Below are 55995 nucleotides of genomic sequence, written 5' to 3'. Positions count from 1 at the left end.
GGGTCAAGGATGGTAACTTCCCACTAACCCACTCCCTCCATTTTCCCTTATCCCTCCATTGTCGTTTGACGGTTTCCATCTCTCTCAAGACTCAAATCTCTCCTGTAGTACCCAAATACCCTCCATGCCTTAAAGCTTTCCCCTAAGACCACATTCTTCCCTCTAGGATTCAAATCCCTTGCCTCCAACCCCAAATCACTCTCCTCAGATTCAAATCTTTCCCAGTCAGACCTAATGCTTTCCCCTGGGCCCGGGTGCTCCCCCTCCAGGCCTCTAATTCCCGCCTCCCGGTACCCAATTCCCCCTAAGCTCCATGTAACCCACTCCCTTGGCCCCAGCTCTCCTACTCGAAGAATCAAAAAAATCCCCCCCGGGACCTAAATCTCGCCGCGCAAGACCCACATCTTTCCCTTCACCTTAAATCCCCCCCTCCCCGGCCCGTCTTTCCCCCTCAGAGCCCCTCCTCCGGCCTTTTCCCTCCTCCCACGGCCGCTCTCCCTCAGCCGGGGCCGGGCGCGGGGCGGCGATGGCCGGCGGGGCGCGGGAGCTGGCCGGGTACCTGGCGGCACTGGCTGGCTGGGTGGCGGGACTGGCGGCCGCCGTGCTGCCGCAGTGGCGGCAGAGCTCGTACGCCGGGGACGCCATCATCACGGCCGTGGGGCTCCACGAGGGGCTGTGGATGAGTTGCGCCGCCCAGAGCACCGGGCAGGTGCAGTGCCGCCTGCACGACTCGCTGCTCTCCCTCGAAGGTGGGTACGGGGGCCCGGGGCCCCGTAGGATGAGTCCCGCTTTTTTTCCTGGGTGCAGTCCCCCCTCCCCGTCTCTGCCTTCGGTCTGAGCTCCCCTGGGATCCTGAGCTGTCCTTGCCCCTTTGTAAGTCTGAGCCCCACTGTGGGTTTGACCCTCCCCCATATGGCTTTGAGCCCTTCTCTGTGTTTGAACCCACCTGTATGAGTTTGAACACACATCCTCAACAGGTCTGTAGCCTCTTCACATCTGGATGCCCCCTTTCCTTATGCATCTCAGCCCCCCTGGCTCTTCCTGGAGCCTGAGTCACCTTCAGGTCCAAGTCCTTCTTGCCACCACCCCTATTGTAGGTCTGACTCTCCTCAGAAGGGTCTGAGTCCACTCATCCACTGAGCTGAGCCTTAATGTCGGTCCAAGCTTCCCTCTCCATCTGTGAATCTTGGGCTGCAACCTCCCCATCCCAGGACTGAGCCTCTCTTGACCCCGTGGGTTTGAGCCCCTTTGTGTGGCTGGGACGCTCTTGGCCCCAGCAGGTTTGAGCTCCAGTGTGGGCATCACATTTAGATACCAACAGTGCCCCATGGGGACATCAAAGCCCCCCCCACTCCATGACTGTGTATCACCCTTTTGGCATTTGGTGACTGTGGTGCTGCTCCTGGCAAGGTGTTTCCTAGCCCATCTCAGTCATGACCAGGATGAGGGTGGCAGGGAGGAAGGTCAGGGAAGGCATTGGGAGCAATATCTTGAACTGATTTGAGGCCCCCATATCTGTCAAGTGGGGAGGATATGACACAGGAACTACACAGCAAGGACAGGGTTAAGGACAGATCCATCACCAGCATGGAATACAGTGACCTTGCTTCCAGTGCCCGGCTGTGGCCAAAGGCACCTGCTGCGAGCAGTTTTTCTTCTCCCCTTGCAGTTCACATCCAGACATCCCGGGCTCTCATGGTCATTTCTCTCCTCCTGGGCTTCTTTGGCATCATCGTGAGCGTGATGGGCATGAAATGCACTAAAGTTGGGGAGGAGGATCCTGTCACCAAAAGCCGCATAGCTGTTGCTGGAGGTGTTCTCTTCGTTCTCTCTGGTAAGGCAGCTCTAGCTTTCATACATCAGTGGTGCAGGAATCCTCAAACTCCTTTCAACACTGATAGAGGAAGGGGAGCAGTTTGGTGAGGGCTGGATGTCACTGACAGTCAATGTTTGATGTCTAGTGGAAAAGCTAGACAACCCTCTCACTGCAGGGGCTTTGGATGAGGTGATCTTTAACGGTCCCTTCCAACCCAAAACATTCTGTGATTCCATGATTCTGTGCCCAGGTCTGTGCACACTGGCTGCTGTGTCGTTGTATGCAACACAGGTGACCTATGAGTTCTTCAGAGAGAGCACCATCCCCATCAACGCTAGGTAAGAGCCTGGCTCAGGGGGTGCACTTCTGAATCCTGTCTTGTCCCTGCACTTCCCATTGGACCTTCCCTTGCTGGTTTTGGTGAGGCACAGCGTTGTGGGCCAGTGTGCCCCATGGGTGGGACCTCTGCCAGCCCTCGTTTCCACCTTGCAGAAGATGTCCCTGATGCTAAAGCTTTAGCTGTTACCAGCTGGGAAAGGGTAATGGTGCACATGTGGAATTTCAGCCCAGGGGAGGATTAAAAGATGGGGACACGTGGGAGCTGGATACAGCCAACAGGAAAGATGAGGATGGAGAGGGAAGAACCAAAATCTGCCTTGACATCACCTTGATCACCTCATCAGGGCTTCAAGTATCCTGTTGCCCATCTCAGTTGCACCTGTGCCTCTCTGCCCCTCCCTGATGCTCCCTCGCCCCTTTCACCACAGGTACGAATTTGGCTCTGCTCTCTTCGTGGGCTGGGGGGCCGCCAGCCTCTCCATGTTGGGGGGGTCCCTCCTGTGCTGCTCCTGCCCTGCCAAGGAGCGCCGAGGACAGCAGTACCATCAGCAGTCACAGCCCTCTGCAGCCCGGGAGTATGTCTGAGCCCTAACCCTGCACTCCTGCTGCCCAGTGCCTCACTTCCCTCCCAAAAACAGGCAAGACCCTGGTGCTCCCACCCTGCCTAGACCCTGAATTCCCCGTGAGACCTTTCTCCTTCTTACCTTCCAGGTTTCAGCACCATTTTCAGTGCTAGCCTATAAAGTAGAGGTTTTAAGTTCCACACCTCCCATATCCATCATTGCCGTGTTCTCCTCAGCTGGGCGGGGTGGCACCCCCAGCCCCACGTTGTGATCAGGCCATGTCTGTCTGTCACAGGGATGATGTGGGGGTGATGCAGAGAGGCTGATGCCAGTGGCACAGGGGCACAGAGCCAATTGGCCAATCCCACGGGGGTGTGCTGCACAGAAGCACTTTGTACCATGGCCACACCTCTCCCACATCCTGTTTTCAGGAGCAAGCAGGGAGGGAAGTCAGTGCTTGGTTTTCCTTGGATGAGGTTTTCACTTCTAACAAAACCAGCCCAACTCGGGGTTCAAGCATCCCCACACCCCGCTATTGGCAGAGGGATGCTTTCAGGGTGCAGCATTCCCCTGCCTCGTTGCTACTGAAAAGCAACACTTAAAATTATTAATAATTATTATTGATTTCTGCCCAGTGGCCAGTTGTTCCAGCTGAGCTCTGCCAGCCCAAACCTACCTTGGATTCGTTCCTGTCCAGGACCAGGCTGTGCCTTGTTAAACAAGAATAAATGAGTTTGGGCAAATTAAAGCAGCAAAAAGGGGCTCTGAACACAAATTATTTGTTTTTAGTTTTGGTGCCCAACACAACTATTTTGAGTGGCAGATGGACAGAGCCCTGAATTTTGGTGCCTCCCTGCTGGGTCCAAATCCCTCTTACCCGCCAGGATCCCATAGGGCAGACAGTGAAGGTTCCAAACACAACGTGCTAATTACCTCCACCACTTTGTACCTCTATTCTACTGCTACTAATTGTTTTGCGACTGCCAAAACTCCGATTTCATCTGTAAATCCTCCAAACTCTCTGTACTCCATCCCTCCAGCCCTGCTGCAAGTGTTGGGCCAACCAACCCACAGGGAAGGACACTGGAAATTATCCAAACAGCTTCATTATCTATTATTTTATTTTATTTTTAAACCCAAATATGAAGAGAAAGCTGATTTTTTTTAATTTTGGGTTGCTCTATTTTATTTTGCTTTATTATTTTATTTTACTTTATTTTATTTTCTATTTCTCTGTTTTATTTTGCTCTATTTTATTTTACTCTACTTTTCTCTGGTTTATTTTCTTTTCTTCTATTTTATTTCCTTTCCCTCTATTTGATTATATGCCCATGCCTGGGTCTGGGTCCCTGGCTGTGCTGGAGGAGAAACAATGCTATTTTTCTCCCTGGGTGGAGGGGGGGTGATTTCTCTCTTTCTCCCTGGCATTAACTGCCTTTATCTTTTTTAGGTTGCAGTCCCCCTGTAAAACTGGGACCTGCACCCCTCAGGGGAGAGCAGTGCTTGTAGGCTGGCATCACTCATCAGGTGCTGAACCCAGATTTTGGGGTTTGAAAAACACCAACCTAAGCCACTGCATTAAGGATTGAAAAGGAACTTTGTGCTTTAAAACAAAGTTTTAAACAAACAAAAACATCCCCCCCCAAAAAAAAAAAACTTAAAAGGCCTTTTTATATTTCAGTGTAAATAACATTTTTATTCTATTAATATAAATTCCATTAACTTTTCCATGGGATGCATGGCCTTGGAAATGGGAGAGGTGGGGATTTTTTAATGCCTTTTTCTTTCTTCTTTGCTTTTTGTACTTAAAATTGTGACTTGGTGGTATTAAAATATTTTCAATCATGGGCATCTTTCTGGAACTGTCTCTTTGATCTCCCCTCACTCCCCATCTGCACAAGTCCCCTCCAATGACTCCAGTGCTGGTTCAGAGCCACTTCTGCAGTGTGGCAGGAGCCTCTCCCCAATCCTCAACGGTTCTTGCCCTCCTGGCTAAATATATTGCATCTTTTGCCACGTGTTGCTCTCAAAGGTGGGGATGTGGTCTTACAAATTTCTTAACTTCAGGTTAAATCCTCGGGAATCCATCTTGGCCCCTCCACAAGTCTCTTCCCAAGGCTGAAATGCCACCAGCATCTTCCGCTTATGGGCCTTCTTATGAGCCCTCATAGCTGAAGTCTCCCTGTTTTCTCCCATTTTCTGTGAATTCAGAGCTGACTTGTGCCTAATTGGGTATTTACTAATTTAAGCTGATTTCTACTCCCCTATGCAGGGACGTGACCCCTGCTATGCATGTTTTTCTTCAGAGATCATGTTTTCCATCCAGGTTTTTACATGGCTGCTGTGTCATATTAGCGTGTCATATTAGCATCCTCGTCTTGCCCCCTGCACCTGGTCCAGAAATACCTCCCATCCCACCTCACACTGACATAGTCACGACAGTCACCTGAAAGCTCTCTGGGGATGGACACCTAGGCTGGAAGCACATCCAAGAGGGGGATCTGCCTTTGTCCACAGCACAGGCAGGCTGAAACATAGTTTCCCCCCTCCAACACACGTCTTTTGGTCATTAAACCAGTTGTCGGGGATTGGGTTTCTTTACTTTTACTTACAGATTTATTTTTTTTCCCATACGTTGCTAGGAAACTTACTACTGGGTACTTATGGATACTTATGGGTACTTACGAAAGACAAAAGACTGTGTCTTAAGTCGGGAGAGGAATGGAGTATCTGGCCTCACCCTTTTTTTCTCGTGGAGTTTCTCTCCGAGGGACAGAGCTACCACGAGAATGGGGGGCAGGTAAAAAGACAGGGTTGGAGGCAGCTGGGTGCTCTTGCTCTTTGGCATCGGAAGAGGACGGCCAGGCTGTCGCTTACTACAGGGAGAATTCACCGGCACAGCCGGAGTTCAGCTCTGAGGGATCGATCCCCAACTGCTCGTGCGCCCTGAGAATCCTGAACTTCGCATCTCCTTGCAAGGCCCCGAGCCGGGCCGTCCCCGCTGTGTTTTCGCTACGGCTCTGGGTTTCTCCATGCTGTAGCCGGCACCGTCCCTGAGTTCCAGCTACCACTGCGGAACTTCTAATACATCTAATCCACCACCCCGGGATTTTTTTTTGCTCATTCCTACCAGCTGTGACGGTAACTGCACCAAAGGGGAAAGTGCCAGCGGCCAAAAAGGTTTTTACTGGGTCCCTGGTTCTGTTGTTAATGTCATTGTTATTGTTTTGTTTGCCTTGTTATACAAATTAGTAAAGAACTCTTACCCGTATCCTCATATCTTTGCCTGAGAGCCCCTTAATTTCAAAATTATAATAATTCGGGGGGAGGGGGTTTACATTCTCCATTCCAAGGGAGGCTCCTGCCTTCCCTAGCAGACACCTGTTCTTCAAACCAAGACACCAGTTTAATGAGCAGTATTGAGGTTTTGGGTCATACCTCTTGCTTTCAGCCAAAACCCTGTGAAATAACAGTCATTTTTTAAATAGGCAGAAATGAGGGAAAAGGGAAAATGACTCCCACACATAGGCATGCAGAAGGGCTTTTCACACACATCTGACCCATGGCTGTTTGAAATTGGTGGTGTTTTTAATAATTCCTATTCACTGTCCTGTCCCTACAGCATCTACCGAGTCCTCTCTAGTTCTCTGAGATGATCTCATCTCAGAAAACATCTTTCTTTTTTTCCCTTCCAGCCACAGCAGGTATTTTTAATAAAATATTTGCTGAAGTTCAAGGTTTGGATCTTGTCAGCACTTTTTTAACGCATGGTTTTGACAAACCTCATAGAACCCAAGATCTGATTTTCACTGTCATTAACTTGGGAAAGGAGCTTAATCATTTGACTACTGTCATGTGGAGTCGTGAGTTGGAGACGGACACAGAACACAACACGGAGAGTCATCAGCAAAGAGCATTGAGCTTAATGTGCCTGCCCTTTTTATAAGGCGTTTGAATCTTCCAGCTTAGACGGCTGATTGGATAGGACCTCTCTCCCCCCAGCTCTCTGGCCAGTGGTGTATCTGCATCTAAGCTTGAACAAGGTTGGCTGAGGTCTTTGTTACCTCTTTTCTAGAATAAGCCAGGTCAGTAGAATTGGATTTGTTATGGCCAGATTTACCTTGTTCAGCTACAGACTAGCTGTGCTGTGACAGACTACTCCTAGTTCTGCTCTTCTACCTGCCTCTTTTCACCCCCAAAAAGGTTTCAGTTGGGGATTAACAAGGCGGATTCCTTTGATATATCATAAATTGAGTGTTTAGAGAGAGCAGAAAATATAAACACACCTATTTTATAGGTGTTGCCAAGACCATGGAGATATAGTTTTGTATCAGTTGGAGTCACACAGTATTTCATGTGTCACAGATGTCTAAGAACCATAAATTCTTGAACTGTAAAGCTTGGAAAATGGAAGGTTCACAAACCCTTCTTAACATTTTTGGCCTTGATTCACTGCTACATTCCAAAGCATTAGATTTGCCATGTGCCAGAATTCTGGGAAAATAGAATAACTCAAAGCCCCAGGAATCTCACAGATCAGGCACCTGGGCATCTCTGCAGGGCTGAAGGATTTGCCAGGATTGGTGTTTTGCCAAAATGCCCATAGCAAAATGCTGCAGAGGATTATCTAGAGGAAAAAAAACCAAAAAAACCAAAAACAACAACAAAAACCAAACCCGCCCTAAAAACCCAAGTGCACCTCAACTATGGCCCACAAATGGAAATAAGAGATGAGGACTGAGACATTAATTTTGAAGAATTAAGAATTTTAGGAAAGTTCAGATGATAGTTAAATTAGATGTTGCTGAGTTAGCCGAAGTAGATAAATAGGCTTTGTTCATAGTTAACAGTAGCTGGATCTTAGATAAGATATCCAGGATCTAGTAAATCATTGCTTGTCAACTTTATGTTTGGGTAGCTGTGCTTATGAAAAACAGAATGTGATAAACAGATTTCAGGGACACAAAAACAGTTGCAGACTTCCCATACTTGAGGAATCCATTGAACACAGGAAAACTACAATGATTCATTTGTCACGTATGCATTGAAAAGGTAGAAAGGTCAGAACGAGGAAGACTTATTTTACTTCCTCATTTTGGAGACCCCTCCTCAAAATGGACCCCTGACTCATTTTAGGGAACAAAACTATACATGCTTAATAGCCTTTTTGCCAATTAGCACACAAAACGGAGCAGAGGAAGTGACAGAGATATGAATATGCATTCATATTTTGTGTATTCAAGACTATTGTAAATAAAAGGGCTCTGTAATGCTTGTGATTTTTGCAGTGTGCATTAGGGAATTATCCTACGTGCTGCCCGGCCGTTGCAATAAACATACACTTTCTAACTTTAAACTGTTAGAGAGTTTTTTGTCTGTCTCAGTTGGATATCGATATTAGATCGATATTCATATTTTAGTAAATTATTATGAGCGGTGGCAGAGCCATGAGGCGCAGATGAGCCCAGGGATGCTCAGAGGATGCTGTAACACAGATCCTGTGTAATCCCCAAACAGTAGGGGATTAGAGAACAAACCTGAAGCTTTTAGGGCAGCTCCAAGTGCCAGACACCTGGAGTGCTGTTACCCAGGTTCACAGGCACCTCCTTGGGGGCTGACCAGACATGGTACCTGAGCCGTCACCACTGCAGTAGTTTTCACTTGTTTTCTGCTTAATGGGGAAAAAAGAAAGGTCTTAATTACCAGCCAAAGAGGCTCATTATCACCTTGGCATTCCAGCTCCTTTCTTTGGCCCCTTCCGACCCTCTGAACTCTGGTACCACTCCTGGATCTTAGGCCATTCCAGTGTCTTAGGCCACTCATTCTTAGGCAGTAATTGAAAGGTCTAATTTAAAAACAGGTTATTTGTCCAGGACACATAGTTCCCCCACCTGCAGAGAGTTCCCAGCAGGTTTCCAATGGTTTTCTCATGTGACATTTTTGGGGAGGCTCCATTCCTAGCCTATGACTGCTCTAACTGCAGGGATACCCATCATGTCTCAGAATACAAAATCCAGCTGACCTGCCTTGGACAAACCTTAAATAGCCCAGCACAAGCTCCAGCTGGTGCTGTGTATCCCTGACTCCATTAGATGAGTCAGGATCCAACTCCATCAGCACTTAAAAGCCTTCCAGGTCTACGTCCCTTATCCCAAATCATCAGCAACACAGACATTCTGTCATCACCCCTCTGCAACAAGGATGAGCCTGCAGTAAAGGTAATGCTCCCCATGAACACCTTTCATTATCAACAAGGTTTAGAGCTGATTTTTCCCAGCATTAAGAATTTCTTTCTCTTCCTTTTTTTTTCTTGATTATAATGCTGAAGTGGCTGAACAGATTTTCTTCAAAGGCTCCAAAACAGCTGGGGTCTAGCAGAAACAAATAAGGCTCTGGGGAATTAGCTCAGAAGGGAGCCTGGGGAATTAAAAAAACTAATTGTAAAGTGGGGTCTAAGAGACTGCCCACTTGGAGTGAAACTGATGGAAATGCTCAGAGATGATGGGAGAGTGATGCCTCTACTACCAGTGACATCCCAAGAGGGGATGTGGGGTAGATGGGGCACATTGGGTGTGGGGACCACAACCTTCCTTCCCACCTTTGCCCCACAGGGAGCCTGTGCCATGCCAGGGTGGGCAGCCTCTGGCTGGAGGTACTAAACCTGCTGATGATGAGTTATTATCTCATGGTAATTAACCCGTGTAGCTTAGAAACTCATCTGGTCTTGCTAATTAACACACTTGTATGAACCCCCATCCAAAGGGCTATTGCAGTGGTTGCAACTTCAGGCAGTAAAATATTTGGCACTTTGGGTTGCAAAACATGACAAAATAGGATTCCTGCCCAGGGTTTGCAAACACAATGTCCTCTGCTCATACCTTGGGCACAGCTCCCCTCTCTGCAGAGTCCCTTCATCTAGGAATGGAAAACATCCATCTAGGATGGAAAACAAATGGTGCCATCCCTTCTCCTGTGTGGAAAGCTTTGGCAGCTCCTCAGGGCACCGACATCATGCCCCAAGCAGCCTTTGTCCCCCTTGGAATGGGAGATATGTCTTTGGGCTTGTGCTTAAGATTAGGACACTTCCATGGGACACTTGCTTTTGCTCGAACCTGGACGTTCAACACCTTATAGCTTTTCTTGGAGTGAAAAACAAAAGCAAGAAAAGGCAGAGGATGTACCCACCAAGTCATATGGCAGGGATGGAGGTCTCTAGAGGTTCTCTGGAGACATGCTTAGGTCACAGGCTTTCGTAGTAGCAGTTATTTGACAGTGGTTTCCAGCAGCTCTTGATTGCCAAAGGGCAAGTACTGATGGTTGGCGTCTTCTATTTGGAAGAGAGGGAACCAATGTGGGAATGTATCCACTACAAAATTACTGTGTGTCTAAAAGCTCTCTCTAAACGTAAACCTGGCGACCCAACCTTGGCTGAGGATATTAGAGCATTTTGGCAGCAAGTGAGCACTCTGAGACAGGACTCAGATGACTCCTAGGTATCCAGAGGATGCCTGGACTTGGTGGCACTTTGTCCTTGTAAGATTGGGTGTCTGGAAGTAGCCAGAGCAGAGTTGGTGAACATCTCTGTGCCCTTGCAGGTCACCCATGAGTGCAGTCCTGCAGGTGACAGCATTTGGGCTCGCTCTTCTCTCAACACTCTTCCTACTCCTGGCCACGTGCACAGACTGCTGGATGGTCAATGCTGATGACAGCTTGGAGGTGAGCAGAGAAATCACCTGGAAGGTGAGCAGAGTAGCCACCTTTAAGGTGAGCAGAGCAACCATCATCCTCAAGGTGAGCAACTGAGAGCAAGGTGGGTGCCCTGCCATCCATGAGGTTGCACCATGTCTCCACTGGCTTGGAAAAGGGACATGGTGGGACAAACCCATTGGTTTTTGTGTTGAAGGATTAGACAATTATAGAGATAGAGGGATGGAGCAGGAGAAAACAGAGAGCAGGTATGGGCAGGGAGTCACCAGGAAATGCCCAGGTGTAGTGGTGGGAGCTTGAAATCTGCCCTGCTGGACTGGGAGATCCATGGGAAGCTGGGTGCTTTTTCCATGAGTGTCTTTCTCCTGCTTCCAGGTAAGTCACAAATGCCGGGGCCTTTGGAGGGAATGTGTCACCAACATGCAGGATGGGGTCAGGACCTGTGACCAATATGACTCGATTCTGGCTGACCACCCAGGTGAGCTGACCTGGCCTGGAGGCATTTATTAAGTTCACAGCTCAGAGTCTTCTTGAAAGGGAAGAGGGAAAATGATTTTCATTGCACCAAGCTGCCCTTTGTCAGTCAGACACATCCGCCTAGGGCTGCTCTTGGTCCTCCTGCCCCAATAGCCTGGTCTTGGCAGAAACTTGGCAGTCAGATCTGCCATGGGGTCATCAGGCAGAAAAGAGGCTGTGAAACTGTGCCACCTCACGACAAACATGTTCCGGCATGTAGAGCGTAGGATTTGCTACCCACTATGCTGCAGGCATACCCACTATGCTGCAAGGACCGTTCCCACTGGCCAAGGACTCATGCCCACAGCTCAGGGACAGTCAGATCAGAGTGACTGTCAGGGACATTTCTTCTGGCCTGCACAGGGCACATCAAGCCCTGCAGAGGGAACCTTTGTGTTGGGTCATGACATGGAACAACTCAGATTCAGGCAGTGGAGAAGGAAAGTAGTTGGTATGGATTAAAGGGGGCTGCCACCTTGCTCTGTGGAGAAGGAAGCTTTGCAGGGCACAGTCCCATCACAGTTGGTAATATGATCCATGCCAGCTCTAGTTTTTCATTGGTATATTGACATTTGCTGTTCAAAACACCTGCTACACAACTTGGAGGAAAAAACAGTGTGGACAGCAGGGTCTTCTGCTCAAGAATGGCTTGAGCAGGAGACCACATACCAGGCACTGATTGGGTATACCTTGTTTGGTTTCTTGAGCTGGTCTAATAATGGGTTTAAGTCCTTATTAAGTTTCTGATGAGCTTGTTGAGCACCTTCCTTTGGCCCATGGCAGGGATGGGGGTTGGTGGGTTCCAATGTGACGGTCACTAGTGAGCTGGGTGAGTCAAACAGGACATGGGCAGAAATCTGAAGTGGAGACACCTGTTCCTCTGATAATTCCTCATTCCTATTTCTGGTTGTTTTTAACTTCTCTGCCCAGTGAAGATCGTGGTGACACGGACCCTAATGATCATGGCAGATCTCCTGGCCGGCCTGGCTTTGGCTACACTGGTCCTTGGGCTCGACTGCATCACATTCCTCAAGGAAGATCCTTGTGTCAAACTGAAGATGTGCTATGGAGCTGGAGTCATACTCTGTGCTGGGAGTGCGTGGCTGGGAGAGCTTTAGAGCAGACAGACCTCATGTCCCACAGGGAGCTGGGGAGCATGCCGGGAGCTAACGGCACCTCCTCAGTGGGGCTTGGGGAGCATGGGGTGTTGTATGCTTCTTTATAACAAGCCCCATTCCTCCTAGGCATCCTGGGGCTCATAGGCTCCGTGTGGTATGCAGTGGACGTCTACGTGGAGAGGACCATGCTGGTGTCACACAATATATTCCTGGGAGTCCACTATGACTTTGGGTGGTCGTGCTGGCTGGGGATGGCTGGCTCCATGGGCTGCTTTGTGGCATCTGTCCTGCTGACCTGCTGCCTCTCTGCTTGCACAGGTCAGTCTGTCTCATTCCACCCCATCCTATCTTAAGTATCTTTTTGACCTGCAGGGCTAAGGGGTGAAGGACCAGCTCAGAGGGCACAGAAGCTTCTTGCTGGGTCCAGCCTAACCAAGGGGAACCCCTCTGTGCCCAGCTTGTACCCCTTGGCTGGGAGGGCTACACAAGGCAGAAGAGGGTTGAGTAAGGGGCTCCATAAACCCTATAAGGGCATGAAGGGGGTGCAGGGATCCATCCACGTCTGTGGGCCTCCAGGTCCTGGTGAAGATGTGCTAATGTTTACTCAAAGCAGCGGCTGTGCTGGACTTGAATCCTTGTCATCAGCCAAAGCCTGAGACAGCGGCTGCAGGGATGTGCTGTTGAAATACAGCCCCCCTAACCAGGGACATCAGGCAGGTGATGCCTCCCCAGATGTCATCTCCAATCCTTATGCCTGGTCCTGTGGGGTGGAAGTTAACCCTGCTGGCTGTCCAAGTTAATTTCTCCTGCCGTGTCCCCATGGTGTGGCAGTCCCAAGTCACCCTGCAACTGCTGGCCATGACACAACTCCAACTCTTTCCTGGTAGCCCCCAGCAGCTGCTGTCAACCCCAGAGGCATCCCCAGCCCTGGGGCCAAACAGCCACCCGGACAGCCACCAGCAAGATGTATGCCATGGATTCCTGTGTGTGATGGCCAGCAGCACCTCCTGCACCCAGCCCCAATATGGGACACTCCCTGCCTCGCCAGCCCCATTAAAGCATTAGCACCTGTACTGAGACATTTCTGCGGCTGCTTCCAGGCTCTGACGCAGCCAGCTGACTGCTAAAAGCAAAGGTACTGCAGCAGTAGGCCAGGGAAGGGTTTTTTCCCCACTTCCAGACAGGTTTCATGAAAATAAATCCCAGAAAGGTATTGCTTTAAGGAAAGATACTCCTGTTCCCCGGGAAAGCTGTCAGGATACTGAGGGCAGAGGAGCTCCTCTGACATTGCTCAGCCCATGCTTTGGGGGAATTCAGTGGGAAGTCTTTTCCACACGGAGCAGCACTGACTCCATGTGGCTGGTAGCCCTCCCACACCAGCCCCACCGGAAGCCTTCCCTGGGCTCGGACTCAGGGCAGCACAAGGCTCGTGCTCAAAAACTGGGTAAAACCAGGAGTCTGGAACACTTAGTTATCCATGTTTTCATAGGGGATCATGAAGGAACACCAAAGCCATACACACCAGACAAAAGGAGGAGAGTCAGTCTGAAGCCTGATGGAGATGCTCTACCAGCTTGCCACAGCAGAGTGCAGTTTTTACATTCACACAAAATGGGAATTCTGTTTTCCAAATGAATTATTATCTTCCAGCATTTGTAAACCATTATGAAAACAAGCTAGAACCTGAAACCACCATCAACACAATCCCCACCACCCTCAATTACTGAATGCTGCTTGTGGCCTCATCCCTTACTTCTCACCCCAAGCTAAGCACACAGACACCATTGCAGCACAGGGAAACCAAGCAGAAGCTCCTCAGTACTGTCACTCTGAGAGGAGGATGGTCGAGCTCCGGGCCTGAGCAGATGCTGCATGGGCACAGTCAGTCCCCAAAACAAATAGATGTGAAGACGCTCCAGGCCTGAGCAGATGCTGCATGGGCACAGTCAGTCCCCAAAACAGATAGATGTGAAGACTTGCAGTCCCACTCCTGCAGCCCAGTCAGGCTGCAAAGCACCTGCATCCAGAACCTAGAGGGTGCTATAAGGGTCCTCTTGAGCCATCTGCCCCCTCACATGAAGCCAAAAAGCAGCAAAGCTGTTGTTTATTGCAGCGTCTCACACTTCTGCAAGCTGGAATGTCCAGGGCAAGTCTGTCCCTGTTTCCCAGGACCCCAGGGACCTGGGAAAGGAGAAAATTCAAACACTGAGTGACAGGAAGGAGCAGAGATGAGATTGTGCTGTCAAACAGCAGTGTCTGGAGGGCAGGATGCTCACAGATGGCACAGACAGGGGATGGGCAGGTGGAGCATTAGCAGGTGCTTGGAGAGAGCAAAGCCTGGAGCACTAGGATTGTTGGGACACCAGGGGTGACTGGGACACTGGAGCCCACAGGAAAATTAGTAACAGCACAGAGCTCACTAGTATGTAGAAAGGTCCCAAACAGCTGCCATTGGACAGCCACCCCGTCCTGCAGGTGCGCTGCAGTGATTCTAACGGGTGTTGTCAGACCGTGGCACAGCTGTGAGCTCCATGCTGAGGGAGCAGTCCCCACTCACCAGGTTCTCACCATGGCAGTGAGGTGCAGCCAAAGCCAGTTTTGTCATGAGGCTCAGCTCCATCTCCGTGTTTCTGCACCCAGCTGGCTCTGGAGTGCACTCATGGAACAATCGTGCTAAAGCACAGCCCCAGTGACAAGTTTGGGATTTTCTGGAATCTAGAACCTGGCACAGGCTGCCCAGAGAAGCCATGGATGTCCCATCACTGGAAGTGTCCAAGGCCAGCCTGGACAGGGATTGGAGCAACCTGATCAAGTGGAAGAGGTCCCTGCCCCACTGACAGGGTATGGGATGAGGTGAGCTTTAAGGCTCCTCATTCCTCCAGCCCAAATCAATGTGTGATTTTACCATTTTTGGGAGAGGGTTCCCCCCCCCACTTTCTTTTTTTAAGCACCCTCTCACCACCTCAGGTCTGCAAGTGCTGCATTTCAGCAAGGGCACAGCCAAGCTGTACCAGAAAACAGCTCCTGGAAACACTAGGCTAGCACTAGAAACTCCCACCCCTCTGTGCTTGTCCATCATTCTCCAGTGTGACTCAGCTGCACTTTCATTGTTTTTTTTACTTCAACTTTTCTGCTTTACCCCACCAGCCTGTATGCCCAAAGAGTAAAGCAGTCATTTTTTTCCCCAAACTTTCTATGAATACTTAAAACCTTTAAAACACCTAAGGACACATGGTAACGCTTTAAGACCTTTATTAACAGATGCTTGCAGTTTGACTTGAAAAAATCAGGCGTATATTTCATACAAATTAAAAATGAGGTTCTTAAAAATCTCAATGTGACCAGATATGAAACAATTTACAAACTTTTAAAGGTATATTGAGAAAAACCAGGCTTTTAAAAAACGCGTTTATCATTTCCAAAAAGAGAATTCTTTAGGTAAAAATAATAAAAACCCCATGCTGCATAGATAATGCAGATAGTTCTAGTAATCTGGTCAACAGCAAAAAGCAAGCACTTAAGGTCTTCAGTTCCAATTCTTTTGTTCATTTCTTATTGCTGGAATTTCATTTTCTTCTTCATTTCTTGAAGTCTTTTCTTTGATGACTAAACTGAAAAAGAGGGGGAAAAAAGGCTGATCAGACAGGTGTCAAAGGTTACAGGGGTGCTTTGTGTGCCAAGATTCACCTGCAACTCAAAAATTCATCCTAAGCTGCCTGTCACAAGCTCACAGCCCAACCCTCACCAGCTACTTCTCCTTGTCAGCCCCACTCCATCCCCCACAACCACACCAGCCACCTTTGCACAGGAACAATGCCAAGGACTCCGAAGAGAGCAGTCAACTTAAACCCAGAGATCCCTCCAGTCATGGGGAGGGCTGCTTCCACTAGGCTCTGCCAACATTCAGCCATTGTGCAAAGCAGAGAAACTAAACCAAATATTCTCCAATGCTACCAGAGAGTAAGAGGCGCCAAGGTGCCATTGTGATATCCTTCTGAAGCCCATGTTCTAAGAATTCATCCAGGAGGTGTTGACCACAAAGATGAATACCAGGATACAAATGTTCACCAAAAGCACACAGAGATTACTGCAGGACAGCCTGGACAGTGAGTGAATGATCCATCTGCAAGTGGAACATGAAGCAGTAGAGCCCATGCAGATCAAGTCCCCAAGCTCCCACAGCTGGGAGAAGCTGCAGCTGCTGCCAACGTTGAGCCTTCTCCCAACCCAACTCCTCCAGCCCCGGTCCATCCCATCAATGTGACCACTCAGACTGCTCCCACTACAGCCTAAATGCTTCTTCCACTTCCCTGCCCTCCAAGTAACAAGCGAGGAGCGGGGGACAAAAGGAACGGGATACACACACACATGACAAGAAATGCAGAACAAGTAGAGTCCTGGCAATGAAAATATTCCCAAATTAGCAGAACTGTCTCTCAGGAGTCAGCACCAAACAAGCCCCAATCACAGACAGGTTCCCTTGCAACTAACCCAGTCTTTGGCCCCTGCCCTGCACACAACCCTCCCAAGTCCAAGTCTCAGCACTGTGACACAGCTCCCACATGCTATCACAAAACAGCCATTTCTACCAGTTTTTCCAGTGCTTTGATTAGATAAAAAGCTGCTCCTGAGACACTCCTGCTAATTCCACATCACCTTTGTAGAAATGGATGCCAAAGTCTCAATGCCATCCACCTCCCTGCAGGGACTCTGCTTAGGCACCGATGGAGCTAGGTAAATCTCAGCGTGCGCTTCTCCTGACTATTTTCTAGTCTTCACACTTGCACTGCTTGAATTTCTGGGTGAGCAGAGACTGCTGTATACCTGAACTACTGCACACAGCCAAGATTTTAAATGGAACACTATTCCATCAATGACAATTAAAGCTTGTAACTAAGTCTTCTCAATTAGTCAGCATTGATGCAACAAAGCCTCGCAGTTCAGTTCTGCAGAGACACTCACAGATCAGTTACAGCATGCGTGAACAAGAAGAGTCCAAATGTTGTAAGGCACAAATAAAAAGCAACGAAAGAAAAAGTCAGCAAACAGCATCCCCAGGCCCCGATCACGCACCCGGATGATGGTAGAGATGTTAAGCCGGTATTTACTCAGCCCCGCCCTGCTCAGCCTCGGGAGCGGACGTGTTCTCAGCTGGTGGTTCGGCTGTCTTCGTCTCTTTGCCATCCTGTGGTTTAGGGTTCTCTGGGCGTCTGCGTCGGTAGTTGAAATTACGGCGGTACCGACGTTGAGGTGGCTGCTGACTTTGGGTTTCATCCCCTTGGTTCTCTTTATCTTCTTCATTTCCATCCTCTCTAGGCTGTCTTTGACGAGGAGGACCCCTGAAAGTCAAGCTAGGCTTTAACTTTGCAGGACCTGAGCATCACCATGTCCTGGCTCTGTTGCTGAACAAGGCTAAAACCAGCAGCTGATCTGCAGCATACCTGCGAAATCTTGGTCTGTAACCCCGGTACATGTTTTGCCTGACCGGTCTGCCGTCTCCTGCACCCTGGTTGTCAGCACCCTGCAAGACATCAGGCCACAGACTTTCTCAGCTCTAACCAGAAATGTGCTAACTCCACAGCTTGTCATGCTGTGAAAAAGGAGCTGGAAGGTCGTCAGTTCAGTCAAGGTGGACAGCAGTTCTAGGGAACAGGTGCGCATGTGATGGAGAATCCTCCACTTAATCATGCAAATTGAAACACTCTGGTTTTTAGAAGCTGTAACATGAAGACCTTCAGCTACTTCATTTCACGCTACTGCCAAAGCTTACCAAAATCATCTGAAGTACCTACAAGGAGTGTCAAAAGGTGCATCCCATCACCCTGCTCCAAAGCAACCAAGCCCGTTTAGCATCATATGTCAGGCAAATGTTACCTCCACTATCTCTCCCTGTACGGGAGGGTTGGTATATTGTGGACGACGCCCGTAGGGCCTACGCATATAGTAAGGTGGGTACCGCCGCCTGCGATAGGGACGGCGTTGCTGGGCTTGACCTTCTGGTATGTTCTCTGCTCCTTCGTTCTTTTCCCCACTCTCACTGTTCTGGTAGTTCTGCTGATAGTTGCGTGGAGGACCCCTACGACGTGGATATCGTCTGTAATGGTTACGATCTGCTGCGTATTTACTGCCCTGCACTGGAACTCCACCAGGTCCTGTGACATTGGCTGCCTCTGCACCCTAAAGAATGGAAACAGCATTAGGGAAACAGTCTCCATCTCACCAGCTACAGCATAACAGTCTAGTACTGAGCAAAGATTTACATCCACATTGTGAAGAAATGAAAAATCATTCACCTCCTTGGATGTCATCAGGCATCAACTCAAACCACAGGCACCACACCAAAGTCTGAGTTTTCCACGTGTGCTCTGACACCCAAGAGATGTGTTTACCTTTTCTCCCTCAACCACATCAAACTCCACGGTCTCTCCATCTCCTACGCTGCGGAGGTACTTCCTGGGGTTATTCTTCTTTATGGCAGTCTAACAACACAACAGTGCAGGCACAGCATAAGAATACAAAGGAAGATGTATTTTTTAAAGATTACTAAATACTTAGTTTCTTTATATTAGGAGAAAGACCTGTACTCCTGAAAAAGCAATTGAATTATTGGGAAAATCCAAGAAGTCATAAAATGTACCTGTATTACGCTCTGGACTATTTGAAATGTGCAACAGCTTTACCATTAACTGGAAGCACCTGTCAACATGCTGTCTGCTGGCTTAAAAGGCAGTTTGAAAACAAAGAGGAAAACTCTCACACCATGCACTGGCTAAAGCATTCATAATCAGTATAAAATTCAACATCACTATGATAGTTATACATTCCTCTGATGCATTGTATTTTGGCCTATACACCAAAATATCACAGCCTTTCCAATCACCCTCTTAGATTTCCAGCCCTCCATTATTTCCCACACAGCACAGGACACAGCAGCTTCTGTGTTCCACACTCTGTAAACATAAAAATGGACAGGTATCAAGAGATCTCCTCCTCCAAGGCTTCCAACACCATAGTTTCTACTACAGGACTAACCAATTAATCCTAAATCTACTCCAGCTGTGTACTGCACAACAAGGATTGGTCTCTTCCAGGTGTCAGCACCAGACAATCCTCTGTATTAGCGGCCACCTGTCAAACAACATTACTAGAACAGACTCAGTTTTCAGTGCTCTGCAATACTGGATGACATCTTCAACAGACAAGTTAATACTGAATACACACCGTGCTCAGGCATGTCCTGCTTATCAAACACTTTAACTGAAGGGCAATAAAAGTGTAACGACTTTAATATAAATACTTGCCACAAAATTTGATAGATTTCTTCTACCTGAATTGTACAGAATCAATGGAAAAACATGCCCACAAGTCTCAGTAACTTTAAGGAAAGGCAGCCAGTCCAACAGCTTTTTGTGACACCTGAGCTATGTAACAGGGATGGAGAAAAGCATTCACAGCTAGACTTTTTAAACAATCTGATTTCTTTCCGATTACAGCCCTGTAACTGTTTAATTGTAAAAATATTACCCTAAAACAAATCACTACCAAACTGTTATTTCAGAAACATAAATAGCAGCCACATGACAAGTCCTGTAACACAACCAGTAAGTCAAGGTCACTTACAGGAGGCCCTACTTGCCCATTGGGTCTGAAAGCGTACCCACAGGGTATGTATAACCTCTCAAAAACCAGTGCCTCTAAAAGCTGGTAATTCAGACAAAGAACAAGCATGAAGCTGAGAGATGATAAAAACAAAACACTTTCCAGGCACTGTCTTTCCTTTCCTTTGTGTTAACATCAGCAGCATATCCCTAACTTGAGACAAAAGAATGACCCATGGACTCCTAAATGCCAGAGAAATGTAGGCTCCACCAACAATTCTTTGTGGGCTGCTTACTAAGGAGATCCTGAGCCAGAAAGGGCAAAAAGCAAATTGCTGATCACAGCCTCTCAATTCAGACAAAGAACTAAACAAAGGCAAATCTGCTCCATAAAGTAAGACACAGGTGTGGTGTGCAGTCTTGGTCTATTTTCCAGAGGCTTACCTATTTGCCATACATTATATCTAAGGATACATATCAGTTAAATTGAAAAGTCTCTACTAAAATATTTATAGACTTTAATTGAAAGACTAGAGCAATAAAATCTGTAATTCTGCCTAGGAAAAAAAGTTTCATTGGCACTTCATCCCTAAGTTTAATTAATATCTCTCCCTGCTGCAAGCTTTTCATTTAACTTTATTTCCAGATGCTTACTTAACCACTGTATGAATCCACAAGATTACTGGACTCCAAGCAGCTATCCGCAAGCTCATGCTAGCATCCAGTGCAATTCTCATCACTGTACACCATCAGCCCACTTGGCCAATATGCAAAACCCCGAAGTACAAGCAGGCTCTACTTGCAATGCAACCAAGAAGCAGTTGTTTGTGTTCAAGTAACAGTGAAAAAAGGTAAGGCTCTTCCTCAACTTCAATCCTACTTAAACGGGTCAGGAACAGGCAATTTCTGAGAAAGAATTGTTTCATTTTCAAGGAAATCTTACCTGATGGACAAACACATCTTCCTTGGTGTCATTCCTGCAAGACAACAAGAAATTGAACTTCATGAATAAAATGCACAGTAAATTAAAAATTCAGTTGTTTGGTACAGAGACAAAATGCAGATATATCATAACAGGCTTTAAGCATTACTCCTCAACCTGCCCTCAACTACTTCCTATTAGCTTACTGTGTGTAGGAAAGATCAGCTTACACAAAGTGAAAAGCACATGCTGAACGTTCAGTAAGGTACATTCCTCCTCACTGCTGCAGACCCCTCTATCCTTCACATCCCATCACCAGAGATGTCTGAACACCGGACAGTGAGCACTCACTCCTTCCCAGCAGTGCTCTGTGATAGACAGGCTACTGCAGCTTTTGGAAGCAGCTCTGCCCTTGCCACTGTAGCCTCACTTACATCCCCTCAGCCTCAATGCTTCACTCACCTGAGGAACAGCAACACCAGCTGCCAGGGTAGGCAGCACAGTTGGTCAAGCTTTAGTCTCCCCTCTCACTAAACAGAAAACAGCTCAGGTCTGTATCTGTAAGGACCCAAGAGCACCCATCTTTCAGCATGACCCTGGCAGAGCTTCCACAACTGCCATGAGCCCAAACAACCACAGCTCAGTACCAGCTCCAGTCAAAAGTTTCTACTCTGCTCTGAAGAGGTACAACAGAGACAACCTTGCACTGGTTAGGGCTGCACAAGCCATCTCCCCCACCCCTGAAGCACGGACATCCCAGACCCCACCACATCAACCTACCCTCACTGCGGTGTTACGTTTCATTACTGCATGGAACAGTCTGAATCAACAGCCAAGTGGCTTTTATTTCCTAGTTAAAGACATAAGTAAGCTTACGTGAAAACATGCTCCAAAGCTCATAGTGCTCATAGCTAGGGGCAACAGGATACTTGGGTTGGTTTTTAGTAAGATAAAGCCAGGTGCTGCTTGCGCCCGGCTTTAAAAAGTGAGAATTGACAATTTAACTTCTTCCAGAAACTCCATGCAAGCTACAGCTACTCCATCAGACATCACCAGTAAAAATAAGTCCCCTTGTTTCCTCTTGAAATTGATGCCTACAGATCTCAAAGGTTACTGGGAAAAGGCAGCTAAGCAGAGCCATTCTGATCTCATCTCCAAAGCCCCAAGAATGCAGCACTCAGAAGCCCTTGCAAAGCCAAAGATGAAAGACTTCTTCAAAACACAATGTCCAAAATGCTGAAAACCTTCACAAGAGAATAGTAATATATTTCTAGTAAAAATGCTGAGCACCTTCCTTCATCCTCAGCTAAAAAACAGTGGTAGGAAGTGCTCATCCACAAACGTGGATGCCTTGTACTTTTACCCAGTTTGAATTTTGGACAACCAGACCGGATACTTGTTTTTAAAATCCATTTGCAAGGCAGTTTCCATTCAAGAGGACATCGGAGCTTTGGACAACTGATGAGGTCACACAGACCTCACTGAATCAAGTGAAAAACACACCAGGCCATTTTACAGCCTCACGCCACTGGCCACATCACTCCCAATGCTGTTTTTCCAGCACGTACACCTGGAAGCAGCAAGCATGCTGTGGATCAATCATCCATGTGGATGATGGAACAGCAGGACCATCACTTTTTCAAAGAAAATTTGGAAGGGTACAAGAGAAACACCCATTCTGAAGGCCAAACAAATAATTTAACCGATCTCTGCATTATGCCACTCTTCCATTCACGTCTTTTATCCACTAAAATATATTAGAAAAAGGGAAATAGATAAGCAGACAAATAAGATGCCAAAGCATCTTAAGCAGGGCACCAAATACCACACCTGACAGTGCAACTCCAGTTATGGCACAGATCAAGCCAGCGGCTTTTGCACATCTACTTGTTATTTTGGCAAACATGAGAAACAACTATCAAAGATCCAGAATTCAAACTCCTTCCTATTTTGTAACAGAATCACATTTCTAACATTAAAAACACACAGAAAATACCTGAAGTGAGCATGCACCTACATCAAAGCTCATTTCAGTTCCATAGCCTCATTTTATCTGAAAGCAGACCTGGCTAAAGAAGAGCCATCCAAGGGCAGGAGCTCCTGCACAGCTTCCCTGCAGCCAGGCAAACATTTCACAGCTGAGGAAATGTCCTCCCCTTCAGTTACCAGGCTCTAATCTCTTGATAATACGAGATCATGCTGGGTTTCTCATTACAAATGGCAACCTCAGGGATTAAACAGCTGCCAAATTAATGACTGGGGAAGCTACTCAGATGTCTCAACTAGCTGCTGCTGCTTCCTTGCTTGACTGACATCACACAACATTTTCACTGCTGAGGGAACAGGAAAAGCCTTCCCTCGAGGTGGGGTTTGTGGCTGGGACTTGGGAGGCGTTTCCAAGGCCAGAGACACAACAGCTCTCAGCACTGGTGACTCCACAACACTGGGAACTGAAGCATGGCATGATGAACAATGCAAACTGGGCAGAATGGGAGGCAAGTTTGTAAAGCTGCAGACACAAAACCAATTCAGGAGGTTGACAATTTAGACTACTTCATAAAGTAACAGGCAGATCAAAAAGGCAGCGTTTAAACCCAACAAAAACAAAAGTTCCAATAATAACACTATACTTGCTGGCCTAAAGGGGGATTTCCCAGTATGCAGCCTCATTCTGAGACTGGGGAGTTAAACTTGCTTGCAGAGCACTTCCTCTCCTTGACAGGCCTACTTCAGGTACCTACATAACTCTCAAAGCATTCAGATTATTCTTTCACATCAACTACTGTCATAAAAAGAATCTTCTAGGCACTTATTTCATGAGACCAGTCCATACACTTGAGTGTAGCACTAGACTGTGTGAACTGTGCTCCTTTTGCCATACGTTGAGAGTGTCCTCATTGGAGTGTGTTTTAACTACCAAGTGCTAAAAGCAATTTTTGCTTGCATTGACTGAACTTTACGGAGGAGTTTAAACAAATACTGTGTGTACTGACAGCCAGTATACTTTTATATCCCAAAACACCATAAAAGGATGGACCATAATGTAAGACACATCGCCGTGGAAACATACTCGCTTCGAGAGCACAGCTCTTGCCCAGGTTAAAGGACTCAAAAGCCAACCAGGCAAGCCCCAAGAAACCCCGGGGTGGAGAAAAGGCGAATCGCACCAGCTCCTTCTACAAAGCAGGGCGAGAGGCGGCAAAGGCACCGCCGTCCCCCGCCCCGCCTGTCACCCGCGCGACACAAGTGCCGCGGCCCCCTCCCGGGGCTCCCCGTGACAAGGCCCGCCGCGTCTGGGCGCTCACCTGTTGATGAAGCCGTAACCGTTCCTCACGTTGAACCATTTCACTGTTCCCAAAACCTTCGTTGCTGCGGGAAGGGGCAGAGTGAAGAGGGGAAGGAGGGGAGGGAGCGGCACGTCAGGGGCACGTGGCGGGGCGCGCGCACAAAGGCCCCGCGTGGCGGACATCTTGCGCCGCCCCGCCCCCACCCGGCACGCGGGGCCGGCAGCGCGCGGGGCGGGGAGGGAGAGGGGGGCGACTAACGGCCGCCGCGCGCGCGAGCGAGCGAGGACACGGGCCGGGGGCGGGGAGGGGGCGCGCACCGCCCCTCCGGGGGAAAGGGAGCGCGCCACCCTCAGCCATGGAGGGGGGAGGGGCAGGGGGATCGGGGCTTCCCACCCCACCCCGGGACCCCAGGCTGCCCTCACCGATGACCTTCTTGTCCCCGCCAGCGGGAGGCGCCGCCGAGGCCAGGCCGCTGCCCCCGTTCCCGGTCCCACCGTTTGGCTTGGAGTCGGCGGGGGCAGTGGGGGCCGCCGCGGGGACGGGGGCGGCGGGCGGCTGGGTCTCGGCCTCGCTGCTCATGGCGGCGGCTGTTCGGTGCGGACGGTGGTGGTGACTGCTGTTTGCGCCGCCTCCCGCGGTGTGATGGTGACTGAGGCCGGCCGTGGGGGGGGGGGGGGCTGCTCCCTGCTCCGGGCTCGCTGAGCTCCGCTCTCCGCTCCCGATACCGATCGAACTGGCCACAATGGCGGCGCGCACCGGCTAGCCACCCCGCGCGCCCCGCCCGCACGCGCCGCAATTCGCCACCCGGCCCGCCCGTTAAACGGAGAGCGACCCCATTGGCCTTTCCCCAACCAGCCACCGCCCCCCGCCGAAAACCCATTGGCGGCGACACCTGCCTTTCCTCAAGAGCGCGCGCCCATTGGTTGCTTCGACCGTGGGTGCCAGGCCAGCTTTTCTCACCGGCCGACCCGGAGTCCCCGCCCCCGCCCCTGATTGGCCCTTCCGGCCGCCGCTCCCGCCCCCAACGGGCACGATCGGGGAAGTGCGCGCGACCATGTGGCGGTGGCTTCTGTCCTGTGCCGTCCCCGACCCCGCTTCCGCTCGCTGGAAACACCTAGGGCAGAGCGTTGCTGCGGGCGGCTCCGGTCCTAGCGCTCCGGGGGCGCCCACTCCCGTTACTGATTGTCAGAAAGGGCCCGGGAGCGTTAAATACCAGCGGGAAATGACAGATTTGGAGCAATGTCAGAGCTCCCCAATCCACGTACTGACGTGCAGTTACAGCACTGAGCCGACACGCAGGGAATCAGCTTTTCCCTAAGCATCCCATCCTTCCCTCCCTGAAAGGGCGGGGGCAGCTCCTCACCCTGAACCTTTCTACCCACCCAGGCTGTCAAGAAAGCATTAGTGCTGGGTCCTTTACTCTGCTGGAGCCTTTCTCTAACCACCACCTCTCAGCTCCTCTTTGCCTCCCTTACCCTTATGTATTCACCTTACAGCGGCCTGGAGATACCCGACATCTCTCGCTGGGTTCCCCAGAGGGAAGGTGCAGAGGAAAACCCTGTCCTTGTCCAACAAGTTAATTTTCCTTAAGCAGTTGAAGAATGTGGTTGGTGGCCACATTTCCTGTTTTGGCCACGTCATTCGTCTGACATGGGAGGAGGGAACGGACATCAGCAACCACCCAGGAGGTCTCTGGGAGATGACCCACCACTCCACTATTTTTGCAACCAACACGTATCCCCTTGGGATCAGCCCTTTCAGCATTGCACACAAATCACTGTCCAGTTCGCCATTCCAGTTCCCCACATTTCACCCTGGCCAGGTGAGGGACTCCAATGAGGCCAAGCTCAACCCACCACATCAACCCACTAGGAATACTGGTCTCATCCTGCTGTCTTGGGAACTCTTCCACCTGATCTTCCACTCAGTTCATGAAGGGAAGGGCTTGAAAACAATAACACAGTCCCACAAGGATCTGCACCAGGATGATGACCTGGATAAAGAAGCTAGAATGATGTCAAAATTGGATGCTGCTTAGTGACTGTCATAGTTTTGTACGAGATAAAAAAAAAAAAAAAAAAACTATTTTAAAAGTAATAAATGAACTAAAAAATTTAAATTTTATTTCTTTACATAATCAGTAAAAAAAAGTTATAAAAGAAAGAAATGTATTCTAAAGAATTTATTTTAATTCTTACTACTTTTTTTCTTTTAATTACTGTCAATAAAATTTTCTTTATACCCTTTTAAAATTTTAAGCCTACTTTACCTTTCTCCTAATCCTATCTTCCTATCTCACAAGAAATAAATACATAAATAATTAGCCAACACTAAAACCCACCACACTCATCAACACATTAGTTAAAAAAATCTCAAAATTAAAGAAATCTTAAATTAATAAACAAAACCACTACAGTGAGTCACCTGAAAAATAATCTTACTATAGAATGGGAATTAGGGAATACACCAGGCAGCGACCCATGAGGAAGAAAACTCCAGGGAGGAAATCTGTGGGGATGTCAGGGCCATGGACTACAGCCAAAACTGTGGGCCCCAATAATGTCTTCGTGGGCTAACACTGTGGGATCCAGAGGCAACTCAGACTCTCAGGGAAATGCACAAGCCACCAGAAACACCATCTCCAGCTGCAGCATACACAGTTGTAGGAAGATGCTGGAGCGGAGAGGAGGTGCATCATCTCCTCTACAGGATATTCAAGGATTTGCTACGTACAACACAAGGGTGACATCATCATGGGGGAATTAAAACAAAAAAAGTGGTTTTTGAGAAGACTTTCAGCCAGTAGGTAAGGAACATGGCATACAAGCTGGAAAGCTGGAATCCTGCCCATTCCATGTTTAAGGGAAATATAATGGGATGTAATTAGCCATTCTAACAACAAAGAGGTAGTAATGGATTTGCCACTCTTAATTAATCTGGGGAAGCTCTGTGGCCCCTGTATGCAGGAAGTGAGGCTAGCTGATGGCAGTGGTATAAACACATCAGGCTGAAAAAGTGCTGCTAAGCCTGGACCAGAAATAAACTGGTTTCCCTGGTGAAAAAATGGTGAATTTGGGTACCAGCAGCCAGAAGTGCAAACCTCAGCAGAGCACTGCCAGGCATAGATCCCTGAGGCACCTGAGCCAGCCTGTTGAGAATCTTCAACCCTCCTTGCACAGGAAAAGCCCTCTGTAAAGCATGTGTGGGGTTGAGGCAGAAAGGACTGGGGTGTCTGTGTTTCTTTTATCACCCGATGTTATGCAGGTAACAAAGTGACATGCCTCAGGCTGGAGAGAAGTGAGTGTTCTCAGATGCTGCGCAATTCTAGGAATGAGGACATAGGAATCCTGACAACCAGAGCCTTCTGTCAGGATTTCAAAGACACATGAGAGAAAAGAGCACAGCCAAGCCTGTGGGAGCTTCCTCCAGCCTGTCAGTGCTGGGCGAGGCCCAGCTCACTCAGAGAGTGCACCCTACACCTGTTGCCCAGGCACAGATGGGATCTCTCTGCATGGGATGAATCACCTGCATGTGACAGAACTTTGCCCGAACTTTCATCAGCTCCTTTACCTTTAAACAGCTGGATGAGAAGTCCCTGCTGGAACCCAGCCCTTCGCAGGGTGCTGGTTTGTCCCCTGCCAGGAGGGTGAGCTTCCAGCCCTGTTCTGGGAGAAGAAAGGCAGCCTCAGCTGCACTCTCCTCACTACACAGGACAAGCAGCCCTAATTTCATTCCTATAGCGTCACCATTCTGTTTTTCCCATACGACAAGCCTGCTCCAACACCCTTGTAAGTACTCAGGTGAACCCCTCCTCCAACATATGCGGCACATAACAGCTCGATGGCTGAAAGACACCTGTTTACATCAGAACTCTCCTCAGAACGCAGCACTCATGGTGATTGAATCTGTGCTATACCAATTCCTCATGCCTCAGAAAGGCTGTACACACAAAGGTTCTGGAGATACCCAAGATGCCAAGAACCTTTCTGCCAGCCAGGCAGTTGTAGTTACCTGCTGAGTGAAAGAGCTGGTGCAGCACAGCTCTACCAAGCTCCTTTCCCCGCTTCTCTCTCTCAATACCATGCAGTAAATGTTCCTGACTGAACCAGCCAGGGATAATACATGCTGCTGAAGATGTTACAGCCCTTCTCACCTAGAGAAGAATCCATTCCCACTAATGTTAATTGATGTGCACTGCACATGTTTAAATTTTTTTTATTTACATTTCAAAATGTTAAAAAAGATGCCCATTATTAAATAATTTCAGGAGAACCTCAAGAGATGGATCTGGCCTGTGGAGAAGTCTGGGGTAGTGGGTGAGCTGGCTGGAATTGGAATTGCATGGAGTCAGCACAGGTCTAATCACCAGTAAAGGAACACTGAAAGGAAGAAGAAACAAGTAAGTCTAAATGCTGGACAACCATTCCCAACAGATCCTACAACAGCCAGGTTGTGCAGTGACACTGGGGGCCACACAGTGATTTTAAGTGCATGCCAGATGCTACACACACTAGCTTTCATCATCCAGAGAACTCAGGAATCCTCCTGAGTCTGCCTGCCAGGCAACTGCATCTACTTCTGAAGTTAAAAGCAACAGTGCCTTTTTCTCCCAGCCGATTTTCAAGGATCTTGACAAGTAGCTGATGTGGCTGTCTGACATCAGGCAGTGCAAAAGCTGTTCTCATCCCCAGTCAGATGAGAGACATGAGAGTGCAGCAAGGCTGTTCCTAAGACCTGTCCGGGAAATAAGTAAGCTGGCACCAGCCTTGCACCTATGAATGAAAAGCTTCCAGGCTCAAGCTGGGCACTGGCCAGAGATCCAGTACTCCAAACTAAAATGGTAAGAAAGTCTGGGACTGAGTACAACCCTAAAGGAGACCCGACCCTTCAACACAGCTCTGCAAGAAAAGGGACAGCCTTGCTAGCAGACTTTTTTTCAAAAGCCTGTAAATATCACCGGAAGTACCAGGGGAATGGAAGAATGATTACTTTCCCTGTTGTCACTTCATCAAATAGCCAGAGCTCCCAAGAGTTTGAAGTGCTGCAGGTCTCTAAGGCTTTATTACAAAAGAGGGACTGGATATAATTTAATGGAAGGTCAAAAATTGTGAGTATTTTGAGTATAAAATTGTGAGTCCAAACTGCCTCCTGAAATTTGGAAAAATAAAGCAACCAAAAGGCTAATACAGCAGATTTTTGACAAGCTGCAGCCCAACACACTGAAATCTAGACAGATATGTTTAAATACCTGTAGTTTTTAGAGTAAATTGAGCAGACAAATGGAGACAGAATACTTATTGTATGTTAGCCCGAGACTATTGGTTTAACCAAAATGAAGCCTAAGTAATAGTAAATAGTGGAAACATCTCTCTTCAGATAAAGACAGTGGTACCTTTTCCAAGTCAAGTTAAGACTATGCAAAATAGTAATTCCTTGGTCCTTCAGTAGTGTCGGTCCTACAGCTATACTGAGCAAGGAGGCTCAAGTCCTCCCTTTCTCTTCTCCTTTTCTTGATCCCTGCCTGTCCCACCCATGGAAAGTCTACCTTTTGTAGCTGTTTGAAAGTTCTCCAATCTGCAGGTCAAAGTGAGGCTTCTCACCAACCAGACTGCCTGGCTAATGCTAGAGGGATTACTGCTGTAATTCCCTTTCATCCACTTTCTACAATCAAGGCTTCAAGGCAGCCTAACCCAATCCAAGAAAAAGCTCCCACAAGCCCATTTTCCCCTCGACTACAGCTGCAAAATCTTATTCCTGCTGTGCTGCCTCTGGTGTTTGTGCAGCTTGGAAGGAAGCCAGTTCTGGGACTTCAGCTGGCAAAAAACAAATGCTGTTAGAGAAGCACTTTCTGATGTTTCAGTGAGCTGACACAGCTCTCTGCAGGTTCAAAGAAATGTGAAAATAAGTCAAGAGAAAAGTAAGGAGCAGAGCAGCCTAGAGTTCATGGCACTGTGCCTGTGAAGACTGAGACTTACCACATTGCTTTTTCATCGCTTCACATTTCCCCACACTGAGAGATCACAACTGGCAACTTGGGTTTGTTATTGGGACCCGTAGGCACGTTCTGGGGACAAACAGATACAGAACATTAAAACTTACAAAAGCACAGCAAACCCAGGCAGTGACAAGTACTGGAAGATTGGCTAAGAGATATCTCTGTAACATGAGGAACAGACACAGCTATGAGGAGCAGAAAAGCACCATTACACATTTGGCAACAGGCCCAATCATAAGCTGGTGAATTCCCTCTGTAAGCAGAGGTTTGGGTCACAGACCAGATGCTGGTCCTTTGAATTGGAGTGAAGGAATAGAGTAAAAACTGGAGAACTCCTCATGGAGATACTTGAGGCTGCTCTGGCTTTGATACTAAAAGCAGCTGCCACAAGCAAAACGAACCTGTGCTCACACAGAAAGGAAAGAGACAGTGGCAAAGAAACCCTCATTCTGAAACTCCTGATGCACTGGACTCAGCTGTTCTCTGAATCTCTAATTTTCTTTACTTTGGTCTCACTGTACTGCCACCCAAAGCAGGCTCACCACAATGCTCCAGCAGATCATACCACGCTGTACTACTCCTTCCATGTGACCTTTGCTCAAAGCCCAACAGCTCTGTGTTTTGCCCTGCTTTCTAGATTAGAGACCCTTAGGCACATTATCCCACATGTGTCATGGAGTCAATGCTGGCTGTCTCAGAGAACTTGCTGCTATTTGTTAAATCTACTCATTATGCTGCCATGACACCCAGGCCTCATGTTGGCAGCAATCATCACCTGGATTGTATTTATCTTCAGCTCCTGGAAGCCCATGAGAAGAACAGCTTAATTTTTCTTATTAAACATGCTGATCATGGATCAGCAGAACTGATGATTTTGCATCCACTGAATAATCCCAGGCAATGGCAAAGAAGTGAGATGCTTTACGCTCTTGTCTGAGCTGCTGATGGAACAACTTTTTAATTCAGCCTCTGAACAAATGCAAAGCAAATAAAGCCAAGAGCGCAATCCCCGCTCAAAGACTATCGCAGTCACAAGATCCTAGCACTTCCAAAGCCAACTCATATGACAGCCTTGCTTCAACAGATTTCCTCCTACATTATAATGATGACAACCAATAATGCCAGTTATCAACATTGGTATTCCCTGGTATCCTGTAAACAGACAGCAGGACAACTCTACTTAATCATGTACATAACTTTCCAATGCAGGCATTCACAAGGAAGTAGCCATATTCAAACTTACTTCAATTTTTCTCATGACCAACAGCCCATCGACAATTTTACCTAGAATGAGAAAATTTATCCACTTCAATATGGCTGTTTTTTACCTGTGTTCCACCCCACTCATCACAGGTACACGCATTTCTGTCCTTCCTGAAAAGCCCTGGGCAGTGTGTAGCTATTGGGCACTTCAGGGTTTGTTACCAATCTCTAAATTCATAAAGGAAACAACCCCTCTTCAAACATTCTCCACCTTCAGCACAGATTAAGTGCCTTTTCCTATCACAGGGGCGATGTGTGTAGAAATTTGGGGGATGAGACCACCAGCTTAAGACTGGCCTGGAACTCCTACAGTTAAACCAGCAGTAAATGCAAGTTAGCAGATATGGTTTCACAGAATTACTGTCCAAAACTCTGGTGAGAGCTCAGCCCCCTCTGATAGTGGAGAAGAAAGGAATCCTTTCACTCATCTGTGCCCTCTGCACTGGTACAAGGATTTGTGTACAAATACAGTACACTAAACACTGATCTGGATTAAAGCTAACCTGTGAAAAAATTATTAATTTCAACAGTGATCTAACAGTGATCCATCACAGTATCAGGTTGCACAGATCCCTCAGATAGCACAAGCCAGGAGGGAAGAATGAGCATTCCATACCCAGAGGTGGTTGGGCACTGAACAGGCACCCCAGGGAATGATCACAGCCCCAAGGCTGCCAGAGGTCCAGGAGAATTTTGACAGTGTTCTCAGGCACAGAGTAGGATTTTTGGGGTGACCTGTGCAGGGTCAGCAGTTGGTTTTGATTATCCCACTGGGTTCCTCCCAGTTCAGAAGATTCTGATTCTCACTATTTATTTTAACAGCTGCCCTGCAGGGATGTCTGTGAGCTGGCACTCCAGGACTTTTACTGCAGGTACTCACCAAACACAACATGCTTCCCATCCAACCAGTCACACTTGGAGCAAGTGATGAAGAACTGGCAGCCATTGGTACTCGGACCACTGTTTGCCTGGGGGTTGAGGGTTGAGAATGGCAAATTACAACAAGTATACCATTTCAGACTGACCAAAATTGAAGGCAGACACATAAAGAAGAGGTGCTGCTCAAGTAGGTATTATTTTTAGCTTATTGCTAGAGAAACCAAAGGAAACAAAATACATATCTGTAGGAGAACACCCTGTGCTAGGATGTAGCATGTCACCACCTCTGGTCACACCAGAACGCGTAAGAGCCACGTCACCAACTATTTATTATACTTCTACAAAGGTGTGTTCAATACAAGACTGTGCCAAAGTCCAGGCTTTAGAGCACACTCGTGAAAAAAGGCTGAACATTTTGATGACAATTATTTATTGGCTGCAGTATTACCCTGAGGAAAACTGAACACCAGAAACCAGGGCAAGAAAAATACCCAGCTCATTTCTGGTCTTTGGGAGGTTTCCTCAGAATAAAAATAAAAAATTTCCAATGATCGTGACGAGAAAAGTAACAACTATATTGGCACAGGAGTCACAGAAACTGTGGGATGCACATGTGAAATTTTATTCACACCCAAGTACAAAACCCAGAGCATTTGCACTGTTAAGAAAACATGTCTGCAACACTGAAGGCCACTTGTGATATTGACAACTACAAGCTACTAAAGCAGTTTTCTGTCCTGATGAGTGAACTGGTCAAGTTTTGCAGCTGCGGGACTGCAAAGGACAGGGTCATTTGGCTTTCTAGTTAATGCTAGCCAGCTTCAAAAGGATCCAGCTGGGATCCATGGTTCCTGGGATCCAAGGTTTGACACAGTATAATGACTTTAGAGCCATGCCACTTTAACACAAAGATGGCAAAACTGGAGTGAATCCCTCCTCTCACACCACAGTACACTAGCTGCTTAGCTGTGCCATGACACCTTTTTTTGGGCCATGTTTTCAACATGGACGAATAAGTAATCCAAATGATTAAATGTCCTAAGCAAGTGGTTTTAAGGGCAGTGCAGCTGAAAGAGCTGGGGAAGAAGCAGTTGTGGATAGGAATACTGAAGCACTGGCTCAATTTGCTTTCTATTCCAAAAGTCAGGGTATTGTTCCTACCAGACAATGTGCAATGGTTGCAGTTTCTCCTACTATGCTGAATAGAAAGGTCTGTTTTAAAAGATACCATGGTAACACTGCTGTGGCTTTGGAACTCCCAAATCTCTCTGTTTCCTCCTTGCCATGGTCAGTGTTTGGTAACAGTATCAGGAAAGACGAAAACACCACCAACTCACCACTGTATGAAAACTGTAAGAATTAAGCTCTTCTGAAATCAATCAAGCCAAGCCTGTCCTAGCGCTCCAACAGGCAGCAAAGAAAGGATGCTGCAGGATCAGGACTATTGTGTTACTCAACATATTAACCCAGAAGTATCTGCTTGACTAGTAGCTACAAAACAGACCTTGTATCCAATGGCAGAGATGCTGTTGTCCAGCAAATACTATATACACTTAGGAAAAGAGCACAGAGAAAATTCCCAAAGCTTTTTAGTCTGTAATGTCATTATTTTATACTCACCATAGAAAGCAAGCCAGGAGCAGAGTGTTTCAGCTTGAAGTTTTCATCTGCAAAAGGACCCCTATATATACTGGCTACTCCAGTGCCATCTCCCTGCATGACAGAGGTACCCAGTCAGCTACAGCATTTGTTCTGTAGCAACTGCTACAGAACAATTCAATTTAAAAATTAATTTAAAATCTCCAAGCAAGAGGAAAGGACAAAATGGATTTTGTATTGCCATTTACATACACCAGCAGTGAACACATTCAGTGTTTCATTTCTGAACAACAACAGCAACTGGTTTCTAACTACACAGTTCATTGTTCACCATTCATATGTTGGCAGAAGCCCATGCAGATGGTAAGTTTAAGTCCAAGCCTCCCAGAGTGAAGTGGAGGCTACAGATTGCTTGGTACAGACCCATCAGGACTTGAAAGGGAAAAAGGAGGAGACATAGAAGGATGGGATGGTGTGACAAAGAAAGCAGAAGTGGTTGCATGGCAAAACTTGGCTTACAGTGGTTTTATGTATTTCACCTTATTTTCTGTGACTTTACCGGAAATAGGAAAGCAATCTCTCTGTTCTGCAAGAATAGTTTCTAAAATAAAGATTTTCTGTTTATGTTTGTACTTTCTACTAATTCCTTTTGCTCTGGCTGCCCAGCCCTTGCTTGTTTCCCTCCTGCTCCCTGTAGTTTACTTAAACTTTTGGCTCTGAGACAGAAACTTGCACCCTGTCTCAGGGGTCAGTGTGACTGTGCTTGCTCCCCAGGTGCCTTTGTAATAAATATAACATATAAATTTCAAATACTGGAGCAATCTGTAAAGCCTGTTGAGATGCAGTGGAAGTAATACAGTGCACTGGTTCATCTGAGCAGTGTCAGAATTAGCAACTACCACAGAGTCTGGTGTTGCTGAACTACCTGCTGTGTGGTCATTTCTCTCAGAGACTTTCATACAACCAAGTTGTATAATAAAAAAGCTTCATCACTTCCCTCATATTTTTAAATGCTTCCAAAATTAAAATAATTTTACTGGATCCTAGAATAATGAAGAGATCCTGTGGCCCTTCAGCCTTACTCATATATATTCTGCTTATCCCCATGTCAGAGCACAACCACCATTGTGGGTGCAAAGACTTTTCTATTTTGAGACAATTTAGTAACAAAAGGCTAGTTTTGATTTAAATGACCTCTTACATTATGCACTGGGTTCTGTATTTAGGGTCTATCTACAATGTGAATTGAAGTTCACAGAGGTTTTTGTCGGGAGGAGGACATCAGAAGGGGGAAGGAAAACAGGGCAAACATTTTTCAAGTTTTGAAAGCTTCTAGGGTTTTGGCAGGCTATTGCAGAGAGAAAATATTTTGGGAAGAATGCGTGTTCACAAGGCTCCAGATTTGCTTGCAAGAGGTTTATTGTCTGTTGCAGTAGGATGGCAGCAATGCTATGAGGTACCTCCAGTTACTACTGGATACCTCAAAAAACAAAGAGCTCCCACAAATCAGCACAGGCACTTGGAAACAGTAGCATGTTATACCATAGAGGAAAAGGACAAAAAGAGTACCGGAGTACATACATTTACGAAGTCACCTCCTTGGATCATGAAATCCTTTATTACCCTAAAGAAGTAAAACAACACTTAGTTCCCAGTGGCCAAAAGCCTCAAGAAGCTCAGTATAAGATGAAAAGGGGTTCTGCCTTGCTGTGCAACAGAAGTTAACAGTCTGTGAATGCTGCAGCCTAAAATCTACAACAGATATTAATTAATGGTTGATACGAGGTCATTTAGGACTCATTGCTTTTGAACAGAGATAGTGATTATATGATAGATGCCTTATGTGACATAGCACACCAGAAACAGGGGATTCCTCCCAGTGGGGAGGACAGCATCCCCAGCTCCCCCAAAGCCATAGAATTACATTAGCCATGATCCGCAAATGTCTCCAACACCACTAATAGCTCAAGGCAGGTCACAAAACTCCATATGGCCCAGGCTGCTATTTAGTGTCTAAACAACGGTAGATGATTTACCTGTGGAAAGTGCTTCCTTTATAACCTATAGGGACGCCATCTTTCCTGTAGGGAAGTGAAAAGGAGAATTATTGCAACCTACTGGATATCCCAACACAAAATTGTCCCAGCAATTCAGAGTCCCAAAGGGTTGCTGTGTACATTAGCAGCTGCCTTGAAATACAACCAAATGCCGCAGCCTCTCAGCTGCTGCTGTTGAAGGCAAAAAAAAAAGCCTCAAGTGGGCTCTGCACATTAATGACTCTGTTCCCTGCAACACCCACATCATCACCTTCACAGGATCTCACTGCAATGTGCAGCATGAGCAGGTGGGCTTTGCAGATAGGGCTTTTAGAGCCACGTGGGCACAAAAAAGTCATATCAGAAAGAGAAACCTGCCATCTCTGTGAGTCTCCAAGCCCCTCACAATTTACTCAGAGCAGGTTTCTCTTCCATTTTGTACTAGTACAACATGAAAAAGTTCATGACAAACCCTTTCTACCTCACCCAGCCTTGTTTCTCCAGTGGGACACTTAAAGGACATTATAATCCACTTACCTGAATTCACCTGTACAAAACTGCCTGGCAAACAAAAAGAGAGCAGAGTGTTAGGTGCATGTGAACTCTGAGGGCTGCACCAACTGGTGCACAGGATTTTCCTTATTGTGTTAGAGATGTTCCCAGAGAAACAGGAAATGGCAACTCCTCCCCCCTGTCATTTCAAAACATATTCTGTGCTCTTTGTAGTGAGGAGATCAGAGAGTTAACATCAAGATTGTAAGAGACCGTGAATATGGGGCAGGCACTGTGTTTGACAGAGACCAGGGTATGTCCATCCCTCCAATGGAAGTGGGATTTCACATGGCGCATCCCTCAGTTGATGGCAGGGAGACTGATTGGCCAGGAGACCTCCACCATGGCACAAGGCACTGCCTGCTCTAAATGCATGGAGCAAATCAGAAGGCTTTAGAGAGGGGGCAGAGGAGGACCCCTTCCAGCCAGACAGGGTCCCCTGAGAGACCAGGATGCCACACAGCATCTCTGAGAACAGAGAGACACAAAGCAGGTGAAGCAGTTTGGGGTGGGAGTCAGCTAATCAGTTTGCCACCAAAAGCCATTCCTACACCAGAAAGCCTTCGCAGCTCCAGTCCAGGCTGAACTGCATGCAGGAACGGTAGCTGCTCGTTACCTGAAGTTCTCTGCTGTTTTGGGTACAACGTCTGCGAACAGCTCGATCTTCATGCGGCCGACCTCCTGAGGAGATGGGGGCCAGGTGAGTCTTCCAGGTCCCTTCACACACAGATGCCTGCCGCCCGACCCCGGGTGCTCCCACAAATCCGGTTACCTCATTCACCCCCATTCATGCCCATCCCTCCAGGCCCCTCCCGACGTAGTCCTTCTCCTCTCCCCTGCGAGCCCTTCCTGACGGGCCCAGTGACCCCACAGGCCCGCTCGCTGTCTCCTGGCACCGCCCCTCCCAGCGCTTCCTTTTGCGGCCCCGCAAGCCCCACGCTGAGCCCCCACACCTACTGTGCTCTCTCATCCCCACAACACTCCGACATCCCCAGTTATCCCCGCAGTCCCCCCTCGAGCGCCGCCGCTCCCCGTCCTGGAGCACCCCCACCTGCCCGCCGATGGTTACATCGAAGAAAACCACGGGGTTGTTCGGATTCGCTGCCAGGGCCGACATCGCGACTACCACTGCAGGAAGCGGAAATGCGGGCGGAAGTGGAAACGGCGGCGGAAGGCGAGACAGGGCCGGGCGACGGGGGGGGAGGTTGTCCGGGATGTCTGGGATGTGTGTGGTGTGTTCAGACTGTGTGGTATCGGGGTGGCGTCCGGAGCTCCATCCTGCTGGGACAGCTCGGCTCCCCAGAGTAGACCACTGCTCGGCTGGGAAGGCCTGCCTGTTCATCTCCCTGCCCACCCTGGGCTCACGCCGGCTGAACATGAGCCCAGTTGTGCCCAGATGGGCAAGGAGCCCAATGGTACGTGGACTCTGCCAGCCACAGTGTGACCAATGGAACCAGGGCAGTGGCCACCCACCTGTGGTGGGGCACCTCTAGTCCTGGGGTCAGTTCTTGGTGCTTCACTACAAGAAAAACATTGTGGGGCAGGAGTATGTCCAGAGAAGAGAATGGAACTGGGGAAGGGTCTGAAGCACAAGGAGCACCTGAGAGAGCTGGGAGGACTCAGCCTGGAGAAAAGGAGGCTTGAGGGGTCTTTCTCGCTCTCCACGACTCCCTGGCAGGAAGATGCAGTCATGTGAGGGTCAGGCTCTGCTTCTAGGGAACCAAGGACAGGACAAGAGGGACTGGCCTCAGGTTGTTGCAGTTGAGGTTCAGGTTGGACATCCTTAAGAATCACTGGAAAGGCTTGTCGAGCCCCAGCACAGACTGTCCAGAGTAGTGGTGGAGTCCCCATCCCTGAAAGGGTTTAAAAGCTGTGTAGATGTACGTGGCACTTGGGGGCATGGCTTAGTGGTGGCCTTGGCAGTGGTGGGGGAGCAATTGGTCTCAATCTTCAGGATCTTTTCCACTAATTCCATGATTGCAACAGTTAGGTCTGTGCTTGTTTTCAAGGTTTGATCAGCTGAATACTGCCTTTGAGAGGTTTACAGGACCTCTCTGACTGTGCTTGAGCAGAAATCATGCTTTCTGTCGCAGAAGGATGAGCAAGATATGTAAACAAATGCACTGCAACTTTTCTGCTTGGAAGGAGACCTTTCCTGCATGAGAATCCTGATTTGGAAATTGTTATGTATGCACTCCATGTCTGAGTGCAGCTGTCTGAGTACAATCAGTGCTGGGCCTTGCCCTTTCCTTGTGGCAAGAGAAGGCTCCAGTGTGAAGATCAGCCCTGACTTGACATGTACAGAACTGGGCTGGCATAGAGCACTTTTCTGCCACTGAAATGCTAAAATGGCAATGCCTGCTTTTGGTGAACACAGGTGATCTATTTCTACACTTTCAGCCTGTGATCAGTGACACAGTTTTCTCAGGGCATTTCCTAACGACTCTAAAGATAATTTTTGAGTCTGTCACTGTTTCCTGAGGGTGAAAATCTACTCAGTGATTTGCATTGGTGAATTGTGTCCTTCAGTGTGTCCCAGCTGTGGTTTTGCTTTGACAACCCCTGCAATTCATCTGAAAATACCTTTTTTTGCAGGTCAGGGATGGGCAATGGTACAAGATGAATGATGCCTCAAGACTTCTCTCTGCCAAAATACGTATTTACTTTTCCATGCCAGGTAGGAACAAGTGTGAATGGATGTCAGAATATACTCTCTCTTGTGTTACTGATCCTGTTGCTGTTCTTCTCTGATGGGTTTTGCTTTTTTGCCATAGGAGAGAATGACTGTTTGTCCAGGTGAGTTCTGTCTGTCCTGCAGTTTGACAGGCCATTTCTTCTCCCTTGCTGTCTGGCACTAAACTGGGCTTGTGTAAATTGCCAGATGTGTGCTCTCTGAGAAGGGCTAGCTGTGAAAAGGGGCAAAATGGACATCTGAGAGTATAAAGATGAGTCACTGCCTGAAAGGGCCAGACATGGCTGGAAAACTGTGATCTATTTTCCAAAGCCTTGTGCTGCTTCAGTCTTCTGCATGTCTTGTCAAATGTGCCAGAAAATGACAGGGCTGAAGCCTCAAGGAGACTGCAAGAAATCAAGGAAGTGTAAAAGGCCCACAAACACTGAGGAGGGGGAGAACTTGAATAGAAGCCACCCAGACATTCTATCTCCCAGGAAATGCAGGGCACCCTCACCACCAGCTGGAACATGGCCATGGGAACCTGCTCAGCTGTTCCCACAGGGAGAGAAAGAGCCTCCTGATGGCAGAAGTTCAGGGGAGGATGGTGCAAGAATGAAGAAAGGGAACTTTCTTCATTCAAGAGAGGAGAACTAAAAAGTAGCAACATTGCAACAGTTGCTTCACTACATGCCAGTCATTTCAAGTGCATATGGCTTCTGTATGGACCTGTTCAGTACTGGTCACCAAGCTTCCCAGCATAACCTGCCAGTGACCATTAAAGGCTGCAGATATCTCAGAAGAATGTTGACCATTAAACCTGATATTTATGATTGAAACAATAAAACCATCAAACCAAACCCAGTCCCAAGTGGTGCTTCTGATTGTCCTACAGAGAGTTTGAGTCTGTTACTATTTCCTGAGGGTGAAAAACTACTCAGAAAGGGACATGCAAGAAACAACAGACAGGGTTTTTTAAAATTTGTTTAACTCAAGACTTCCTATATGAACACTCCCCTGTGACGCAGAAAGGTGGGAGCTTTGTACACCTGTATTGAAAGAGCATGCAGCGATCTCAGGGAAAAAGAATTCTCAGGAACAGTGTCTCCAGGGCTCCTGGATCAGAGGCTCAGCTCTCCTGTGTGTGGCTCATGTTCTCCCAAGTGCAACATCCAGGGAGAGATGTCTCTGCAAGAGAGACAGGGAAACCAAGCGACTGCAAACATGGACACTAACAGTCCCCTTCAACAGGGTTGTTTGGTTAAGCAGGTGGGTTTCCACCCTTTCTACTCCTTCTTTTGGTGAAGAAATTGGTTTCCTGGCAGACTTGAGCAGTGGAGTTTGATTAAAAAACACAACACTTCACCTTGAAGATGATTCTGCAGTGTCTCACACAGGCTGCCGTTCATATATCTTCTGCCCCATTTCTCAGGTATCCCAGAAATCAGTTTCTAAGGCAAAACCAAGACGAACATTTAGGCATTTCTTATCACAGAAAGTATAAAGCACCAGCTCCCAAGCCTGCTGCGAAGCTCACTCCAAAATGAGGAAAGCTTCGTCTTCGAGCTCCACTGCTGGTGCTCGGGACTGCTGTACCCTCTAGCAACGTAGTCCAGTGAGAAGCATATTGGGAGTAGGGGATGTGAGCAGGAGCAGGGTCCAGATGAGCATCCAAGTGCAGGGATCTTCCTTGGTACCAGTCATGTTCTGGTGACCTGTGTAAAAGTCACTTCTTCAGCAGCCTCAGAGAAAGGGAACAATACTTTACAATAGAATTACCAAGATAAATGATTTTATTATTTAGCTACATGTATTGCATCTGCATAAACCAGTTCTTTGTGCCTTGTCCTCTTACCTTCTCAGGTACACATGACATCAGAAAACACCTTTGCAAATAATGTAAAACTTGCAATACAAGCCAGTTTACTGCTCTTCCCCATCATCTGCTCAACCAACAGTGTCTCTCTCCAGGTCCTGCACATTATGAGTGGCCTCAGTTTCCACTTTCCATCTTTTTCATCTCCTTCTTTGTCTTCTCCTGTCTCCTTGGGTTCTCCTCTCTGCTGGGCACTCTTCTCGGTCACTCCCTGACCTCCCAATGCTTTTCACTGTAATTGTGCTGGTAGATGTTGCCTAAAAGCACTATCCCGGCTTGGTGATCTGCACATTTTCCTCTTCACTTGCTGCTGTTTGATGCATTTTTTGATCTCATGAGCCCTTATGCCCTGGTTCCCTCCTCCTGTTAAACCCAGTTCCTGCAAGAGGAGTGACAAGTCAGTGTCTCCTCCATGGTGCTGTCTCCTCTTTGGTGCCTTACCTGTGTGCCTCTCACCTGGACAGCTGGTGGGAACCATCACAGCGCCTCCCGGTAGAGGCTTGTCTCAGGGTGTGGAACATGGTTCCTGAAGGAGAAGAGTGAAACTCACAGTAATGCCTCGGCAATGTCCTGCTGGTAGAGCTGATTGGAAGGCAGCTCTCTAGGCTGCCAGTGAAGCAAGTTGGCATCAAGTCCCAAGGCTGGTTCAGGGATGCTCTTGAGTAAAAGTGACACATTCTCAGCTCCATGGCTTCTATGGGCAAGCCACGTCAGTGCTTCACCACCCTCACAGGGAAGAATTTCTTCCCAGTGTCCCATCTAACCCTGCCAGATATCAGTATGATGCCATTCTCCCTTTTCTTGTCACACCAGCTTGTCCCAAATCCCTCTCCCACTCTTCTGGAGTCCTTTAGGCACTGGAACGGGCTCTAAGATCTCCCTAGAGCCTTCTCTTCTCTGGGCTCAACATCCCTGGCTCTTAGTCTGTCTCCAGAGCAGAGCTGCTCTGAGCAGTTCCATGGCCTCTGGTCTGCAGGTCCACATCCCTCTGTGCTGGAGAACCCAGAGCTGGAGGCTGCACTTCAGGTGGGGTCCTGTCTGAGCGAAGAAGAGGGGCAGAACCCCCTCTCACCTGCTGCCCATGCTGTGGGAATCAGCCCAGGACACAGTTAGGTTTTGGGCTGCCAGTGCACATGGCCAGCTTATGTCCAGCCTCTCACCAGCATCCCACATCCTTTTTGACAGGGCTACTCTCAATCTCTTTATCCCACAGCCTGTATTGATACTGAGTGTTACAATGACCCATGTACAGCACCTGCACTTGGTCTTGTTGAACCTCATAAAGTTCCTATCAGCCCACTGATTGAGCCTGTTCAAGTCCCTCTGGATGGCCCTGTTCTCTAGGCGTCTCACCCACACTGCTCAGCTTGGTGTCATCTGCCAATGTGCTGAGGGTGCACTTGATCCCACTGTCTGTTTCATTCATGAGGATATTGAATAGTACTGGTGCCAGTACAGATCCCTGAGGGACACCCATTGTCACAGATGTCCATCAGTACTCAGCCATCTGTCTATCCTTTCATCTGTCCTTTTGTCCTTCTGTCTGTCCATCCATCCAGGCAACTTAGCATCTGTCCACTCTCCCATCTATCCTATGGCCATCCATCTCACCATCCTTCCCTTTGGCCTGGCTGTCCCTGCTCTCTCCATCTGTCCAGCCATCTACCTATGAGAGACTGGAATGTTTATGGTTAAAGACTCAAAACAATTGTGCCACATCTGAAGTGTTACACTATACAGTGTAGAACTCCTGCTCCAAGGCAGGTACCTGGGTGTTCCCACCAAGCCTGGGCATTTATTAAACTACGATTGTTGTATTTTACAGGCTTCCTCCACCCCTGATAGATCAAGACTGTGAACATCATTTTGACCAACTTACATGAAAATTGCAACAACCAGGTTTTGTCGCTGGACCTGCTTGTGGGTGATAACTATATTCTGTTCTTATCCTTTCTCTTTTTCCTTATAAATTTTCTTTAATGTTATTTTTATGCTTTTATATTACTGATAGGAAAGGTGAATGCTAATGTCTTTACAAACAATTCCATGGGCGTGGATATGGGTATTAATGTCTTTGAAATGAGTCTTAATGTCTCTACTAACTTTCAGCCACAGGTTTGTTACAGAACCCAGACTGTTTGACTCCTGAAATGGCAAATGGGTCTGCAAAAGTCTGAGTTTCTGAACTTGGGCCAAAACTATATGTTTAAGGGGGGAATATGTGGTAGGTGGTTCGGGAAGGCTGTATGTTCCTAGTACCTCAGCCAATGGGTAAAGGAAGAGGGTAACATGCGGCTGGGAGTTTAGGATACAAGGAGGCTGTGCCCTCCAAAAATCTGAGAGACAAAACCCAGCGGGCCCCAGTGGACTCTCTCCCTTTATTCAAATAAAGTTGCAGGACTCCTCTGTCTTCTTTATGGACACTGGCTTTTCTTTGTGTGATTTTCTGCCCGTTACTATAGATAATAACCAAAACAGCTACATTTTAAAACTTGCTAAAAACCTTATTCTACCTTAATGTTCTAAAGTTTGCAAACAAAAGTTTGTTCTTGAACTTCCTGGGTATTTTGTTGTTTCTCCCACACACTGCCCAAAGTAAATCAAAAAACCTTCTCCTAAACTCTCCAAGAAGACCGGGGCATGACACCACCCCAGCCAGTCATCCAGCTGTGCATCTATCCCTCATCCTGGCTATCCCTGTTGTCCATCTCTCCAGCCATCCAACCCAAACATTATTTCATCTGGCCATTCATCCATCCATCTGTCCAGATAATCCCTGCCATCAGTCTCCCTGGCCTGGCCATCTCTGCTGTCTGTCCATATGGCCTATGGCTGGCCAATCCTGCTGTCTGTCCATCCTTACGTCCATCCTTCCATCCGTCCATCCATCCATCCATCCATCCATCCATCCATCCATCCATCCATCCATCCATCCATCCATCCCCCCAGTGGAGAGAGGGAGGTGTTTATCCATCCATCTATCCCTGGCCCCCACCTCCTCAAGAAGCCTTCTCCACCCAATTTCCCCCGTGATCCTGAAGGGGACGAGCTGGACAATGACTATCCCTGCTGCAAGAACAAGGGCAAAGTGATACCTTGCAGGGGAGCAGAGAGGGACAGGTGAGAATCCCCACCTCCCCCAGGCATAGGATGGGGATGAAGAAGATGATGGATACCATTCTGGAGGAGCAGGACAACCCCTACATGTGTGACAGGAGTTTGTGGGGAGATGAACCCCCAAAATTGACCCCCACCAGCACAAGTATGACGGCATGATTGGGAGATGAGGAGCTGGGATAAAAGTGTGGATGGGGACTCAGAACCCAGCTTGGGAGGGTTCCAGACCCCATTTGGAGATCACAGGAGTGCTGGGGGGGTGGGTGTGTCTCTGTCCTACTGGGGGTCTTGGCTTCTTTTAGGGGGCCTCATGTGCCATGGAGTGGTTCCCTGTCCTCATTTTGGGGGTCCCACGGGTGGTGTGGGGACATTTGCCCCTTGCTGCATTTGTGGGTACTATGTGGGGATATTGGTGAAGGGTGTCCTGAATGCCTGTGTCACCTCCACTCTGGATTTTGGTTGGGGTCAACGCTTCTGGCTGAGTCGCCACCAGCTGCTGCTGACAGTGGCTTTGGGGTGGTTCTTGGCTTGTTTTGTCCTTCTCCAAAAATCATCTTGTAGGAATATCCGACTGGTCTTTGGACTACTTTGTGCAGCAAGCAAGCTCAGTACTGGTGGTGAAGCTCAGGGAGAGTGGAGATGGTGGTGGCCATGTCATGCCATCAGCACCACCCAAGAGCAGCCACAGGCAGTTTGTAAGGAGGCAATGCCAAGTGCTGGGAGAGCCTCTGTGGCTCCATTCAAGGCCAAGGAATAGACCACTGAGGAACCACTGGGTCTGGCTGTGCTGAATCTGGCTTCCAACTCCAGTTTGGGGAATGTCATAGGGTGAGTAGACAAGCCTTTCCAGTTTAAATTTAAGAAATTACCCTGGCCCACAAGTTCTAAGGATAGCACATTAAGTCTATTTATAAAATGAGTTATTTATTAAACAGACAGGAGATAACATGAAAGATTTTAATCAGAGTTACTTACTACTCAGTATAAAATTAAAGGAACTACTAGGAGATCGTAAAGAACAGTGCACAATATCAAGGTACCTATATTAAAGCTAGTAAAATAAATAGTACTCATTAGGAGTCAAATGTAACTTACTACCAAGATGATGATAATGTACAGAGTTCTTTTACTGAGCCTCCAGAGGAGTAATTGGAAAGCAGGCATCCATGTTATGGGGAGAAACTACACACATTTCCAGAAAAATGTGCAGATTTTTGCTTTGTGAAAGTAGCTTTTATAATTTGTGAAGTGAGGTGTCTGTCAGTCAGAAATCCAGCTTATCTTGCCAAATTTCACTTCAACAATAAGGTGTTTAGTGGCAGTTGGGAGATGCCAGACTAATGTTAACCCCATGGCACCAAAATAATTCATACAAGACAACTTGCCCTGTTTGAGTTATCTGACCAGTTAACAAGCTCCAGATAAGTTTTGTGGGGTGTGAAATGCCCTGCTACAGGAGAAAAAACAGAAAACCCATTTTTTCTGGAGTATGTGTTGTTGTTGAGCCTGGGGATGAGGGTCCTTCATGCTGCGATGGTGAAAAGTGACAGGCCTTTGCCAAGTGCTCTGCCAGCCCAGGTGAGAACCTGGGGCACCCTTCAAGTCTTGGCAGTACCAAACTCCCCTGGCAAATAATCATTTGAAATGCTCAGTTTTTGGCAAAACTATTTATTGAGGGGTCAATGTGAGAAGCATAGCCGGTAGCATCTGGCACAGTATGTTCTGTTGCAGCTCTGATTGTGGTCTCCACCAGCAAGGCGCTGGGTTTTAGTGGTTGGGGTGCTTGAGGGTGAGGAAGAAGAAGGTCTCTTGCAAACTCTGGACTGCAAGGGTTGCTGTGGGGTCTCAGTGGTTCTGGGACTGCCACTGGCTCTGTGGTAGGAGGAGTGTGCTGAGTACTGCAGGGGCGTACCCAGCCCAGCCTCTGGAGGCCATTCTCCAAATCCCTGGAGGAGTGGGGTTGCGCCACATCACCAGAGCTCTCTGTGGCGGGGAACAGGGAGGAAAGCATGGGGAGGGCGTGAGTGTTACCTCCTTTTTCGTGGGAACCTCAGGCACCTGGAGATATGTGGCACCAGGAAACCCAAGTACGTATGGGACCCCAAGCACCCTTTGTCCCAGAGTGCCCTTGCCCAGGAGCCCCTTCCCTGTACCTTGGCACATGATGGGCTGTAGCATCTTCCAGGCAGGTTCTGTTCCATGATGCCACTGACTGGGCTGCCATACCAGTGGCTGTACCGTTTCATTTTGCTGGGAGACCGCAGCACAGCCAAGTGACCCTCGGTGGGCTCCATCTGAGGACACCGGTGATGCTGACAGTACTGGCTTCCACAGTGGGTGAGACTGGGGGCTTGACAGACATCCTGCTGACGCTTGTCACCAGTGTCCCCAGCTGGCTCAGCCAGGCTGAGCCCATCTATCTGGGCAGTGGCCTTCTGGATGCAGGGATGAAGGCACCTTTCTCTGTGCCTGGGAAGATCTCGGCTATGCTGGAATCCTTACAGGATGCCCTCAGGTCTTCCTGACTGAGCTGGTAGTAGTGGGTGGCCTCAAAGCTGACCTTCACCTCCTGCATGGAGATGAAGGGATGATGAAGGGCAGCACTGGGTCTGATTCGCTCACGCAAGTCCCAAGTGAGCATCCTCTTGACCAGCTCCACCATCCTGTACAGATCACAGTGCTTGGCTAGCTCCTCCTGATCAGGATCAGGCATCAGGCAGACATTAACCACTGCCAACTGGTCCAGTGAGGAAAAGATATGCTCCCTCCTCTCCATTGGCTCTGCCATCACCTTCCCTGGTGGTTTGAGCTGCCAGGTACCAGTGGAACATGGCACATGTTGGAAGAAGGACCGTGTCTTCTGGGCAGCGCAGAGCAGCTCATCCTGGGGTAGTCCCAAGGTGGAGCAGATGCAGCATACCTGGTCATATTCATAATTTCCAGGGTAGAGTGGCCAACCCAAGTGAAGCTCGGCCATCACGCAGCCCAAAGACCAGATGTCCACCTTCTCGCAGAAGGGCAACCCCAGCAAGATCTCTAGTGCCCGGTAGAATCGGGTTTGGATGTAGGGCTCCTGGACATGGCAGACTTCAGGGAAGAGGATAGCTGAGCCAAAGTCAACAAGCTTGATGCAGAATAGATAGCGTGCATGGTCCACCAGCATGATGTTCTCTGGCTTAAGGTCAGCATGGATGATGGAGAGTTCCTTCAGCTTGACCAGTGCCACCAGCACCTGTGCTGTGATGGTATGGATGTGTTGGACTGGCAGCGGTGAGAAGTTGTTCTGCTTTTGGAAGTCAAAGAGGTTTTGCTGCAGCAGCTCAAAGACCAGGTAGGTCCAGACCGTGTCACTGAAGGACTCGAGGAAATCGATGATGTGAGAGTCCTTTGTGTCCCCCTCCCGCAAAGCCTGCAGCAGCCTCAGTTCATTCTTCACTATTTGGCCATCATGATCACAGTTCTTCAGGATTTTGATGGCCACCATCTCCCCAGTGCTCCTGCACTGCCCCTGGATCACCTGTCCAAAAGTCCCCTTCCCCACCATGGCCATTATGTCATAGCACTCTGCACCTACCACTAGTGTCTCCATAGTGGGTTGGCTCTTCACCAGGGGCTCAGGATACTCCAGCTCAGCACCTAGAGGGGACTGGAGACACCTAACTGTCCCAATCCAGCCTCACAGCACTGTAGGTTCCAACATCACCATGACAACATATGATGTCACAACAGAAGCAACCTGGGTGGAGGAACCCCCTGAAACCAACAGTGGCACCCCCAAATCCAGCCCTGCTGTCCCCAAATCCATCCACAAACCTAATAACACATCCCTGGTTTCCCCAGAATGGATCCCAGCCTCCTGAAAACTCATTTTCAACCCCCTAACCCCTTTCCCTGGTCCACCAAAACCCATCCAATCCCCTCAAGATCCTCAATTACCCAAAACCCATCCAAGGCTCCCAAAACCTCTCCCTAGTCTCCCAAACCCATCTAAGCACTCCATGATACATCCCCAACCCCCAAATCTCCAGCCCAACATAACCCACCCAGGCCCCCCAAACCAAGCCCTAGCCCCTTGAAATCCACTTTTGTTTCCCTAAAACACAGCCCAACTCCCCCTCTTACTGCCAGCCCCAGTGTCACCAGAGGACACAAGGAAAAACAACGCACCACAGCTTTGGTCACCATGAAGAGACTAATTTATTTCCTCTGACTCCAATCATTTATAGTTCTCAAAAGGTGCCAGTGGATTGGAAGGTGAACGTGCCACCTCTCCAACGACACTGGACAAACTACCAGTCTATCAAATTTTTCCGTCTCTATGAAAGAATGCAAAACAATAGGTTGTTTACAAAAAGTTGCATGAGAAAGTTCTCTATAAGAATGTAAATTCAGAAGGCTTTAGAAAATCCTAAGAAATCAGGGTGACATCTCACCCTTCTCAGTTTAAAAAAAAAAAAAAAAAAAAAGAAAAATGAACAATGTTCAGTGTCCATTCATGGAGGAATCATCAGAGTGATCACTCGCGTTGTCTGCATCCGAGTCATCACTCAGCGATTCACCCACTTGATGCCTTTCAGGTTGGTCATGGTTTCCATGTTGCCCATTGGCCGGATTCTGTCTCTGCGGTCGCAGGTCAGGGCGAACACACTTCGAAGGTACCCAGCGTGCCCCAGTATCTGTGGACACACAAGCATACCCACGCCCCGAAGCGATAAGGTCATAAGGACCTTCCCACTGTTTGGTGACTAAATTCTGCACTCAAACCTTTGCTCGAAGCTGATGTGCCTCGTCCACAGCCTGCAACGAGAAATGATGGTTCAAAATGACAGGGTTATTTGAGTTCTGTTGCATCGTAAGATGATTGATGGTGTACAATGCTTTTTCCAACCGACTGTGCGGAGTTTCACCCTGCATTCCCCTTTTCTGTTTTTGAAGAACCCACTTCAGGGTACCATGAGCGCGTTCTACAATAGCTTGACCAGTTGGAGAATGAGGGATACCAAACTTGTGTGTCACACCCCACAACTGCAGGAACTGCCGCACCTTTTGCGATGCGTAAGCAGGACCATTGTCGGTTTTCACAGCAGAAGGTACCCCCAGGACGGCAAAAGCCTGCCGCCAGTGGGCAATGACATCGCAGACCTTCTCTCCAGTGTGAGTAGAAGCCCACATTGCAGAGGAGAACGTGTCCACCGTGAAATGCACATACTTAAGCCGGCCAAACTCGGCAATCTGGGTGACATCAGTCTGCCAAAGCTCCAAAGCCCTTAAGGCCTCTGGGGTTTACCCCTGCTGGTAAAGGCGGAGCAAGCGCATGGCAGTCATCACAGGACTCGACAATGTCCCGAGCCTCCGTTGGCGTCAGCTGAAACTGCTTCTGCAAGGTATGTGCGTTCTGATGGAAAAACCCATGCGATGCCTTGGCCTGTGCGAGTGTATCAGGCTGAGGTGCTACCCACGCTGGGTTAGCTAACCGGTCAGCCCTCGTGTTACCTTCTGCCACAAATCCTGGCAAGCTGGTGTGACTCCTCACATGCAAAACATAAAATGGATGAACCCGGGCCTGAATGGCACACCACAATGTCTTCAGTAAATGAAACAAGGCAGGATTACTGACCTCCTTCAACACTGAATGACCCAATCGCTGTGCAATGTCAGCCACATAGGCGGAATCCGTGACCAAATTGAAAGGTTCCTGGGAAAATCTCTCAAATGCCATAACAGCAGCCCTTAATTCAACCAATTGGGCTGATCCATCCTGATGACCTTCCAGAACCTGCCATTCAGATCCATCCTGCCAGGTAGCAATGGGCTTTCCAGTCTTCCCCCAGCCATCAGTAAAGACGGTGGGCCCTTGCACGGGTTCCTGACTATTTTTGGGCCGCAAAGAAATTTGCCTGGATTTCGCCACCTGCAGTAGCTTGTGGCTGGGCAGATGATAAGTGATCTGCCCTGAAAAGTTTTCCAGAGCACATTGCAGGGATACGCTGTGTGCAAGGCTCCAGTCAAAATCCTCCCGGGATACCAGGAGTATGATCTTTGCGGGATCCGCGCCCATCAATTGCAAACACCGTTGCCGGCATTTGATTATCAAGCGAGCAAGCAACTCAGCCAATTCAGTTGCCATCTTCTGCGGCCGATGGGGCAGGAAAACCCATTCCAAGATGTGCAAAGGATCAGACCATTTGTCACTCCACTGGCCAATGATACCTGTGGGATGCGTATCTGGAGTGGTAACGAATACAGTGACATCAACAGAGAAATCAATGCGATAAACTTGGCGGGCAGAAACAGCCCGCTGAACCTCCTCCATCACCTGACGTGCCTCAGGGGTCAACGTGCGAGGCGACTTTAGATCAGAGTCTCCTTTCAACAAATCATACAGAGGAGACAGCTGTGCGTCAGTTAGTCCCAGGTACGGACGTAACCAAGTGATGACACCCATCAACTTCTGGGCATCATTCAGTGTCTTCACCGAATGCACAAATTGCACCTCCTGGTGTTGGATTGTCTGTTCCAGAATTTTGACCCCCAAATACTTCCAAGGAGGTTGTTGCTGAACCTTTTCTGGAGCCACCTGCAGTCCATGCTCATGCAAAGCATCGAGCAACCGAGGCTGAATCCTCAGCAGCTCATCCTGGGTGGAAGCAGCCACCAAAATGTCGTCCATATAATGATACAGACGTGCACCAGGAAAGTGCTTGCGAACTCCAGACAAGGCACAAGCCACATGCCATTGACATATGGCAGGGGAATTACGCATACCCTGGGCAAGACTCTCCATTGATATCGCTGTGCGGGCTCAGCATTGTCAATTGCTGGCACCGAAAAGGCAAATTTCGGTCTGTCATCGGGATGCAAAGGAATTGTAAAAAAAAATCCTTCAAATCCACGATGAAGATTGGCCAATCTGCAGGAAGCATGGCAGGCGACAGCATGCCTGCCTGCAAAGTTCCCATACTTTCCATCATGGCATTGACCTTTCGGACGTCTTGTAACAACCTCCATTTCCCAGATTTCTTCTTGATGCAGAAAACAGGAGTGTTCCAGGGTCTGGTAGAAGGCTCCACATGACCCTGGTCCAACTGCTCCTGCACCAAATCTTGAAGGGCGTTTAATTTATCGTGAGGGACGGGCCACTGGTTCTCCCAAACAGGTGTGTCCACCAGCCACCGTATAGGAGGCGTGGGACACTCTGCGCCCTTCGTCGCAGTGGCCCCCATCAAAAACCCGTCCCGATGCGCACCCCCCATGCAGACAGAACATCCCTTCCCCAGAGGTTAGCAGGAGTAGAAGTAACATGCGGCCTAACCCAGGCCGTCTGTCCCTCTGGGTTTGTGATCAGCACAGACCGCTGGCTCACGTAACATCGTGCCGTCCCCCCCAGTCCTGCGACGGATGTCTCCATGGGACTCAGAGGCCAGTCCAGAGGCCAGGTGGCAAGGGAGAGAACCGTGACGTCAGCGCTGCTGTCGAGAAGCCCGCGGAGGTGAATCTCCGATGGCATTGCACCGGGGATGGACAGAATACATGACATCTCAGGACGGTCTTTGGTCAGGACAGCGGTCCAGTGAATTTGAGGCGGCCCAGTGGACCCAAAACCGCCGACTCCACGCGACCGGCCAGCCGTCCTGCAAACAGAAGACTTAAAAGATACAAGTTGAACAAGCCGTGTCCCTTTCGGGATCGTGACTGGGGGGTTGGGTGTGGAAACCATTGCACAAATCTGCCCTGTGAAGTCTGCATCAATGAGACCCAGGTGCACAATGATGCCCTGAAGGGTGGCACTAGACCTTCCCATAAGGAAAGCACTCATGCCTTCACCCAAAGGACCAAAAGCATCCAGAAGAACCTTGTGTATTTGACTAGATTCTAAAACAACTGTTGCTGCTGTGCAGACATCCACACCTGCTGATCCACGGGTGCAGGCTGCAAGCTGGCTGAGCAAACCTCCATGGACTCCAGGGTCTGGAGAGGAACTTGTGTCTGGGCGCGCTTCCCCTTCGCGCTCTGCTTCCCGTTTCCCGGGCCCGGCAGCGCCTGGCCATTAACATGAACAGTTGCCTTACAGGTGTATGACATATGGTCGGGCCTTCCACGCCGGCCACACAAGAACATGGGAAATTTTCCCTTCTGCACTTTCTTTCCCTGTTTGGTGCTGGCCCGAGCAGTCCCCCGCTGTTGTTGCCAGCCCTGCGGCACCGCCCAGACCGGCTGCGCAACAGTAGTCCAGGCAGCCGTCTTTTGAACCAAGGGGCTGAGGTCTGCACAGGCCTCTACCATCTGTGAGACAGTAGCCGTACCAGGAAGAGCCCCTATGACTCTCCTACAGTCTGCGTTACAGTTGGTCCTGGCCAGGTTCGCAAGCACAATTCTCCTTGCCTCAGGATCTTCTAACTGCGTCTCCACAGAGGCAGTCAGTCTTCCTGCAAATTTCATGAAAGGCTCATCGACCCCTTGGACAATGGTCGCAAATGGCTACAGAGGAGCAGCCATTTCCAGGGTCTGAACCAGCGCTGCCAAGCCTAGCGTCTGGCACTGGTCAAGCACAAGGGGGTCATATCCAGCTTGCCCCTGAGGATCAACATAATTGCCTGTGCCCAGCAACATATCAGTGCCAACTGCACTCCTGGGATCCTGTGGCCCCCGCGTAGCATTCTTTTGCACTGTGCTGGCTACCAAACGAGCCCACTTGTCCTCAAAAACGTCAAACTGCACAGGGTCAAAAAGAGCATGGGCCACAGAACGGATGTCGGAAGGTGTCAGCATCTCAGCAACGAGCATGCGGAGCGTCTGCATAACTTCAGCAGACCCAACACCATGCTGGGCAACGGTATCACGGACTTCCTTCAGTGTCTTAAACGGTAAAGGTTGATGTGTGTTGTGAGTTATTGGGGTTCCCAATATTCCGACAGAGACCTGCCCGGGCTTGCCTTGCTGCTGAGTCCAATGGCGGCAGCTGGGATGTTTCCTCCCCAGTGACACCCTTGGGTTACTCAGAGGCTGCGAGCGATATTCCTCAGTGGAGAGGCTTCAGGCGATGGTGAAGAAAGGAGGCACTTCTGCTAGAGCTTGATCCAGAGTCTTTATTTCAGCTACAGAGTTGTGGACCTGGTGGCAGCTCCAACAGAAGGCCGGCCACGTGGCTGGATTGTCCTTTTAACCCGGGGGTAAGGGGAGGGGCAGGGACAGGTAGCCACCAACCAGGTGAGGGGGAGGGGTGCCAGGGGAGAAGGGGCACTTAGGTCTACCAATAGCCACAGGGGGCAGGGGGTATCTTTCAAATCTGCCAATCACTCGACCCCCTGGCCCCCCTGTCTCACAGCCAGGGCTCATAGGGGTTGGGGCGGGGGGAGAGGGTTACCTTTGGGAGGGAGGAGACACACCGCAACATCTCCCCCTTTGTTTTGTTTTAAAATGAAGAGGACTGGGTTTGGGGGGCGGAAGGCTCCCCGAACCATGGCTGGTAAGTAGGGTCCTCTTCCTCAGGAGCGTCAGTGTTAACTGAGCCTTCTGGGTTCTCCATTGGGGCTCTGGGGGCTTCTAGGTGGTAGACTTCAGGAGGGGAAGATGAGCTTGGAATCAACTTATAAAACATGCGCTTGATTAACCCAAAAGCTATGCTAACAACTACAATAACAATAACTAGAACAGATAGTACAGAAAACACAGTTTTCAGTATAGATCCCAACCAGCCCGAGAGTCCCCAGCCCTTGAACAGTCCACTCAGCCAGTCGTCTGTTTCTCTCTTGATGTCATTCACCATGGTTTTCATCTTGTCGATTGTGGTATGGACATTCTCTGCTTTCGATGACAAGTTGAGGCAGCAAAGTCCTTCAAACTCTTCACAGCGATGGTTGTGCAGGAGGAGCAGATAGTCTATGGCTGCCCTGTTTTGAAGGGTGGCTTTCCTGTTAATTTCCTCATCTGATAGGAGGTCACTCAGGGCAGTAGAAGTGAGGTTTGCCTGTTTTGCAACCCAACATTCCAATCGGCCTAATTCTCCCATGCTTTTTGCTGCCGAGATCCACGGCAGAAGGACTGTAATTGCGGTGGCCTTAAACCTGGACCAGTGAACAATTTCTGAATTACAGTCTGGGTCTAATTGTCTTAGGTCTCTTTTTTGGATAGCCAATTTATGGGTATTGTTTATTATTTGCCAATGCATTAGATTGGTTTGGTTTGGGGTGAACAGGCTCAGCTTGCCAAAGGTGCACGGACCTCCGAGCAGACAAGGGGGGAGACCTGCCCATGCTCTATCTCCACATAGGCTGTTGCTGTGGAGAGACAGATGTGATCTTGTCCAAGGGCTTTGGTCAAGGTGGTCCATACGTTTGCTTTGGGCTGAGGGACTATCCAAGAGATCGCTGGTGGGTGATCACGAGCTAGACGAGGAGCAGACTCGGTCTCATGGTGCCTCGACACTGCACACCAACAGTGGGATCTAAACTGGTAAAAGGCAACTTAAGACAGAAAAAATTATTACAAACTGTTCCTGATAGGAAGTGTAGATGGAATTTCTTCCAGGGACCACGCGCGGCATTTCCTTCTCCAGGCAGCGTTAGCCACCTGGGGCACTTCTGCAGAATCCCCTGAGACTTTGGGGACATAGGGCCTTACCCATTTAGATGGAACCCACTTTAAACCAGAGGGGGTGGACACGCAGGCATATCCACGTCCCCATGTCACTAATTTGTAAGCCATGTCACTAATTTGTAAGGTCCCACTGTCTGCCAAGTCTCAGGGTCCTTTACTAGAACTGGAGGCTTTTCTTTCACTGACATCTGACTGTTCCCCCCAAAGTGGCGTAAAATTGGTGGATTCAGGTTGTCAAAGGAACAGTTCAGAAAATTAATGGTGAAAAGCGCTCTGGACAACCGGATGTGGGGTGGTTCGATTTTTAGCACCTGATTTTGCTGGTCCAGGACTCTTTTGATATCACGGTGAGTCCTTTCTACCACAGCTTGACCTGTAGGGGAGTAGGGGATGCCTTTTTTGTGCTCTACTCCCCATTGTTGCAGGAAACTCCCGAATTCCTTGGATTTGTAAGTGGGCCCGTTATCAGTTTTCAGCTCTTTGGGGATGCCCATGAAGGAGAAAGCCTGTAGGAGGTGCTTTATTGCATCAGAGGATGATTCTCCCATGTGGGCAGAGGCATAGACTGCTCCAGAAAAGGTATCTACACTGACATGAACATATTTCTGCCGTCCAAAGGATGGTATGTGTGTTACATCGGTTTGCCACAGCTCACAACTGTTCAATCCCCTCGGGTTTGCTCCCGCACTTATTGTAGGGAGTGCATGTTGCTGGCAATGGGGGCAGGTGGCTACAATTGCTCTGGCCTGTTCTCGAGTGATGTGAAACTGACGAACCAGGCCAGGTGCATTTTGGTGGAAGAGCTGGTGGCTGAGTTTTGCCTGCTCAAAAACATTTGGGAGAGGGGCCATCTCTGCAGGCGCAGCAAGGGCATCTGCCCTCCTGTTGCCTTCAGCGAGAAAACCTGGCAAATTGGTGTGTGACCTGATGTGCATTACATAAAATGGTTGCTCTCGGTGGGAGACTAACTTTACAAGTTTTGAGAGCAACTCGCAAAGTGCGATGTTAGGCACTTCTTGCAGTACTGCTTGATCTGCCCTGGATACTACTCCTGCCACATAGGCAGAGTCTGTAATCAAATTGAATGGTTCTGAGAACCTTTCAAAGGCCCTGACAACTGCAGCCAATTCAGCAACTTGAGGTGAACCTTCCACCTCAGCAATGTCTGACTCCCACTCTTGAGTTTTGGGATTCATCCAAGTCACAACAGACTTATGGGACTTTCCAGACGCGTCTGTAAAGACGGTTAGAGCCTTCTTTAAAGGTCTCCTACTTTGAACACTTCCCAGTTTTAGACTGAATTGTGCCTGTTCCTCAAAAAGTTTGTGGGCAGGGCAATGGATAGAAATTTGTCCTGAGTAGGAATCCAGGGCAAACTGCAGCACTTCATTTTCCCGAAGGAAACCTTCGAACATCGGTTTAGTAATGGGGCCTGATTTTATCTCAATTGGAATGTGAATGCACCCAAAGTCACATCCTGCCAGCTCCCTGATCCGGGTCCTAGCTTTCCGGATCAGTTCCGCTACCAGCTCCGGGGGCTGTGTC

The 55995-nt window shown here is 48.6% G+C and overlaps 5 protein-coding genes and 1 long non-coding RNA gene across 9 annotated transcripts; 3 read left to right on the top strand and 3 right to left on the bottom strand.

The window, feature by feature from the left end:
* The first annotated feature begins 502 nt into the window (after positions 1-502).
* Positions 503-4566, top strand: CLDN19 (claudin 19). The gene is made up of 4 exons (XM_068171424.1): positions 503-749; positions 1670-1834; positions 2067-2154; positions 2584-4566. Exons 1-4 carry the CDS (start codon positions 527-529, stop codon positions 2738-2740), a joined length of 633 nt encoding a protein of 210 aa, XP_068027525.1. The 5' UTR covers positions 503-526; the 3' UTR covers positions 2741-4566.
* A 4262-nt stretch (positions 4567-8828) lies between these two features.
* LOC137461777 (claudin-16-like) lies at positions 8829-13680 on the top strand. The gene is made up of 5 exons (XM_068171508.1): positions 8829-8942; positions 10319-10434; positions 10801-10903; positions 11872-12036; positions 12186-13680. The coding sequence occupies exons 2-5, from the start codon at positions 10321-10323 to the stop codon at positions 12410-12412; spliced, it is 609 nt and encodes a 202-aa protein (XP_068027609.1). The 5' UTR covers positions 8829-8942; positions 10319-10320; the 3' UTR covers positions 12413-13680.
* Positions 13681-15294: 1614 nt separating this feature from the next.
* Positions 15295-24632, bottom strand: YBX1 (Y-box binding protein 1). 4 transcript variants are annotated; one of them, XM_068171562.1, is made up of 8 exons: positions 24289-24632; positions 23885-23948; positions 20601-20634; positions 18449-18538; positions 17934-18236; positions 17501-17580; positions 17133-17410; positions 15295-15670 (listed from the first exon to the last, which is right to left on the bottom strand). In XM_068171562.1, the coding sequence occupies exons 1-7, from the start codon at positions 24443-24445 to the stop codon at positions 17164-17166; spliced, it is 975 nt and encodes a 324-aa protein (XP_068027663.1). In that variant the 5' UTR covers positions 24446-24632; the 3' UTR covers positions 15295-15670; positions 17133-17163. The 4 variants fall into 4 exon arrangements, with proteins under 4 accessions (XP_068027663.1, XP_068027664.1, XP_068027665.1 ...); XM_068171563.1 differs by having other exon boundaries at positions 15295-15665; XM_068171564.1 differs by having other exon boundaries at positions 17133-17398.
* A 3456-nt stretch (positions 24633-28088) lies between these two features.
* Positions 28089-37369, bottom strand: PPIH (peptidylprolyl isomerase H). The gene is made up of 10 exons (XM_068171589.1): positions 37242-37369; positions 36807-36871; positions 36176-36199; positions 35639-35683; positions 35184-35226; positions 33624-33716; positions 32005-32092; positions 31105-31145; positions 29842-29930; positions 28089-28245 (listed from the first exon to the last, which is right to left on the bottom strand). Exons 1-9 carry the CDS (start codon positions 37305-37307, stop codon positions 29862-29864), a joined length of 534 nt encoding a protein of 177 aa, XP_068027690.1. The 5' UTR covers positions 37308-37369; the 3' UTR covers positions 28089-28245; positions 29842-29861.
* Positions 37370-37406: 37 nt separating this feature from the next.
* On the top strand, positions 37407-39721 carry LOC137461826 (uncharacterized). The gene is made up of 2 exons (XR_010993497.1): positions 37407-38867; positions 38965-39721. It is a non-coding gene; the product is annotated as an uncharacterized lncRNA (long non-coding RNA).
* Positions 39722-45502: 5781 nt separating this feature from the next.
* On the bottom strand, positions 45503-47551 carry HIPK4 (homeodomain interacting protein kinase 4). The gene is made up of 2 exons (XM_068171376.1): positions 46008-47551; positions 45503-45837 (listed from the first exon to the last, which is right to left on the bottom strand). The coding sequence occupies exon 1, from the start codon at positions 47441-47443 to the stop codon at positions 46271-46273; it is 1173 nt and encodes a 390-aa protein (XP_068027477.1). The 5' UTR covers positions 47444-47551; the 3' UTR covers positions 45503-45837; positions 46008-46270.
* Between the last annotated feature and the right edge of the window lie 8444 nt (positions 47552-55995).

This window comes from Anomalospiza imberbis, chromosome 23 (assembly GCF_031753505.1).
Source record: "Anomalospiza imberbis isolate Cuckoo-Finch-1a 21T00152 chromosome 23, ASM3175350v1, whole genome shotgun sequence".
NCBI lineage: Eukaryota > Metazoa > Chordata > Aves > Passeriformes > Viduidae > Anomalospiza > Anomalospiza imberbis.
This window is presented reverse-complemented; position numbering and strand designations above follow the sequence as displayed.

Excerpts from the sequence above, each read along its gene's own strand:
- YBX1 (XM_068171562.1), bottom strand. The coding sequence starts at position 24,445 with ATGAGCAGCGAGGCCGAGACCCAGCCGCCCGCCGCCCCCGTCCCCGCG. Across the intron at positions 23,949-24,288 it reads CGGGGACAAGAAGGTCATCG|CAACGAAGGTTTTGGGAACA; the intron begins GTGAGGGCAGCC and ends CCCTTCCCGCAG. Across the intron at positions 17,581-17,933 it reads TACAGGGAGAGATAGTGGAG|GGTGCTGACAACCAGGGTGC; the intron begins GTAACATTTGCC and ends GATGTCTTGCAG.
- HIPK4 (XM_068171376.1), bottom strand. The coding sequence starts at position 47,443 with ATGGAGACACTAGTGGTAGGTGCAGAGTGCTATGACATAATGGCCATG.
- CLDN19 (XM_068171424.1), top strand. The coding sequence starts at position 527 with ATGGCCGGCGGGGCGCGGGAGCTGGCCGGGTACCTGGCGGCACTGGCT. Across the intron at positions 750-1,669 it reads CTCGCTGCTCTCCCTCGAAG|TTCACATCCAGACATCCCGG; the intron begins GTGGGTACGGGG and ends CTCCCCTTGCAG. Across the intron at positions 2,155-2,583 it reads ACCATCCCCATCAACGCTAG|GTACGAATTTGGCTCTGCTC; the intron begins GTAAGAGCCTGG and ends CTTTCACCACAG.
- PPIH (XM_068171589.1), bottom strand. The coding sequence starts at position 37,307 with ATGTCGGCCCTGGCAGCGAATCCGAACAACCCCGTGGTTTTCTTCGAT. Across the intron at positions 36,200-36,806 it reads AAAACAGCAGAGAACTTCAG|GCAGTTTTGTACAGGTGAAT; the intron begins GTAACGAGCAGC and ends TTTGTTTGCCAG. Across the intron at positions 31,146-32,004 it reads TGGGAAGCATGTTGTGTTTG|GTAAAATTGTCGATGGGCTG; the intron begins GTGAGTACCTGC and ends TTCTCATTCTAG.
- LOC137461777 (XM_068171508.1), top strand. The coding sequence starts at position 10,321 with ATGAGTGCAGTCCTGCAGGTGACAGCATTTGGGCTCGCTCTTCTCTCA. Across the intron at positions 10,435-10,800 it reads ATGCTGATGACAGCTTGGAG|GTAAGTCACAAATGCCGGGG; the intron begins GTGAGCAGAGAA and ends TCCTGCTTCCAG. Across the intron at positions 12,037-12,185 it reads AGTCATACTCTGTGCTGGGA|GCATCCTGGGGCTCATAGGC; the intron begins GTGCGTGGCTGG and ends CATTCCTCCTAG.